The sequence below is a fragment of the Prunus mume genome, linkage group LG4, assembly GCF_029339155.1.
Source record: "Prunus mume cultivar Tortuosa linkage group LG4, ASM2933915v1, whole genome shotgun sequence".
NCBI lineage: Eukaryota > Viridiplantae > Streptophyta > Magnoliopsida > Rosales > Rosaceae > Prunus > Prunus mume.
The window spans coordinates 3962396-4034484 of record NC_142701.1 but is presented as its reverse complement, the minus strand read 5'-3'; the positions used below and the strand labels follow the sequence as shown (position 1 = coordinate 4034484).

General features: G+C 39.5%; 2 protein-coding genes across 4 annotated transcripts; both read left to right on the top strand.

Annotated features, from left to right (window-relative positions):
- Positions 1–5448: 5448 nt before the first annotated feature.
- On the top strand, positions 5449–6182 carry LOC103328446 (uncharacterized). Its single transcript, XM_089050378.1, has 2 exons — positions 5449–5883; positions 5970–6182. The coding sequence occupies exons 1-2, from the start codon at positions 5449–5451 to the stop codon at positions 6180–6182; spliced, it is 648 nt and encodes a 215-aa protein (XP_088906504.1).
- Positions 6183–41168: 34986 nt separating this feature from the next.
- Positions 41169–45458, top strand: LOC103328443 (transcription activator GLK1). 3 transcript variants are annotated; one of them, XM_016794085.2, is made up of 6 exons: positions 41169–42262; positions 42636–42776; positions 43233–43679; positions 43924–43983; positions 44186–44305; positions 45040–45458. In XM_016794085.2, the coding sequence occupies exons 1-6, from the start codon at positions 41567–41569 to the stop codon at positions 45187–45189; spliced, it is 1614 nt and encodes a 537-aa protein (XP_016649571.2). In that variant the 5' UTR covers positions 41169–41566; the 3' UTR covers positions 45190–45458. The 3 variants fall into 3 exon arrangements, with proteins under 3 accessions (XP_016649571.2, XP_088907321.1, XP_008229056.2); XM_008230834.2 differs by having other exon boundaries at positions 41174–42262; positions 44183–44305; XM_089051195.1 differs by lacking the exon at positions 42636–42776 and having other exon boundaries at positions 41170–42262; positions 44183–44305.
- Positions 45459–72089: the final 26631 nt, after the last annotated feature.

Sequence of the window (72089 nt, the reverse complement as noted above, 5' to 3'; positions counted from 1 at the left end):
CAGCCATGATGCAATGGCAAGTCAACAGAGCAATTCAGAATGACCTTGAGGCTGCTATTGCTAGAATTCCAAACCCATATGTTGTGGTCCCGCAGCTAGACCTCTTTTATGGACCTCCACCAGGGCTAGCATGGCCATAACAAGATAATCCTCTCATCACACAAGTAACTGGAATACCAAGACATGGAAATATCCAAGCTGGACAGGAGGGAGGAGCCCTAGTTAAATGCTGGAAGGCCTGCACTAGTTCAAGCCTCCCGAATCAGCAGAACCTCCACTTATTCCACAACGGTGGCCTCACGTGATCGACCTTGGCATACGCTGAGCAACCAGTTGTGTTGCCTATAGACCCGGAAGGATGGACCCCAATCCATTCCCCACTAGCAAGAGGCATGAGAGGTAGAGAGTGCTTAGCAACAATGGCGAGAGCAGGCGGGGCAAGCGGAGGAATCATCAGATTTCAAAGAAGAGGAAGAACACGAGGAGGAAGTTACGCGGGCCATCTGAGAATGGAGCACGAGTTGAGCACAACCAGCGAGCAGGGTTAAAATCCCCATCTGTCAATGCTCTAAAGACATGGGGCACTTGAGAAAATGCTAAGAAAGATGATGGAACCTGAGGGCAGAAGAGGAGAAAGGCCCACCTATAGAAAGCCATTTCCAGCTTATATTGATCAGATACCTCTATCATCGGGCTTTAAGGTACCAAACTTCACTTTGTTCAACGGAGAGGGCACGTATTACAAGACCCCGTCTTCTTCAGTATATCTGTTTGAGGTAGAATCAGAAGAAGGCACAAAAGGCTAGGAAGAAAGAGAAGTTTCCGTGGCAGAAATGGCAAAATTAAAACAATCCATCAGCTGCAAGGCTCTGACAAAGCCATCACCATTCACAGGAGGGTTTATTCCAAACAAACCAACACATAACAAGGTCTATTCCTCCGATCTAATCAAGGTTGATGCTTTGTTTGATGAGATGTTGCTACAAAATGCAATAGAGACACCCCACAGGTTGCCCAAGCTAGAGGAACTCAAGGGCAGACAATATTGCAGATGGCACACCTCTTGGAACCATTCCACCAACAGTTGTGTTGTCTTCAAGGATGTCATACAAGAAGGAATAGCAGCAGGAAGGCTAAAATTGGCTGAGAAACCTCCATCAGTAACAACAGATCTTTTTCCCCAACCTTAGGTCAACACGGTCAACTTCAATTGGCCAGAGCAGAAGAGTGGCAAGCTAACGTGACTAGCTAGCCCCAACAGAGGCGGGAGAGTCACAAGGGAGGCTAATCAGAGGTCAAAGGTAACCATCTCGGCTGAGGTAGTTTTATGCAGCAAGTGCAAGTGTGAAAGTGAGTTAAAAGTAACTCTGGATAGGTAAAATTAGCCTACACCTAGTGCTTTTGAGTGGATTGGAACATCATACCAACAGGGCCTAATTTTGGCTCCACCTAAAAGCAGTCAGACGGAAGGACTATCTAAGGCTGCAACACAACAGAAGAATGACAAAGCGAGCCAAAGAAGGAAACACCAACTAAGATGCTCGAAAATGACAAGCCCTTGGCAACTATCACAGAAGGCAGGTGGTATTTTGTTGGAAAGAGCGGTAGACCAACTCTGGAACTAACTAGAACACAGAAGAGGAGAGTTCATAGGCAATCTGCACCTTCCTCAAGAACAGGATGACACACAGGTACTTCCAGAGACCAGTTACGCCATGAGAGGAAAAAATCCGAAGTAGCTCCTCAAGCAGAACAAACATCATGTCAACCAGAAGAGCGACAAAGATAGAATCTCCAGGCAAACCTTCCATCCATCTTGCCTCATCCTCAGTCAATCAGCTTAATCCTTCACAGTCACAAGGTCAATCCAGACCTATTCCAATAGAAGGACAAGAAGATTGGACTGAATAAAATGAAAATGAGTAGTTAGACTATGAACCATCTATAGATGACCAGATTGGGCTCCTCAAAATATGAGAACAAGAAGACTGGACAGAAGAATATGGAGAAGAACAGATTGAGTGCGATGGAGAACTTGATGAAGAGACTGAGGCTTTCGGCACAGAGTTAGAAAGCCTATTACAAGGTGATCTAGGCATTAACATGATGTTTATCCTACCAGAAAAGCTCAGAGCAGCACAAGGACAAGAAAGCACTTTGGAAGGAGACGTGCTCTCCTAGGAAAGTTTTGAGTGCAAATTAGCGAAGTAGAGGCGCCAATACAACAAATACCTACTGCCAAAGCAGGCAGAATTGCCATGAAATTGGCTACAAAACAACTTTGCTTTTCCAAACCTACCATGGAAATGGCCAATCACCTTAGACCTTTGTTCATAACAACAAACTTTGGGGGTGTTCCTATTCCCACAGTGATGGTAGATGGAGGTGTAGCCATTAATCTTCTGCCTCACAGGTTGCTGATCAAGATGAGCAGAACAGAGAAGGATCTAATTCCAACATGCTTGACGGTCACCAACTTTGCTGGGGCCATCACTAAGACTCATGGAATACTAGATGTGGATGTCATAGTAGGAACTAAGGAGTTGATTGCATTTTCTGTGGTAGACACCACCTCTACCACTTACAATGCGCTACTTGGTAGAGATTGGATCTAATAGAGTCTATGTGTTCCTTCCACTCTATATCAGCAATTAGCCCTTTGGCATGAAGTAGGTTTCATGGAAATAATAGAGGACGATCCACGACCATTTCTACCTTCTGCCATGTGTTTTGAGGTTAGGTATTATCGTGATGATCTTGGTCCTTTCACATTCTTTGGAGTCAACTAGAACGGCCGCCCCCATGGTGTCACGGCCTAGAGACTCATTGAAAATGGTCTAGCCAGTTCTCTAGAGGATTGGAATAGACTTTTGTTCTGAACCTCCAAAACTCTGATGTTTAGTCCCAATCAACAAGAAAATGATCAAGCTGCAGCAATCCAATCTTTTACAAAATGATTATTGATATATTGGGAAGAAAGGAGGCTTTCTATGCAGAATCCAGCCATCAATATGGCAAAATTCACCCATGAGAGCATTGAAGAATAGGAAGAGAGTTTACAGGAGGAAGATCTATTACAATCAAACAGGAAGAGATTTTGCACCAACAACACTAGATGAATCTTTACCAAAAGTGGAAGATCCATTACAGGAGATAAACTTAGGAATAGAACAGGATCCAAGACCCACTTTCATTAGTGCATTGTTGAAAGAACCACTCAAGAGTGAAATCATTGCACTTTCGAATGACTTTAGAGACTGTTTTGCTTGGCATTATCATGAGATGCCTAGATTGGATAGAAAATTGGTAGAATACAAGTTGCCAATCAAAGAAGGCTACCTTCCAATTAAATAGACCAGAAGAAGAAGAATGTCTATGGAGACAGAATTAAAAGTCAAAGAAGAAATAGAAAGACTGGTCAAGGCAGGATTTATCAGACCAGCCATTTATGTTGATTGGCTAGCCAATATTGTACCAGTTCTGAAAAGAAAAACAAGGGCAGTTAGGATATGTGTGGATTATAGAAATCTAAATGAAGCATCTCCCAAAGATTAATATCCTATGCCAATGGCAGATATGCTAGTGGATGGAGCTGTTCATAACCAAATGCTATCTTTTATGGATGGCAATGCAGGATATAATCAAATTATAGTGGTAGAAGAAGACATCCATAAGATAGCATTCATGTGCCAGGGCATATATAGGTACTTTTGAATACACTGTAATGCCTTTTGGCTTGAGAAATACAGGAGCTACTTATCAAAGAGCAATGAATTCTGTTTTCCATGACATGATAGGTGATTCTCTAGAAGTGTATATAGATGATATGGTGATTAAGTCCCCAGAAAAGGGAGATCATGTATCAAATCTAAAAAGGGCATTCATGAGAAACAGACAACACAAGTTGAAAATGAATCCCAAGAAATGTGTTTTTGGAGTTCAAGCAGGAAATTTCTCAGTTTCTTGGTCCACCAAAGAGGCATAGAGATTGATAAAAACAAGGCAAAATCCATCATAGAAGCCCTACCACCTTGAAACAAGAAAGAATTGCAGAGTCTCCTAGGAAAGATCAACTTCCTAAGAAGATTCATATCCAATTCTGCAGGAAAAATCCAGCCTTTCTCCTCCTTGTTAAGGTCGAAGCAGGAACAAACATCTAAGTGGGAGAACAGCACTAGCAGGCTTTTGATGAAATCAAACACTACCTCTCAAATCCACTAGTTCTAAGTCCACCCAAGAGAGGCAGACCACTCAAATTGTATATTTTTGCATCATAAGTATCCATTGGGAGTCTGCTAGTTCAAGATAACAAGGAAGGGAAGGAATAGGTAGTCTATTATCTAAGCAGAACTCTGACAAAAATAGAAAGGAAATATTTAGCAATTGAAAGGCTTTATCTAGCCTTATACTTCACTGCTGTGAAACTCAGACACTACATACTGCCATTCACCATCTACATCATTGCCAAGACAGACCTAATCGAATATATGTTAACAAGGCCAATGTTGAGAGGCAGAATTGGCAAATGGACTCTGGCTTTGATAGAATTTGCTTTCAGATATGTTCCTCAGAAAGCTGTCAAAGGACAAGCTATAATAGACTTCCTAGCAGATTATCCAGGGGAAAAGATTGAAAATATGGATTCCTTGGATATAGCAAATGCAGATCTATTGACTAGAGCTCATACTTGCCTTAACAATCCCATCTATTTAGTTCACCTCACACCTTGGAAACTGTATTTTGATGGATCAAAGACTAATGTAGCCTCTGGGGCAGAGATTGTTTTGGAGGATCCACTGGGAATCAGACACTATTATTCTTTCCTGCTAGATTTCCAATGCACCAACAACTGGGCTGAATATGAAGCTTTAATCATTGGCCTTGAAATGTTGGTAGAATTAAAAATCCAGTCTCTGAAAATTTTGGGAGATTCTATGCTTGTGTTAAAACAGATCGCTGGAGAATACAAGTGGCAGCCGAAACCGACAAAATTCAAGGAAGCTACTTGGGAACATACCCCAGAGAAGAAAACTTTGCGACTAATGAAATGGCTCGAGATATGCAACAGGGGTACAAATGCCTGAAGACTGTGTGCAAAGGATCGTCAAGGTAGGAAGGAAAAGTCTACCATCTGTTCTAACAAGAGGAATGGAGATAGATGTCAATTCTGCCATAATAGTTGAAGATGACTGGAGAACTCCCATTATAAATTACTTGCAGTATCCAACCCTGCCTTCTGAAAAAAGAATCAGAATCATGGCTATAAACTACCTCATATGGGATGGAGATTTGGTCCGCAAAAGCAAGGATGAATTGCTCCTGAGATGCTTAGGGAGGAAAGAATACATGAAGGTCATGGGAGAAACCCATGAAGGAATCTGTGGAGCTCAACAATGTGAAAGGAAGATGTGCTGGTTAATTAGAAGGTATGGCTATTTCTGACCAACTATGATGAAAGACTGCATTGAATATTCTAAGGGATGTGAGGCTTGTCAGAGGCATGGTCCAATCCAGCACGCTCCTTCAGTTCCCATGAATCCAGTGGTTAAGCCATGGCCATTCAGAGGATGGGCAATGGACCTTATTGGCAAAATCTATCCATCTAGTAGCAAACAACACTGTTTCATCATTGTAGCTACAGACTATTTAACCATATTGGTGGAAGCCAAACCTGTTAAATCCACTACATCTCAATGGATCATCACCTTCATAAAAGAGCAGATTATACAAAGGTTTGGTATTCCAGAATCAATCACAACTAACAAGGGATCCTCTTTCATATATGGAGAAATGCTCGATATGGCAGAAGCATTCAAGTTCAAGTTACTTCAATCCACTCCTTATTATGCTCAAGCTAATGGACAAGCAGAATCAAGTAACAAGGTGATCATCAACATTATCAGGAAAATGCTTGAGAAAAATCCAAAGCAATGGCATGAGAAATTATTAGAAACTCTCTGGGCATATAGAACTTCAAAGAGAGAGGCAACTGGCATGACCCCATATGCTCTAACTATGGTCATGATGCAATTCTGCCTATGGAAATAGTAGTCCAATCTCTCATAATTGCTCAACAACACAACCTGGTTGGAGAAGACTACTCTCAAGTCATGCTACTAGAACTAGAAGGTTTGGATACCAGCAAAATTGACACCCTCAACAAACTCTTAGCAGGAAAATAGGTTGTATCAAGGCCCTACAACCAAAGAGTTAAAAATAAGAGTTTTGAAGAAGGAGAAATAGTCTGGAAAGCAGTTCTGCCCCTTGGAACACACATAGCTAGTTATGGAAAATGGTCACCTACTTGGGAAGGTCCTTTCATAATCAAGCAAGTCCTTGGATTGGAGGCATACAAATTACAGGATCGAGATGAAGGCATTCATGCAGCAGCAATCAATGGCAAATGGTTGAAAAACTTCTATCCAACTATGGGGGATTCACAGGCAGTGCGAACAAATCTTGGGATTGAAAAAGAAAAGGATAGAACTATTGTTTAAATTCTTGTTCAGATTTGTAGTTTAAATTTACTTTAGTGTATTTTTGCCTACTTTCGTTTTATTTAGGCAAAAGAAATCAAAAAATGCAACAGTTCCACAAAAATAAATAGCTTTTATTAAAGGTAGTCATTTTTTATGACTAAAGTTTTATTACATTTTTGCTTTAAATTTAAAGTCCTAGCTTTTTCTGAGTCTATTGTAATCCGGTCTTCTTGGTAGAAATCTCTTTCTGAAGGAGCATTCCTTGATGAACGGAGGCCTCTGCAATCTGGGCAGGCCTAAAAGCGACACCATATTCTGCACAAGAAAGGTGGCCTTGGTCTTGGTACCATCCAGCCCCAAGCTTGCTCTGCTTGTCCCTCAAGGCGCTTACAGAAGTTCTTCAATATGTTTTCGGCTTATCGTGAGTCTTGGTTTTCTTGTGTCTGAAACCATCAAGTCCATACATTTGGTAGTCAGCAAATTGGCTTCATGAGTAGCCTTGCTGAATTGAAGCCTAGAAAGAGGGCTTGAGATCTTCATAACGGTTGTGGAGATTGAGCACATCTCTTGCCAAACCAAGGCTAATCTCGAGGATGGGCCTAGGAGCCACATTCAGGTCCAAATCTTTCATTAGTTGATAAATGGCTTCTTTATTTTCATCCAAGTCTAGCTCAGTGTGTAACAACCCAAACCTAAAATTAATATTTAACTATTAATTTATTAGAGGAAAAGACTAAAATGCCCTTAGAATATTTTATTGAGGAAAAGATTGACTTTTTGACCGAGAAAGAATTTGACCGTTTCACTTACACCGTTGCGTAGAAGCGCGGCGAAAGCGAGTCCGTAGACACGTATTAAGCTCGAATCGAATTATAACGAAGAAATTACGGTCAAAATCGCTCAAGGGCAAAATGGTAATTTTGGGAAATCGGGATTTTCTTAAAACCCTCAATTTCTCTCTCTCGTCGCGATCTCCCCTGTTCTGTCCGATTGGTCTTCTCCTCCCGAGCCACCGCCACAGGCCACCGCCATCGGACGGACCGGGACCACCGGCATCACTCGCCGACCTAGCGGTCACCTTCCGCGCTTTGCCGCCTCGAACCGTCGGAAAAACCATGATTTCGGTTTTGCGAAACTTTGGCCAGCGATTTCTCCTCCTCCGGCCACCAATCCGGTCGTGTGAGGTATGAATTTCTAGCTATTTTCATGATCTAGCTGATGGTTGAGTAGGATTTGAGGAATTTCTAGCGTGAGAGGGTTAATTTCGAACCTAGGGTTTGGCCGGTTTTGAGATCGCGATTTCAACGCTTCCGGCCACTTTTTGGGGTAGGTCCCAGAACAAAAGTGGCTCCAAATAGGTGTTATACCTAGGATAGGAGTCTTGAGCCTAGTTGTTGAGTTTTTTTGGCGAGGCGTTATCGCTTAGGACACCCACGCGCTGTGGCGCGTGGGCAGATTGGTCGAGACCCATTCAGTTCCAGAATGATCCTTGGGTCGTCATGGCGCGTAGAAATTCGCGGATCTTAATTCGGATACCGTTTGAACCCCGAACGGATCTCGCCTAGTGTGTGATTTCCGGGTTCACTAGTTTTGCACCGTTGGATCGTAACAATTTTCAGGTATGTTGATCTAGGTATTTCGAGGATCGTATAGTATTTGTGGATCGTAAAGCGAGTCGGATACTCAGCGTCAACCCTAGAGTATGTTTCACGGATAATTGAACCAATTCAGTCGGCGGTGAAAGAACTTCGTGTAGCTTGATCCCTCGAGAAAGTGCGTGGCCCTCTGATTACGAGCGCAGCCACAGATAGGTCCCGAGTTTGTGTTATCGCTTCGGGCATTTTGGTCATTCGACCCACGGTACTAGGTGTCGGTTTTGCCGAGTTAACCGGATTCCAAAGTAGAATTTGGGTCAGTCGTTTCACAGTGGATTGCCAAATCTTCACTCATCCTTTGCTTCATCCACTACCTTAGACTTAACCTTTCCCGGGAGAGTGAGCTTCTTAAGCTTGTCATTTGGGCATCCAAATCCATAGCCTTAAACTCTACCAACTCCGGATCAGCAAAGGAAGCTGTGGCGGATGAACCTGGATAGATTGCATTGGCATCTACAAAGAAAACTCAAGTTAGTTTCAGGTAGAATCAGATAAAAGGAAAGGCTAAAGCATAAAAATACTCACGGCCACAATGGGAGGCTTGAGAGGATGGTCACCACAGCTAGGATCCTAGCAGTTTTGTTCTCTGCTACTTGGGAAGACAGGAATAACAAATTAGAGAATGTCAAGACAAACAGAACTAAGAAGACAAGACAGAATTAAAGCGAAGTTACCTCGGGACCGGGAGCAGCGTGACGTATTCTGCCTCTACTACAAGCTCAGGGCAGCGGTGGAATGTTCTGCCTCCACATCGTCAAATAGGGCCAATTCTAAGCTTGTGGGTTCTGCCCTCTGAGTTTCTTCTTGTTGTTTGGCCAAGGCAATGATTTTTGCTATTACCTCAGTAGGAATCTCCTCCTACAGATGGACAAAAGTCAGAAGTTAGAAGAAGAACATATGCAAAATAATCATACGGCCAGAATGGAGTCTCACCTCTTCTTAAAACTCTTTTTCTTTCTCTTTTGTGGGAACGTCTTCTTGTTTTTTTTTTCTTGTTCCTTCTCCTGCTCTACACTTCAAAGCTTCCTTAGGTCTTCATCAGTTCGAAGTTTGAGGAGCATTGCATGCTCTTCTGTCTCCTCAGATTCCACTGCAGTCCATTTCCTAAGTCTTTTTGACCTAGTAGAAGGAGGAGGAGGACTTTCAACTGCAAAAACAAGAAAGGGGTTAGGAAAATAGGCAGAACAGAACATAATAGAATCAAAAAGTTCAAGATATCAAAGTCTTACCAAAAACTTTAGGTTGGACAGCATTGTCCTGAGCAGGAGCAGCTTCTTTTCTTTTCCTTCTAGTGGCCTCAACAATTGGCTACTCTGCCAAGGACTCATGTTGATCTTCATCATCTCCAAAAGGAAGCTCTAGGTCCCCAGTAGCTATGACAGAATTAACTACACAGAAAAGAAGAAATTAGGAGGCAATCCAGGAAAATATAGAAGGCAGAATTAGGAAACTTACAATCACTTCTCCAGAGTGGACAGCCTGGCTTCCAATGCTTTGTGTCATAGAGGGATCTGGTACAGGTAGAACAGATTGTTAGACATCATAATATAGGCAAAATAGGACTAATAGGAACAGAACAGAGGAAAAAGAGGCTGAATGAAGAATATACCTTCAATGACTTGTGCAATAATGTCTTTTATCATCTGCACCATAAAATTCTTGGCCTCTGCCCCTGCATAGACGGTCCAAGAGTCCGAGCCATCAAAAAGCACTTTGAGGGCAGTACTTGAGGCAGAAAGACCTTGGAATCGGCTTTCCACCAAGCGTCAAAGTCTACTGAGCTGCAGGAATTAGGCTCCCATGATAGGTAGAGAGCATTCACACTGTTGTTAATTTTATTAACTGAGCATCTGCAATCCTTATGCACATTTAGGTCGTCTGAATCCCTCCAAGAGGTAGCCTGGTTACAACTTCTGTATGACTTGAGAGGAATTAGCGAGGACAACCAAGTTGCCTAAGCGCAGTGGGGTGATAAACCACGCCCCGGATGACAGTTGGGAGGTTTGCCTCCACCAAATGGCATGTCCTTAGGCAGACATTACACTCAGGAACTTCTTCCAAATTAATCCTAGCTTCTTCTTCTTCGGCTCTTTCTCAAATGCATGCCCAAGCTGAAACCAAGGGTAGGTCCTCCTGAGCACCACTTGCCACTATGCAGTAGATCTCTTGGTGAAGTGCCTAAAAAACACCATATATTCCTCAATAGAGCGCTTGGGCACTTCTACTGACATCAACAAATGAGCCATGACTTGTTCTTCAGAGCAGAACAATGTCAAGAAACCTCGATTCTGGGAAGTACACTTGTAGCCGGATCTGGATCATCCACAATGCGCTAGGAGCGAGCAGATTCAGAGGATTTTCCAAGGTGGCAGTATGAAAATTCTTGTATAGATGAGCTAGAACTATTGGCCCAAGCCCCACATCCGTGTGATTATGCAAAACTACTGAGGAGCAGTTGGGAAAGATAAACCTATTCAGCTAATACAGGAGGAACAACATGTGCTGCTGATCTCTATCTCTTTCTATGTTGAACTTCTTCAGATAATTCGAGCGGCGATTACGATTGATTGCGACATGAGAAATGGTGAATGGCAGCTAGTTTTTCTTGATTTTTCCCCCTGTGGTAATCACCAACTGCATCCACATGCCTTCCATGAGGTCTAAAACCAAAGATCTGAGCCATGTCCAGCAAGGTTGGAGTCATAGGACCAAGGCAGAAGTCAAAGGTGTTGCTAGCAGAATTCCAAAAACACAGAGCAGCAGCCAGAAGATTCTCATCTCTATTAATGGATTGCTAGGACAGAAGGATTGCATCGTAAATACCAGCCCTCTTTCGGTGAGCTCCATACGTTGGAAGAAGCCTATCAATCCAGTCTGACCATTTCATCACGTTATTCCTCACTTTGCTTAAAGGAAACGAACGACTCAGGTTCTTCCGGACCCAGGTGTGAGAGGCCAGAGAAGTAGAGCTTTAATAGCACAGAGGGGCCTCAACATCATCCCTGAACAAGATGGCCATCCTCTTTGGTACAAGACCAAACCAATGAGGGCCTAGAACAAGGGTTTTCTCGAAAAGATGGAGGATGTTTTCGTCCAGATTCTTTTGCGCAAATGGATGAAGCTTGTTTCGAACCTCTATTGCATGATTGTTGACGCCATCTCCAATAAGATAGGCAAGAGAGCGTGAAGAAGAAGAACCCTTGCACGAGTGTTTGGAGAAGACATTTTTTCCCAAAATTCAGACGAACAGAGGGGAATTGAAAGGAACATAACCAAAAAGAACAAAGGGTTTCAAAGGAAATGGAAGTTGAGACAGAGCTAGGTTTTGATGAACGGTAATGGAGTTCGGCAAATTTTATAAACTAAGCAAGAAAATCGTGGGAGAGTGGGAAGAAAGGAGTTTTGTTCAGATTTAATTAGCCGTTAGAACCCATTTCCCCAGGAAACCTAATTGAATAGGCAGACGTGTGCTAGTGCAACAGTAGGAAATGGCGTGCATCATTGATTGGCCAATCATTAAGTCTGAAACCATTTTAAAAACGATTCGGACTTAAGGGGGCATTGTTTGGGCCTAAAAGAATTCACGCGCCAGCCCACTTCTCACAGAGAAGCCGGGAATAGGAAAGCAGAAGAGGCTTTGACGAAATGGCAGATTTGTAAAAACATCAAAATTAGATGGCAATCGACCACTAAAGAATATTGAAAAATAACTACAAGAAGAATTCGATTGGGCCCAGCTTCTAAATGCTCACCATGGATCACAAAGCCCAGAGTACAAAGTCAGCAGACTTTTGAAAGTCTATTCTCAGAAAAAAAATCACGTGATTACCTGACTTGGAAAAGTCAACAATTTCAACTATCACAGAGGAACTAGCAGAGAGTTAATGAAGGCAGATATAAAAAGAAGACGTCTTTGAATCTCTGCAACCAAAAGATCAAAATCCCTTTCTATATAATTCTGCATCATGACGGGCATCATTTCCAAGGGATAAGCAGACTACATTTTCTAAAAAGATAAGTAGGGTGCAGGGAGTTGTTCATCTAGAAAATCAAACTAACCATCATGGCAGATTGAACTCTTACAAAGAGAAATTAGAGGGCAAAAGAGATTAGATTTTTCTTTCAAAAAGCAGAGAAGTGATCACCATAAAGAACTAACTATTGATGGTTCTTCTCTGCTAGAACAGATAGCTTCCTTTTTTCTTTGCATTTAAAATAAAAGATCTTACTTTTCGACAATCTGCCGCCCATTATTAAAATATTAGAAGCCCCACTCTAGTATTTTCTATAAAGATGAGAGGAGGTGAACAGATTGGAAGGCAGCCAAAAAAATCAATCAAAACAAAAACTCAAAATGATCATGATCCCAAAAAATCTTCAAAAACACTGAAGCAACCAATAGCTCATTGAGCCACAAGAAACAAGTCAGCTACAATCCAGAATCTCTAACTTCAGTTCAGTTTCAGAGAAATAGTCATTCAAAGTGAGGTTTCCCTCGTTACAAATTTGGTTCAACATAAGCCAAATCAAGCAAAGTTCAGGTTTTACAAATATGAAAACCTCAACAAATTTATGGAGAGTCCTGATCAAGCAGAACAGGTACTATAGTGCAATTCCAGCTCAGTAATCATCAAATCCAGCCACTTCTGCCCCTTCTAGATTGAAGAGGTCTCAATTATGCCCGTTTAAAAAGCCTTCCAGGGCCTGAAACAGATTAAAGCTCTGTCAAACTCAAATGTTGGTATCGATTTACAGCTGAAACTTGACGGTTGAAGGTGTTGATAGTCTAGTCTAGTGCAGGCATACCCAATCCAGCCTGGATCAGAAGCATTTATACAGGCAGAAATTGAACTCCATAAGCTCTTTTTGTCCTTTTAGAGTTGCACTTCCCTTTTGAGCTTTGTAAAAGGCAGTTCTGCCTAAAACAGTCCACTTTCTCATCATTTGTTATGGCGAACTACAGTTTTGTATCTGTGAAAGATTGTGAAGTCCTCACCAGTCTGAGGCAAGAAAAGAACTTACTTGGGAGACATTCCTTAACCAAATTCACAATCTCTTGTTTAGAAATTAGTAACTTGGGGCGCAAGTTATCTATTTTTAAGAAGTCGACTAGGATTTTCATTGCTAGCAGTGACACGCTCGCACACCAAAGAAAGTTGACTTGTTGACCAGTCAATGGTTTTCAAAACAATGGGGAACTTTACCCTACCATCATAGAAACAACGGTCTTTTCTTGAAAGTTGTTGAGCCAATTCTTAACAACTAAAATGAGTTATTAAAAACAGCAACTTTAATTCTCGCAAGTGCACGAACCGTTTATAGTATAGCTTATGTAAATACGAGGTCAATCCCACGGAGAATGGTAACTTGATTCCAAGTTAAATTACTTAGAATGCTAGAAAAACATAGAACAAATAAACTGACTGACTAACTAAAGGCAAGGTCGAATTCAACAATGCCTCTTGCTAATTACTCAAGGTCTAGGACAGAATCCTAGCACCACACACGCACTCGAAATGGGGGGTTTTGTTGTTGAAATGAAAAGAAGCAAGTGAAATGAAAGTGCTCGAAAGTAAACACTAGACAGATTGTGAAACAATAATTGAGAGGTGTTAGAGCCTTGGATGATTCTTAGGCCATTCATATGTTGCTTGTGAAAGAAGAGTAGAATTGGTGAATCTAAACCCCTTCCCAATCTGTGCTAGATGCATAAAATCCTAGTTAGCTACTCCAAGAAAATATACATCAAGCACATAATAAACTGGAGATTAACAACTCGATAATGAAAGCAAGAAAATCAATTAACTATAAAATCATCCATAACATTGAATATTTATGACTTGGGCTTCATCCTAAGCCCTAACTAAGTGGATTAGTTAAACATAACTATGAATACAGAAAATAAGAAATACATAGATAGGATAAAGAGAAGAGAAGAACTAGCTAGTAGCAATGTAGTTCCCAGGACAGCTCCAAGCTCTCTTCTCTCTTTGTGGTGAATCTGAATGTGTGTGTCTGCCTCCCTCTTGAATGAGTGTGCAGCTCTCTATTTATAGAGTGCAATTTCGTCCTCCCCTTTGGCTGGTGAAGCATACCTCTCTTAGCTGCTCCCAACTGCTCCAGCTGCCCATACTTGCTAACTGCTCCAGCTGACATACTTGCCCACTGCTCCAGCTGCCAAATACATGCTTCAGTACGGTTTCTTTTTGGAAAGCTTGAATTTTGTTCATCTTTCTGAGTTCCTGAGCTGATTTGACTCCCATGTGTGGCTGTCCATGTGTACCACATGGCTCTATGGATGTAGCCACATTAAATGTGATGGCAGCCAGCATGACATTTCTGTGAACTTGGTTCAGTCTTTGATGTGCTAAGGGCTCCAGATTTATCTAATTGGGCTGAAATTTGGATATGTTATAATAGACACCTATTGGAACAACTTCTATCAAGGATGTCTCCTCATCCAATCTGTGTAAGTTGCTGAAATGAGGCTTGCAAGATGACCTACGAAACTGAACTGACAAGGAGTGTGGCCCAAATTGGGTTTGTCTTTAAGCTCATATTCCTCTTATCCCAATCAGCCCTTAACAAGCATGGATTGCATCAAATGTGATCTCTTGCTGTCTTAACATACAAAACAAACAAAAAGATGTAAGTTACTCAAAATAAAGAGAAACTAAGCAAAGTCATTAAGTAAAGAAGGCATGTGAATGTATGAAATTATGAACTTATCAAAAGTCGTCAGATGAAATGGGCTAAAATGACTTTGGGTCATAATTCCAGGTATTTAATTTTGTTAATTTGAACAGCCCAATGCCCAATTGGGCCAAAGAACCCCTTAATTTTTATTTTGGGCTCAAGCAATTGACTAAAAATCTACCCATTATTTTGGGCCAAGGAACCCCTTAATTTTTATTTCTTGGTTTTAAGTAGTGGGATATGAAGAAGAGTCAAGGGAGAGAAACAGAGGTATTGAATTTTTCTTAGTTTTGATATTGTTTCTTTTCTTTTTTTTCTTCTGCATTTTTCTTAGTTGTATTGATTTGCTTTTGGTATTTTGTTTCCTATTGTTTTCTAACTGTCCCTGCTTAAGAAAATGGTATGGTTTGGTAGATTATGGACACAGGAGAAAATTGGGATGCAAAATTTGTGCATAAGCAACTGTGTTTATTGTTGAAGAATACACGAGTCCTAATCGGAAACTTAACAAATAGAAAGTCCCATATAATGAATGGCTCTACTCTTAATAAAATTGAGGCATTTTGTATAAAACCTCACACCTGGTGGTTAAGTTGGGGACAATATAAATGTTGCTAGTAGTGGATCATGAGTCCGTCCCTCTAAAATCTTTACTTGGTATTAGAGCGGGTCTGTTCACTAGGCCCAATTAAACCCAAATCAAACAAACTCAAACCAAACAAAAACCCCAAAATTGAACCAAAATTAAACAAACCCCAAATGAAAAAAAAATGAAAAAAAAAAAGGTGGCCGATGTGGAATTGGTTGCATATGTGGTCCAATAAAAAAGTGGTCCCACATGAGGAGGATTGTTGAATAATACACGAGTCCCACATCAAAAACTTAACAAAATAGAAAGTCTCATATGATAAATGGTTCCGCTACTAATAATATCGAGGCCTTTTGTATAGAACCCCACACCTGCTAAACAGGTGGTTAAGTTGGGGAATATCGATGTTGTTAGTTGTGAGTCAAGAATCCGTCCCTCTGAAATCTTAACATTTATATCTGCGTATTTCAATCAGCTGTTCTAAGGACAATATTTGTATGTTGTATGCCCTGTTGTCACGCTTGGAAACCAAATCTATCAACTGGCTAGATGGAAGATAATGTGGTCAATGGGTTAACGCATTTGTTTATTTTAGCTGCTACTTAGATTATAAGGCCAACTATATATCTTATATTTCTCTATTCTCTTGATATAATTTTTTCCGTAGTTGTGCTTTCTGAAATGTATAATTGGGGTAATGTTGCTGCTATATTTAGGTTCTCTCAGGGAATTTCGTAGACTCTTTTCATTAATAGATTTAGAGACTGCCTTTTTATTATATGTAGGTGTCTAGTTGCTAAAAACTATAACGTTGATGCATGCGGCATGCCATATTCTTGTTGGGGTTTTGAATAATTTTCATTTTTATTATTGGTTAGCTTTCATGGATATTAATGTATAACATCAACACATTTGTGTTGAAAATCTTAGTTCTCGTTCAACAATATGCATTTTAATTTCATGATACTAATCTCAGTTCTTCATCATATCGATTTATAAGACTTATCAGATGCAATTTTTAAGATTTGTGCCACCCAATTGACATGAAAATCCTTTTTGTCAAGGTACACAACTGGAGGCCTACTACTAACTAGTGTTTTTTTGTTTTTATATCAGGAGCTTCATATCTTTGCATAGCCTAAATGAAAGAAATCATATTCCTTATAGACATGTTTCAGGAAGCTAAGGCCATCTCCAGTCATGGATCATAGGCCAAATATAGCCCTAAAATAATCAAAATCCATCTTCAGTTATGGGCTAAAAATAATTTTGGCCAAATTTGGAGTGCCACATTTGGCTCTTTAGCCCTCCAACCAGGCCAATTGTAACCCAACTTTGGCCTAGGCCAAATTTTTTGTGAGCCCCATGCATATGCTTTTCAAGAAGAGAAAATATTAAGTGTGGGCAAGAGCACGAAACATCTCATGTAAATACATACCCAGCAGCCAATATTAAAGGCACACTAACGTCATTGGTGACTTCAGCTAATCGTTAGGATTTTTTTTTTTTTTTTTTTAAATGTTATCAACGTGTACATGTCATATATGGAATATTGTCTCTAAATAGTAGTTGAATTAAATTAAACAATACATAGTTGTGGAATGTATAAGTATTGTACCATAATTTTTGTCAAAATAATAAAATATGAAGGACCCTAAAATATAGTCATGCATGGCTGGAGATGGAAAAATTTAGCCCTACACTATTCTTTAAAAAATTAATATTTTAGAAGGCTAAATTTATAGCCTTGAACTACATTTAGCCCTATAACTGGAGATGGCCTAAGTGTATCAATCTGCGAGGTTCTCATTCTTTGGATTACCTTATTGACAACATTTTCCCACTGTTGAGGATTCCTCAATAAGGAAGCACATTGAACCAGACTTTCATCGTGCACAGGTATTTGACTGCTCTTACCCTTCAGTGAGTTTTCATTATGATACAGCATATCAAATCATTTAACTCAACTAACGTACTTTTAAGTTGATTTGTCAATTGCAATGTTGTTTTTCCTTTGTAGCTCATGGCTTTTACTGCTGCTTGTAACAAAACTTTGAAATTGGTTGGAGATTCTATAATCCATCTATTGGTTATTTCTTTTGATAATATAGAATTAAAGAAAGTAAATTATTTTCCTTCATACAATTGTTGAGTAAAAGTTGTACATAATTTATTTTCTTTCAGTTTCATTGAGATGTATCTTTGGACTCTCCTTCAGCAAAGTGAAGAGGCAATCGGGTATGGAACAGTAGTCAGGACAAAATGGTTGCTGCACCAAGACCAATTATCGTTCCTCCAAACCTTGTTACTCAGCTCAAGATCTCCAACAAAATATAAGACAATGATTCATCTCATCAGATCTCCAAGAAGAGTAGTAGAGATGATGATTCATACTGATTCAACAATTAAATAGAAGATTTTTCTTTTTCGGTAGATAATTATGTTGAATATATTTAGCATTAATCCAAGAATTGCTTAATTTTACTATTTCAGTTATGCTTATATCATACCAATTGAATGAATAGGATTTACAGATTTTAATATTTTTTGTATAACAAAATTAGGATTTGACAAAGCTTATATTTCCGTTGTGGATAACAAACATGACAAAGTTAAAAGCATGTTGTTAAAACCTAATCTACAATGCTCATGAGAGGTTGTTAAAGAATAAGAGGGTGGTAGTTTCTACCACATCCTTGGAGCGTTGTCAAATAAGTTTTCAAAGGTTGTGAAATAAGTTTAAACAATGGTCACTCAAATGTACGACAACGTCAAAGACGTCATTAAATGTATAAAACTTTTAACAATATCAAGGTACGCGACATTCGTATGTGCATTTTCAAAAGACATTCACAGTGCTCATCGACCGTTGATGAATACATGTTGTGTTGTATTGATGTACCCATTGGTATTATCTGTGACAACTAGCAAGCATGCACACTCGTCTGCATGTCTAGACCTTTATCACTAGATTAAACCACATTGACACATCAGAGAAGATATTAGTTGGTACAATTTTTGCCTTTTTTCCTAACGGCTTAAGCTTAAAATCCATTAATTAATGCCTATTACCTAAAAGACATAATTATGTATTTCTGAAGGAAAAAGAAATATAGAGCATGAATAGAGCTAGCGTCCTAATTTCTCAAAATAAACCAAAGTTGAGAGAAGATATATATCCAATTTGGGTGGAATTATTGAAGGATGGGTCAAGGTCATGGCTAGGTTTGGATTGTTTTAGGGTGTGACAATTGGGGACCTCTTTGAAAACGACCAATTGAAAGAGAAGGCCAGAATCGTATTTCCAACATATATTATCACCAGCAATTATTGCTATTTTTAGGACCCACTGGAACATGTATGTCCATGTCTACTAGGACCATCAATCAACACGTCTATGTCCTTTTTAGTACTACTAACAAGCTTGTCAATTTTCAAAGAAAAACCAACCCTAGTTATTGGTTATAATGAATCTTGAACTACATGGGCCTGAACTGAAAGACTAGTAGCCGTTTAATTTACCAATTGCTATTAGATTTTTTATTTTTTATTTGTGATAAAAATTGCTATTAGATTTTAGCTTATACATGTATGTCACATACTGGCTTTTAAGCCCTTTTGTGGTTGAAAAAATCTCAGCGTTCTCTTCTTGCATTGCATGTGACATTGTCATTGAAAATGAGTGTACGTACTTATCGACACAGACATACCATCTTGAAGAATATCTTACATGTCTAGCCAACAATTTCCCCAAATTATAGCCGTCGATGGGCCATAGGGTTCATCAATAAAACTCTGACAGTCCAACATAAGTACCAACAATACCTATGTATCCATGCATAAGAGTCATCTTCTCTGGAATCCCCTCATGTAGCTAGTTTCTGCATTTTCCAAAATTGTCAGTGAGAAGGAGGTAGGCAGCTGTTTTTTCACATCCATTCCGCCTAAGAGAAAAATGGGCTCTCAAGAGGAAAGATGGAGGGAGGCTGAGGCCCACGCACTAAACTGTTCACCGATTGGAAAAGCGACCGAAGGAAGATCATCTCACCGAACAATGGAGTGGCGTTCTTTGGTCATGGCCGAGGTTTATCTTTTCATCCGTCCATTTTGGCCAATCACGGACAATAACGTGCAGAGAAAGTCACAACATTTATTGGACGTTTGTCAGAGTCACGATCGAAAATCTAGTTTGGCCAGATTAGAACTTAGCCTATAAATAGAGGACTCCCAGCAAGTTTCAAGGGTCTAGTCCCAAATCAAAAATCTTCATCGAGCAAACCCTTTATCTTTTATCATGTATCTTTAAATTCTTTCTTAGGAGTAGGAGTAACTATCAATAACCATTGCAAAAAATCCCAGAAACCATTTTGGGATTTCTGGGTAGTTCCCACTTCATTCCATCCATTTTTATGTCAACAAGAAAGTTCTTTTAATACCCGCATTTCTTAAGTGTGTTGTTAAGCACCATCCAATCCACCCAGATACCTTAGGATACCCACATTTCCCAAGCTATCTGAACCCACTAAGCTACCAAGTTCAATGCTGTCATCACTGAGCTATTGACTTTGGCACCCGTCCATACCAATTGTCGTCACCACTCCAACAACATTGTAGTTCAGGCCGTGAACCGGAAGGGCCGAGAATAAGGCCGGCCCTGACTTTTGAGTGGCCCTAGGCAATAAACTAAATGAGGCCCTTTCCCTTAGTATACAATTGCAGAAAAAAAAAATGATGCGCGTAAAGTGCGTGAATAATGATTTTATGATAAACAATTATAGAGCATAATCCTACCTGAACTAATCTCTTAACAGCAAAGTCATTGTCTGTGTATAATCTGGAAATTGAAAAATAGTTTGATGGATAAGAACAAATATATAAAATAAAAATAAAAATTATAAATCTGATCACCTTTTTAATTTCTCATGTTCCTCCTTCTTGGTCACCATCAATCTCAAAGACAATTTGTGAGCTTTTTAGTGTGAGATCGATTCTTAGGGTCACAATATGATATGAGAAAAAAATTATGAGAGAAACTAAAAATAATGGATGGATAGAAGAGAGATGGGGAAAACCGAGAAAAATATGATGGTGGATTATTAAGAGATGAGTGGATTAAATAGAGTTCTTCCATGGAGAAACTAACTAGGAGAGGAATCGCCTTCCTCAAGCACGTGTTATTTCTATTTCTGTGTCGGAAACGAAAAAACCTTATGGGAAGAGGAAACGAAGAAACCTAATTTAGGCCCAGTTTGGGATTGCTGTCACTTTTAAAAAAGTTGATTCTGCTGTGCTTTGAAAATAATTAGTGTAAAGTAAAGCACTCCATATTTGGTAAACAATATTTTCAAAGTGCTGTTAAGACAAAAAGCAGTATCAAAACCATTTGGTAAGTATTAATATAAAATTGTTGTAACTATGAATAATGACTAAAATAGACATGATGTTGAAAGTGTTATGTACTAACCATGTGGTGGTAGTAGTGGTGATGGAGTGGAGGTGGTGGTGGTGATGAAGGTGGAGTTGGTGGTGGTGATAGTGGTGGTGGTGGGGATGGCAGCTATGGAGGAGGTGGTGGTGGTGGTGGTAGAGGAGGTGGTGGTTGTGGTGGTGGTGGCGGAAGATGAGGAGGAGGAGGATGTCGTGGTGGTGATGGTGGCAATGGTGGTGACAGCGGTTGTGGAGGTAGTGAATGTGGTGGTGCAAGTGATGGAGTTAGCTGTGAAATTGGAGGTGGTGTCATTTTTTAAAATGAATTATGGTATTTTGGGAATTAAAAAATTCATTAAAGGTTCATCTCTGCTTATTTTGAAAACAGCTTTGAAAAGCAACCCAGAGCCTGCTTTTAAATAAATCTCTTGTCAAAAGGCCACTGCTTTTAAAATAATCGAGGTATTTTATTTTTACCAAACACCTTAAACTGCTTAACTTTAAAGTGAAACAGGTTTTTAGCCAAAAAAAGCAATCCCAAATAGGGCCTTAATAGCGTATTGTTTTTGATAAATTGGACAATAGTATATATACAATATATAACAAATTTGGGCAACTTAATTGGAGGCCCATGGCCAAGGCCCCTCTTGCCGACACCCAAGGTCGGCTCTGGCCGAGAATTGTTCCCCTCTTGGCCACAATCGTTTGCAAAAAATTTAGACAACACACAACACCCACCCATCCATCTATTCATTCACAAACCATTCGAATGGTCATCCGTGCTGGCACTGTTAGAAATATGCCCTAAAGGCAAACATGTGATGTTGCTTTCTCGATATTTCACCATCACTAATAGACAAGATCGTTGTTTTCAACCATGATATTTGGTCTATTATCATAACAGTAAAACAAGTACTTGGAATATGAAATAGTATGAGAGCTATGCAATGAGATTGGATCTAAGGAGACCTCTCACACTTGCACACCATTTCCTAAACATTCCCAGTCATAAGTTATCAATTAGGCATTGATCATCCGCAAAGACTGGTACACATGACAAGTCTCAAGTTATTGCGTGTAGAGACACTAAGATAAGTATGTAAGTTCTTATATGGACAAGTACACTGAACGTGATCAAACCAGAGTTCTAGCGTAAAAGTCTTAATCACATATCAAACTAGAACTCATAAGTTGCAACAGTGCAAACTAGTCCTTAGACTTGAGACATGATAGTTGTCTTGTGAACTAGTCGTTTGTCTTTGATATCACTATACAACCATTGAAAGAAAAATTACTCAAAGGTGATTTTCAGAATTCTCAACAAGCTCACGGAGGTAAGTGAATGTACTGATAAGCTCATAATTATATATCATTTGAATACTCTTTTTCTTAGTTTTTATGCTTAGTTTCTCTTATTTATTAGTTATTTATCTTGTTTTCTTATTTTGTCGATAAATTTAAACCAAGGAATTAATTTGAAGATTTTTAAGGCAATCATTTTTGCATTATGCACGTTTTCTCAAAAACTACCTGTGCAGATCAGCAAACTTTAAGGAATAGTCCGTACGAGCCTTATATGATTGCGAAGCCTTGGATGTCTAGTTTCTACAGAATTTTATGATTGATGGTTCTAAAGTCTAAAGAGGAAGATATCGTGTTTTGAGTGACTGCTGTTCAGAGATAGAATTTCTGCGCGGAAATTGGATTAATTGCTTGGGTTATCTATTTTTATCTAAGTAGTCTTAATTTGTATTCCAAGATGAAGAATAGGCCTATTAGAAGATTCTAGAAGAGCCCAATGGGATGGGTGTGTCTTGATCTAAATTAGAAAGTTGAATAAGTCAATCTCCTTCTCAAATAAGGATTACTTAGTTGTCAAGAAAAAAGGAAAAGGAAACAAATCACATTTGAAGAAGGATTTATACTTGCAAACCTTGGAGTTTTTTAGAGCCTATAAATTCTTCTCTTTTATGTGCTATAAGACACATTGATAAGCCTACACAATATTCACCAATATTAAACGACTTATTAGGAGATTAATAGATCACTTCGGAATGGCATATACATCACACATCCTGGATCAAGTAAAGACTCTGGGGTTCCTTGGAGCGAAATTGCGGAGGAATGGCCGGTCTCTTTTCCGTCTTTAGTCAAAGGGTGTAATCTTATTTTTCTATGCTTATTTGTTGTAATCCGATGATTATGTCTAGCTAGGCCTCTTGACCAAGGCTATGAGGATGCCTTATTTAATTAATTGTGTTATTGAATGTTGAGTTTTTGATCTAATGAGTTGTGTTGATAAATTTATAATCCTTACTTAAGTTTATTCTAAGTGTTGAACTCCTTTGACTGGCCATCTTTAGGGGTTTGCATCTAGGTGATAAGATGGATACTTGTAGACCTAATAAGTTGCATGTTTCAAAGTTTCTTGGCATTATAAATTGTGAAGAACTTGATGCTCTAATAAAGATTAAGACTTCTGTTTGAGCAAAATTCCGCACGGGGAATATTCGCGAGTTGATTCCTCGACCTTTGATCTTCCTTCTCTTCCTTCCCTGCAAAATAAATAGGAGTAAATAGACCACACCCAAGGTGTGTTGGCCAAAAGCCCTTTGATGCCTAAGTTAGTTCAATTGGATCTTGACAAAGATAGGACAATAGATAAAATGGATGGAGGGGAGAGCCAGGTGGCCTTAGCCGTGAGAGAGAGAGATAGTGAAAAGGGGGAGGGGGGACGACAAGAGAGAGAGATAGGGTATTTTTTTTGGGTTTGAAAGCATTACCTCAAAATGTCTTGTATATATTTATAGTCTCCTTGTGTGCTAGAGTTATGGAAGAATAATCCTTATTTGGTTAGGATTATTCTTCCCAAAAAAATGATAGGAATTACTTCAAGAGATTTGGTGGAGACTGGTTCCTTGATTTAAGGAGATATTTATAGCTTAAATCAAAGATAATTTCCCTAGTTCAAGTAAGCTTTTGACTTCTTCTTGGAGTTGGGCTCCTAATTAAAGTAGGCTTTTAACTTCTTCTTGGAGTTCGACTCTTAATGGGAATAGGCTTGTGATTCCTCCTTGACCTAAGATGTCCAACCTTTATAAATACAAAGCTTCTCTTCACTCCTCTTCAAAATGCAAACTTTTCATCCTCTACTTTCTAACTGATGAGAGAGATCTTGAAGGAGTGTACTACTTGTCCAGGAGATGAGTCGCCGTGCACACCAAGGTGGTTTGAATTTTTTTTTCACGGCGAGGACCAGTTGGGTGCGCCCAATGGGTTGTCGTCGTCACCGATCTGCTGTCGGCGATGATGGCGTCATGGTGGCTATCGAGGCAATTGCTACCGGAATTGCATTTTTTTTTCTTTCTTCACTCGAAGCAAGGACCAGCTGGGTGGGCTCGAATGGTTGTTGTCGTGATACGATGGCGGAGAGACATTATCAATCGGCGATGCTCGCTATTGTCATCGCTAGTGGTGGCAGCTGCTTCTTTGTGGCGGACACGGTTCTTTGGATAGCGGCAGCGGCTAGGCGGCTAAGCGGCGGCTTGGTGGTAGTCGCTATCACGGTAGCAACCGACCGCGGCAGCAGCTTTTTGTTTTTCTATTGAAGTTACGCCATGACCTGCTAGGTAAGTTGCGGATCGGCTAGGGCCGAGTCTTGCATCGGCTCGGGCCTCGTAACCTTCTCGTTGTCTTTTTTTTTTTTGGTGCCGCAACTTAAGGTTTTACATGCTATCTGACTTGCAATTTTCATCCCTTTTTGTAGCTATTCACTGATCATATCTTTTGATGATGGTAGCTGATCACCAAGTTTACGAGTATCTTTGTACCTGTGGAGTGGTTCCAAGGTGCACAAGAATATATTCTTGGCTAATCTACATTGCGTTACATCTAAAGCTCACTTCCATAAGTGGCGTGCCACCTATCCTTGTGCCATATTTGATGACGTGCATATCAAGCTTGCGGTGTCTTCGACTGTTAATGAGCCATGTGTGGATCCGAACGATTCGAATGCCAGAATTATCACATTTCATCCCTTCTACTTCTCCTTGCTTCACGTTTTCATTATCAAAGTTCTTTAGGAAGTTGTTCTGACCCCTGGAGTGTGCCCCAAGCCAATGTACTCCGAATGTCTACCAGCGATCATGTGTTTTAGGAATCGGCGGTTTCTTCAATTTGGATCAGCGGTCCGGAGTTCTTTTATTTCAATGAAGTGGAGTGCTACGAGAAGTATGCGTAGGTCCGTGTATGCAATGCCAAACTGTTTGACAGTCTCAACCAAAGAGATCTCGTATGGCACGCCGATATGTTGAAGGTCAGCAGACGGCGGGAAGGCGAGGTTGGCAATGGTCCACTTGTTCCTCTCACTTTTTGCCATGGTACGTCATACTTCTATTGACCTGCTTCAATTTTTTTATGAATTCTTTGATGTGTGACTAACTGACTTATGTCTTCTACTTGCAGAGAATGATATCAATAAGAAACTGGATCTCGAGCCAAACATGGCTAAGGTCCGTTAGGCCCTGAACATCCCTACAAGGTTTTGCGAATAGTACTGGCTGTTAAGTGATTATCGGAAGAAAGCTGGTGCTCTGCCCCTTCCAAGGATGTTAAGTGATGGAAGTAATATGGCCTAGACTCTAATGATCTACCTATTGAATAGAGAAGTCCTCGACCAAACCCCAATTAAAGACGACGACCGATGCCAAGTCCTCCAAGGATGAAGCTGCAACTTCACGGGCAAGGGATGTGTCTCCACCGAGGAAGAAGCGAAACTTCCTTCTCTGCGAGTAGCATTACTCTTTCATCGCTTGCCAAGGTCAAGCATCTTGTCGGCTAGGATAACAAGAAGATTCGCAGCATGCGGAATGTTCGGGACATTCAGTCTACCACTCACCAACTCAAAGACTGCAATCTACCCTACAAGAAGTCTATCCTTGAATCTGTTCACTTCTGAGAACCAAAAAGCTATTGATTCCTACTCGAAGTTTGAGTCTTACACTGTCAAAGGATGAGGATCGCTGGGAGGACTGCTCCTTCACCTAACCATCACGATTCATCTGTCAAGCCACGAGCAGTTAAACATGGACCTGATTTGGCGTTGTTGACTCCTTTGAAGGTAAGGACGGGGTGAGCTAAGAAGGTCGAGTCGTCTACTCAGTGAAGGTTCTTGAAATGCCAACAGCTAGTCCCAAGGTTGACAAGTTCAACTGTATCAGAGGATATGATCTGCTCAAGAGGAAATGTACCATCCTGTCCCGAAATTTAATTGAACTTTCAAAATTCTAAATTGAAAGAACGACTCTAACCTTAGGGTTCCTTATTGGTTTAGAGTTGACTTTATGCTAGGGCTAGTTTTAGAAATGTTTTTGGTTCCTTTGCGTAGTGCTCGAGCTCACGAGTTCGTAGACACGTGATGGGCTCAAATCGGAGTTGAAACGAAGACGTATTGGACAACAGAAGTGCAGTGGCACAACCATAAATATTTGAAAATTGGATTTCTTTTTAAAGTATGACATGTTGGCTCACGCGCGCATCACTTTTTCCTCTCTCTCTCTCTCTCTCTCCCCCCCTCTACCTCTACCTCTTCCTCCTCTCTCTTGGCGCGCGGTGGGTAGCGTTGGCGCCGTGCGGTGATGGCTAAGGGCGACACCGGTTGGAAAATGATCGCCACAACTAGCGATCACATCTGGGCCAAGACCCAACCACCCAAGTTCGAGATGACACCGTTTCAAGCCCCAAAAGGCCAATGGTCTTCCAAGCATTTCGATGTTGATTCTGGTGCCTTCGGTGACCGTTATCATCAATCTAGTCTAGTTGTTCATCCTTTTTCCACGCTCTAGCTATTTATGTGAGTGGTTTAGATCAATTATGGAGTGTTAGATATCAATTGGATGTAGGTTGAGTATATCTCCCTGAGTTCTGCTAGGATTGTGTTATCAGGTTGACCATTTTGTCCCTGAGTTCTACTAGGATGTACCACATAGGTGGAATGGACCGTTCCACATGTGTAGTACTTGGAATTAATAGATTATGATTTGGGGTACACCGTTGTGGAGAATAATGCAGATCTGATATTTTTTGTACAGTTAACAAGATATTCTTCGCCAACTGCTCAAGTTATCTGCGAGGATGGCAGGATCCTAGCCACCTCCCGACTTATGCACAGGTGGTTGGCTAGTTTTCTTCTTCCCCTGTTGCCTTCAGATTTAATGATATTTCCCATATACCCCTTGGTGGCTGATAGCCGGATATATGCACTATGTGGACGGTTGCAAGTATGGCTTTTAGGTAAAAAGTTTGGTTACACATGTGTTTGGACGTACAATGATAAACTGATTGAATAGTTAGGTACATAATTTCAAGATATGACATTCAGTTTATACCTTGTTGAAGTTAAGTAAAGAATGATTCTAGAATTTTATTGTTGGTTTCACCTGGAACATTTTTGTATTTTCTTAATTGTGATTTGTGGTAGAAAGAATTACATGTGGCTTGATCCCTCAGTAAGGGTACGTAGGCAACCTAGGCCAACTTAGGTGCGGTCGCAAGTTTAGACTTTGTTTTTTTATGTTCAGCTTTGTCAAGAAGGTTTTGCTGACCTTTTATGTTGGTAAAGAAGGGCCTAAAGCCCATTGAAACTTTTGCCAATTGGCGTGTGGTTTATACCTTGTGCTTGCTGAATGCTTACGAAATAAGTTGTTTATGTTGTATAGGTAGATTTTTAGGTTTAGAGCCTTCTTTAAAGGAGGCTCTATAGATTTTCCAATAGTAGTCAAACCCTAAAATTGTTCTGGAATTAAGGCAAGAAGGGTATTTTTGAAATTTGGGTCGACACATCCCTAAGTGTCGAATAGGGATAAGGTTCTTCAAGGATTTCAAGGGGGAATTCGAGGCAAGTCCTTTCAGGAACTTTCTATCAAGCACGTTTGCTTGCGTCAAGCTGGTTGATCATATACATCAAGTTATGATTTTGGCAGTTCTCAAGTCTTTCCTTGGAGAAGCAAAAGGAAGCGGCTATCACTTTGCTCCAAAAGGACTAATTTTTGTTGTTGAGGCCATTCGGAACTCATCGATTGTTGCCCTCTCTTCTACTCAACTTAATGAGTTGGAGACGAAGAATGTTGATCTGACTGGCAAGCTCTCGGCCTAGCAGATCTGCCATGAAACGATGATGTCTAAAATAAAGGAGAGCATGTCTATGTTGAAGAGTTCCCTTGCTAAAAAATATAGTGAACTCAACTCTTCTACTGATGCCCTGCATGGTCACAAAAAGGCCTACTTCCATCTTGAGCTCAAGAATACTGACATATTCCAAAGTTATGACAAACTTCTAGCTAAGTTTGATGCCTACCAGAAGAATGTTGAACAATCTAAGTTTGAGGATGCCATTGACGGGTACAAGTTGGGCTATTTGGACTGCAAGAGTGGGGCTACTCCTTATCATTCCATTGAAGATGAAGATGTTGAGATGTTCTGTCTTGGCATGCCCCCTACCCAAGATGTGCAGATCAATGTTGTGCATATTAAGGCAGCCGAAGAGCATGTGGTTGACGAGACTACAGTTAAGGAGCATAATGCTAAGGCGGGCGCAACTGACAATTTTAGTATATTGTCTTCTTTTATGTTTTCTATAATTTGTCTTACTTTACCATCTTTGTTTTGTTGAACTCTAGCTAGTTGGTCACTTTGCTATGGAAATTTTAGTCATTTACACCAAAATGTTTGTTGAACTTTGTGAACTGCTTGACTGACCAGTTGATGCCACAATTGTGCATTTCCTTAGGATACTAGAATGTTTACCCACCGCTTACTTAAAGGGTGCTCTTCTGCTTCTCCCTTAGGATGCTTCAGACGTGGCATGTGTCTCCCCTAGGACGCTATGGCAATTTCCTATGTCTCCATTAGGACGTTTTGGTAGGTGGCCTACGTCTCCCTTAGGACATTTTGGCACATGGCTTACGTGTCACTAAGGACGTTTTGGCAGTTGTCTACCTTAGGACGTTTTGGCAGATGGCCTACGTCTCAACGTTTTGGTGATTACCTACATCTCATTTAGAATGTTTTGGCAGTTGCCTACATCTCCCTTAGGACCTTTTGGCAGGTGGCCTACGTCTCCCCTAGGAAGTTTTGGCGGTTGCCTACATCTCATTTTGGATGTTTTGGCAGTTGTCATGCGTCTCCCTTAGGACGCTTTTGGACAGTGGCCTGTTAAACTCTGCGTCTCCCTTAGGGTTGAATTTGAGGTCGGAGGCCTATCTTGTAAATTGTGTGCTTTAGCATTGTGTATACTGCCAATTGGAATTTAATTTGTGTTGTGTTACAGGTGAAATGTTTTGGGAAACATCCATTTTTCAAGGGAGACTGCCGAAATTTCAATAGAAGTCTCGGCCCATTTTCTTTTATTGTCCGGGGAAGAGGGTTATTTTAGTGAATGGGCCCAGCATCTATTAGATGCTAGATGGAAAAAGGGTCCGTCGCGGATTGCAAGGGGGAATCCGAGGTAGGTCCTGTCATAGCACTATCTTCTCTCCTAAGTTCTTGTTCTCTCATCTCAACCATCCTTAGTGAAGAGCTTTAGGGAGGTGCACATCTTTGTACCTATTTGAATAGCCATAGTGGATAATCAACAAGAAAGAAATCAAACACACTACTTGAATACCTTATTAGGGTTCAAGATTCGCTCTAAGGGTAACTATCATTTTATCACTCTCTTTAAAAGTAGATTAAAGAGTCAAAGGCGCAATTTTTTATAAACCTAAAAAGATTTAGGACTAATAGGATTTTATGTGTCTCCCTTAGAGTTTCTAGTTTTTTATTTTGCTTCTGCTAATTTAATATGAGATATGTTAACACTAGATAATTCATTATCCTATCTGAGGGGTTTTGAGAAATATCCAACACAAAGTTTTCCCTTCACAGCTATGGTCCTCTCCAACTTAGGAATCCGCAGGTTGTGTACTTCAAACGATGTCACTAATCACTTGGCAACCAGCCCTAGTTTGGTCCAGAACAGTCTTCAGACTCTCATTCTCCTTGGTTAGCTCATCCACCTAAACACAAGAAGGGGCTGAGGAAGATAAAGAGGGTACCAATTTTTTCAACTTTTCAACCTCAAGCTTAAAATCACTTACCCTATGCGTAGACAAGTACGCCTCGTTAAACATGGAATCTCTGGAATCCTTGGTAGCAGCAAGCTCAACGAGCCTCATCCTTATGGTCTCCGCAACAAGAATCACACCCCTCTGTTGAGTGGAAAGCGTTTCCTCACTCTAATCCTCATGTGAGTAGACCTAAACTCACTCAAATCAGAAGACCGATGAAGGTGCTCTACCAAGCCCAAAATGATGTAACTGTTCAACATCACACTGTTGTTCAACAGTCCACTAGCATTGGGCAAAAAAGTGGCAAAGCTAGATCCCTCATCATGCTTATCAAGTCCAATCATTCATGCATGAGCATTAGCCTTTAGATGGGATCGCTCACCACAACAATAACATAAACAAGCTTCTTCTTGAGCTTCTCAGCCTCAATCCCTTAACCAACAGCTGACTCATTCCTAGCTGAAGTCTCGGCATAAGCGTTAAGAGGTAGAGGTAGCACACACCAGCATATCCATTTTCAGCACCTCTATCCTTATTCTTTTTCAAGCAGACATCCTTCCTAGAAATGGAGGCAAATCAGGTTTCCAGGGGGGAAAGCTTCCTTGAACCCTTATTATCTCTAAGGCCCTTGAAAATCTACTAACATGACGTGGAAGAAAGACATCCCTATGACGCAGCACACACTTCTCAATAGGTGATCTCTCCAACTGAACACCTGTCCTAGGTCTAGGTAAAGGTTTAGAACTCGATTTTTCAACAAATGAATTCTCCTTGGCCCTAACCCTATAGAAAGATGTTGGTTCCACCGCTGATGAGCCACTTTTTAGCCCGTAGCCAATAAAGAGCTAGGTTGGAATTGCCTTCTTCTTCCTTTAAAGGGAGGGATGAGCAATCCCTTCAGCTTCATCTACCTCATGACAGGATCCACCCCAGCACATGCCTAATCCAAGGGAGCATAAGACTCTCTTACCATAACAAACATCAAAATGGGCTTCCTGGAGAAAGGAGAGAGCTAATCAGGGTGAGAAGACACCTCAGTCTCATTCCTCTTCCCAAAGTCCTCAATAGATGTCATCATCTTGTAAAGCATGAGCATTCCTCTTCCACCACATTATGTTATCAACAAAAGGAAGACCTCCTTCTTCGAGCCTAAGTGGATTGAACAACTACCTTCATTCCCTATACTCAGTCAAGATGCCTAGCACCTGATGAACCGTCTAACATATCTTGAGTGGTGGAAATCCTCTTGACAATCTAGTCATCTAGCAACATACAACCAAGCCATGGTTAACCATTCAACATTTCAGCACAAAGGAATCATCCTCAATCAAGTCAAAACCAGTCAAAGCATGAAGACTTACCAAGGCATAAGGCAATCAGAATCTTAGGGTTGTCATCGCTTTCCCAGTAACCGTTGACCACTAGCGTGTCTCTATTACAATCATGGTCTCTGGTGCTGAGATCGTCTAGTAGCTTGTGGTTCGCGGACCTCAAATAGGCATAATTTCTGAAGCACCTCATCTTGAAAAAGTAGAGGAACTCTTGTAAACCGCAATCGAGCTCAACGAACAGACCCAAATTCTCAAAGCACATAATTTCCTTTAAGACGTTCAGCGTGCATTGCGTCGGCGCAACCCTCATTACCGTGAACACCTCCTCAAAGAATCTTTGCATGGGGAACTTAAACCCTAGTGAGATGTAGAAGTGGTGGAACTTGATTGCATGCCAAACACGAGCCGGACCCGTGCAAGGATTCGACCCACTCTTTGTTGCAACAAGCCTCACCACTACTTCATTTGATTGCCACTTTCGGAAAATCTCCTAACTTAGACATGGCAATTTTGGCATGAATCGCTCAATCCGGGTTAATGACCCACCTGTCGATATGGGAGAACTTCCGACAAAGACTGACAACTCTTTCTTCGAAGAAGATGACAGACATGTTTGATTTGGGAAGGAAACGAAGAGAAGTAGAAGAAAAATAGGGGAAAATGGAAGGGTTTCGATTCTCTCTCAATAAAGAAAGCGAAATAAGTGGTGTTGAAAAGCGCACCGTATCTCTGTGGAAAGCAAATGATTAATAACGGAGTGGCACGAATTTTAATAACAACCTATCCTCATAATTCAAAGAGTCTAGAACCTACGATTCACTAAATCGAGAGGAAATGCACAAGCAAAGTATGTGAACCAAAAAAATTCATCTTTTCCGCATCCTACGTGAAGCACAGAAGCTGGGAGCATATGTGGTGACAAAAAATATCACCTCAACCGAGGGAACACCACGTGGACTCTCAACATCAAATATGACCAGAATACCCTTACAAAAGGAGGGGGAAATTCAAAAGTCACATCTGCCCTAACAAAGCACTACGCCCCATGCCAACCAGCAAAGCCCAAGCCTAAGCCTGGCACTTGATGACATAGCCCACAACGACACTATCTTTGATTGTAGGATGGTGGTTAGGATCCATTTCGAACTGGTACAGTCAGCGTAGACTTGATAGTTTCCCTCTCATTTCATTAAGTGCATTTATGTCCACTTTGGCAAGGAGAGTTTGCATGGCACGTCCTGTTCTGAGGTGCGAATTTTTGATTCCACAACCGGTGTAGACCCAAATAGTTTAAAAGATTTATTATTTTTTCATCCACATGAGCGAAAGATAATGTTGGGGTCCATGTTTGCCACATCATTGTTTAACAGACATACTAATTTTTTGGGAACAGTGGGTCTTGGGTAAAGGTTCTTCTTGACTTTTGACAATTCTACTTTTTATACAATCGATATTGGAGGAGGGGGAAATCGAAAGTAGGACTTAAAGTGCAGAGTTAAATGTTGTTAACCACTTCAACTACAAGCTCCTTGTTGTGTTTATAGAATCTTTAAAATTTTGGTACTAATTTAAAATGAAACCCAAGTCTGAGTGCATCTTATGTACGTAGTACTTCTTTATCAAAGAATAACTTCATTACATTAGATAACCTTCAAACACAGAACTAAGATATTTATCCTAATATATTGATATGTTCATGATTAACTTAATATTAGTTAGGGTAAAGTGTCATTTTCCCCATCAATTATCTCGCTAACCTCAAACTAAAATATCAGCCAATTTAGCACTCAAACTCATTAAAATAGTCAATTTAGCCATTGTGATTAAGTTTTTTGAATTTCATCCAATTTTTTGTTAATAATAAGGGTAAATTTGTAATTTCAAATAATAAAAAATCAAATACAGTAAACCAAAAGATAAAATAATAATAATAACAATTAACATTATTATAATAAATAAAAATTAACAAATTAAAGCACCCCTTCTCCCTCTCTTCCTAATTAGACACGTGTCAATCTTGTGATATTGTGACAGAAAAATGGATGGAATTCAAAAAAAATTAATGACAATGATGGAAATGGATATTTATAATGTGTTTAGGGACTAAACTGGCGGTCAAAATAATTCATGGGATTAAATTTGATTACCCTCATAATTCAGGGGTAAAACGGCTAAAAATGCTATTAGTTATCACTGTTAACGCAATCAAACATTTATGAAATGGCGACTAGCCAAGAATTCAACAATGAGTATATGACAAAAGGTTTGACAAGCCTTTCTCTCAAAAGATAAAAGAAATAGATTTCGCAAGCCCTTTTGAATATGGCTAAAGTTTCCTTCTTTTTATGGTTATATCTGTATTCAAAATGCTCTTTTTAATTTTGGTTGCGATGTTTTTGGGGTCCACCTTGTCATACAATCTGGTTTGATATATTTTTTTCAAAATACATATATACACGTACATAATATATGTATTTATACATAGATACATATATATATATATATTTTTTTTGGAAAAAAAAAAAATCTAGTCCTAGTCCAAGGATACATTGAAAACAGGATAAGTGTTATCCAACTTATACCAAGCCAACATATAGCCCCTAAGCATAGTCCATACCAAGACAATCCTGTATAACAAATGAGCCCATACATTATTGGGAGGGGTCTTTGCTGTCACTCAAACCTAGCAGACATTGTTGGCTTCGACCAAAAAACAAAAGGTATAGTGGCTTGCCCATTAAGACAAAAGAAGTTTTCTCTAACTCTGATGCAATGAATTCATGCTCTTAACTACTTCAACTGCTAGTTCATTATATTTTTTTGTATCAAAGAGAAACTTCATTGGATAAACTTCAATGGTACAATTAAAGACATCAACAAGACATTTAAAATATCAATTTCAATAGGGCAACAAACTAACATACTAAAAGCAAAACTCATGAGAACAAAAGTAGTACTAAAACTACTAACTCACAGCACCACAATTAACCATAACCTCAAACAAAGCCAACAAACCCAACATAACTGAAACCCTAAAACAACTCATTAGCCTAAACACCCTACCACCATCACCTAAAGAAGATTCATCGCGGCCACACCTACCACTACATCCGTAATAGATCTATACGAGTTCATTACTTATTAGTATTATAACCTATTTAAGTCAAAATAAGAGAATCAAGTCTCACACGTTGCAATAATGGATAGTAACTCTAAGTTCTAACAATAACTTCTCAAAAAAAAAAAAATTGAGTTGCAAACCCCTTAGTTAATGATTTTAACAAAATCACTGTATTTGTGCCGCTATATGCGTTTTTGGTTTTATGAATGAAATTATCTTTTAAAAAAACCTCAAGTTCTAACAGTAATAATAATAATAATAATAATAATAAAATGAAAAACAACATAATAATATTATAAAATTATCCATTTCAAATTTGATGATCCTTGTGCGAAGAGTTAAATGACAAGGAGACATATGGTGAAAGGGACGGCACCAGCAGCACTTAGAAAAGACAAGAATAACACGAGCCAGTAGATGGCGATGGATGTAATAGTCCTTACCAAGAAGAATGATGTTATATTTTAATAAATTGTTGTGCACCATTCATTCAGTATTTCAGTTAAGTCAAGCTGACCAGGGACCATCTTCATCTTTCTTGGGAGCCTCTACATTTAAGGCATCTTAATTAATAATGAAGAAAAAAAAAAAAAGCATATGTGTCCTCTTCCTAAGTAAAATTTCAAATTACATGATGTGTCGTGCTAATATGTTTTTTTATTTATTTAGAAATTCTAAGATTGTATTAATAATTCAACCAAAAAAGTTAATAGCTGCAAAAGGCCATTACAATAACGAAGAGGTATAACATCAAAATTAAAACAATCAGTACGTCTCTACTAACGATCATATAGGATCGAAGAAACTCTAGCACATTCATCCTATCTAAGATTGCAAACTCAGAATAATCAAAAAGAAATAAAACTTGAAAAAATCAAGCCATAACAACACAAATAAAACTCTCACACAAAAGAGATTAAAAGCTCTCACAAAGGAGATGTAAAGTTCTCACAAAAGGAGAGGTGAAACTACACAGAAAACCCAAAGAGTCTTTATGACTTATTCCAAACATAAAGAAACCGAAAAAAGTTGCACTCATATGTTCAAATATAACACTTTTTTTTTCCTCTTTTCCTTCTAAAATTGTAGGAATTTGAAGAGGATTTCTAGATGTATGTTATAAAAGGTCCTTAACATATTTGTTTATAATATTATAAATTGAGGAATAAATCTAATAAAAGAATTTGAATACAAAAATAAATAGAGTTTTTCTATTTAAACCCCATATTTCTCTTTGTTCATCCCACGTACTAAGTTTACCCTAACTTCTAATTCAAATTTTCAAAATTTTCTAAGAAAACCCCACTATCTTCTCAAACTACTTCTAAATACACACCCAACAAAAAAAATAAAATAAAAAACTCATCAACCTCACACTCCACACCCCGCTATCTTGGCCATCACCACTCTAAGTTCACCTCAACGTCACATTACTTAAAGAGACAAAAACATTATTGTCAAATGTGTAGTAGCATTGAGAATGAAGTTGGATGACCTTTTTTTTCTTTTTACACAATAATAAAACTTAAGAGCTTGATGATTTAAGTATTGGGGTGAACAAATAAAAGAGTGGGGTTTAAATAGAAAAACTCAATAAATATTGTTAACAATTTTAACTGAACCCCATAGTTTTTTCATTAACAATACTGCAAACCCTTTAGGTTTAATGATGAAACTAGAAGAAGCAAATTTCCCAGCAAACCCCATGACCAATGAACTCCTTGGGGCTTCAATATACGTGAGAATGATGCCCTTACCACCCTAACAAAAGTTTTGCGTAGTGGCTGATATGTGTCTTCCAGTGCATTGGCCCCCATCATTCATGTATATGGATATTTGCAACAAAATTCCAGGCATCTTATAGGATGGATAATGAAAATCATTACTGTTCTTTTTTGTTTTTCAGAAATCATTAATATTTTAAGACATTCCACGTTTATATATATATATATATATATATGACTGAGCTTCTATTGAGGGATTCTTCAAATAAGTTTAGAGACATCCTTGTAGGGCCCACTATACATTATGTTTTAATGATTCGAATCGTCTAAATTTTAGATATTCACTCAAGGATCATATCTGCAAAAACATCCTTCAATCCAAAATCATTTGACCACTCAATTAGATTATGAGCGGTGATTTTCCCACTCCTTTTTCTCCTATTTTATCCACTTACACTCCTTTTTAATAACTAAAAAAGGAGTGTAAGTGGATAAAATAGAAAAATCATTGCCCTTAGATTATTGTTATTTTAGTATTTTCTTGAAGCATCGTATTCATCTATTTTGTTGCTAACAATTAGATGCCTTAATGATTTTCAATTTTTCTGCTTTTTTTTGCAAGGATGATCTATGAATAAACACTTGAAAAATAGATAGTTAAGATCGTTGAAAAACAATTCATAGGGTACCTTAAATAAAGAAATAAAGAAATATATATATAGTCCCCTTCTATTGAGGGATCCCTCAAATAATTTTTTGAGAGACAACTTTTAGGGTACTCTACGAAATTTTTTTCAGCGATCCAAACCTTCTAGTTTTCACATCTTCATTCATAGATCATCCTTGCAAAAAATCATGCAAATTGAAAATCATTAAGGTATCTAATTGAGACCGATAAAACCAATAAACACGATACTTTAAGAAAGTACTTAAATTTCAATAATGTAATTGAGTGGTCAAATGATAATGGATTTAAGTGATTTTTTGTATGGATGATTTTTGAATGAATATCTACCAAATGAACATTTAGATTAGTGAAATAACATGCAGAGTGGGCCCTATAAGGGTGTCACTCAAATAAGCTTATTTAAGGGATCCATCAATTGAAACTCTATATATATATATATATATATATATGCAAACATCTTTGTAGGAACATGGAATTTTGGCAACCAATCTGAAGGTGACACGTGGAAGAATGAATATTCCTTAGGTCAAATAATTGTGCTAATTAAATCTCATTTAATTAGCCAATTATCCTTATTTAAGATAGGAATATCTCCATAAATCAAGGATTCGATGCCTACCAAATCTCCTTGATTTTATCATGTCATCTCATTTATGGAAAAGAATAACTCCCATTAATAGGGAATTATTCTCTACAAACCCTACCAAAGATGGAGATTGTATATAAAGATGGCATCACACCACACATGAGATAATTATGAAACCCTAGCAAAATACCCCAAAAGCTCACGCCTCTCACTTCTCTCTCTCTCTCTCTCTCTCTCTCCACCACACCGTCTCCCCAGCGTCCGCACCTCCTCCTCTCCCCGGAGAGGAAAACTCCATCCTTTCAGTTAAATCTACATCTCCTTGAGATCATTTTACTTACTTAGGCATCGGAGGGCCCTTGGCCAACACTACACTGGTATTCTCCAATTGAACACCATTATTTTGGACGGATTGAGAAAGAAGACGATCAAGAGAAAAGAAGATCATTCGAGAATATTCTCCATAGAGGAAATTTACACAAACAATCTTTGCATAAAAACCTTTTTTCAATCTTTTAGAATAAACTTTTTTTCATTCTAAATATATATATATATATATATATTCAAAGTAGTTAATCAAAAAAATATGGTAAATAAATTTTGTAACATATTGGGCATGTTTACGTATCAGTAATGGGTATGGGAGGAAAGGGAATGATTTCCATTCCTGACTTTCCCAGCATTTACTTGCAATCAGGAATGAAAAAATAAGTGGACACAACCTGTTTGCAAGTAAATGCGTAATCACATTCCTGCAATTAGGAATGAAAAAATACGTAATCACATTCCCTCAAAATTAGGTATCAGATCAACTAGGGGGAGTAGTCAATATGATTCTCATTCTTGTTTTCTCTTATTAACATCCAAAAATACCCTTACCACTTTACTACAATTCCAAAACAACTCAAACCCTAAAAAAAAAAAAAAAAAAAATACACGCCAGAAGGAGTTCAAACAACTCAAACCCTTAACGTTGCAGACACAGCCTCCCTGAAGCAGCAGGAACTATGTAAGTCATTCCATCTATCTATCTATCTACCTTTTTCTTCTTCTTCTATCTTCTGTCTTCACAACTCAACCCATAGTGATTGCTGCCGTTTGGAGTTCCAATCAATGGATATGTGATAATTACTACATACGTGATAATTACTACAGTCTCCCTTCCATTCTATAATTCTATTGTTGTCATATAAAATGCATCAAAATATCCCTCATCTTGCATTTTTCAATGCCAGAGTATCAATTAACTTTGCATAATCAAGTTTTTCTACCATGTGGGTTTTTACCTTCTTGTTCTTCCTCGAAGATCGCTTCCTCTTGCAGTAGATGATCAATAATAAACTGCTTGTTTTTTTTTTCCTTGGTTGAGTATAGCATATTTTCTTATATGCCGTTTAACTTTAAAAAATATATATAAATAATTGATCCCTTATTAAGTTTCCATTTTTTTTAGTTTTAGAGTAAATAATTGGGCTTTTTGTAAAATAGTACTTGGGATTAATATAATAATAATATAGTACAATTTTTAAAGTAACACTACCAAAAAAGAAAATAGTGGAAATAGTCACGTCACCCCAGCATTAGTCACCAAATATCACTAAATAATGGTGACTGATGCCACTTTTAATCAGGCTGGCTTAATGAATTTTCGAGAATGAAATTCATATATTTAATTTAACGACATGTGAATGAAACTCTTCATGCTTAATTCTAGGAGGGAAAATAGAACGTTTTCATTCACATATTATAGGGAATTTTGGGAATAAGTACAAGCAAATGCCAATATTAAGAAGGAAAAAGCTCGGCTCCTAAAACTGAGGAGGAGCTACTCTTTACAACTAATGTGGTTTTGACACGTGTTAAATTTTTTTAATATTCTTTTTTTTTTTTGAAACTTTGTCAATGTTGCAAGAATTTGAAAAGTATCAAAACCCCATTGATTTTAAGGAGGATCTTCTCCTTAATTTTAAGCAGAAAAGCCTAGCTCTATTAAAAATTGAGATGCGTTCAACTTTTCTATAACGTTGTTGCATTGTTGTTAAAAAAATTATTAATACTTTCAATGGTCAAAAGTGGTGTTTGAAATTTTAGGTAAGTTGGTCCAAAAATATTTCATTAAATACTTTCTCAAGGGGAGTCAAGGGTAAGAACTTCCCCCAATATGGGAAGTGTGAGAATGTGAAGGTAAAAAGTCTCACATTAGAAAGTTAGAAAATCTTGCAATGGCTTATAAGGATTTGACTTACTTCCTCCATTGTCAGTTGGTTTTAGGGTGGACCCTCAACTTCCTTCATAGTATCAGAGTGGTTGCCCACTTGTGAAAGCTCAATAGCCTCACGTGCTCCACATCACCCAATATGTGTTGTCCACACGTTACAAATTCCACACGTGCATAAGTGTGTGAGAATATAAAGGTAAAAAGTCCACACTGGAAAGTTAGAAAACATAATGGCTTATAAGGAGAGTTAACCTACTCCACCCCATTACCAATTAGTTTTGGGGTGGAAACTCAACTTTCTTGAGGAAGTTCATGCCCATATGTCAAAGCATTAAATTCACAAATATGTTCCCTATACTATCCAAATATGTTCCCTAAACCCTCTTACCAATTTCCCTGGCTTTTAAATCCTAAACCAAATTAGCTATCAGTGGCAAGGCTTTTTATAGTAAGGATGTCCATGTTTTCCTTTTTAGACTATAAACAATGATCATAATTGCACAATTTTTAGTTTCTCTTTACTTATTATCCATGTAAAAAAATAAGCTAAATGATAATTGTATATCTATTTTCATTTCAATTTTATCAGTTGGAAAATTTTCAAATTTTTTATTATTATTATTGAAAATTCAAATTGAAAAGATTTGATTATTACAACAATTTTTAATAATAAGTGAATTTTTCATAGTAAGTGAATTTTTCATAGTTTATCAAACGGTTGGGCTTCTCAAAGTTTTAAAAAAATCACTTATCATCCCAAATAAGCAATGTCAAACGAGCACCTAGAGTGCTACAATTGTTAGAACATGGTCATTATATTCTAGGACACAAGTGCCGATCAATCAACCATGAGCAGTGTAATGGGCCTTAAACGGTCTTAAGAACAAAATGTCAAGCTTTTGCCTCTACCATTTTTCAGGTTTTTCTAACTCATATTAGATTAATTTAACATATATATACTTGTGAGTGGTAGATTTGAGCATGAAATTGCATGATTATTTCTAAATTTTCTATGTGATCACATAGCTAAAAGACCATACTTTGTCCAAAAACAATAGATTGCAGTCACATTTGTGTAGAGGAAGTCCAAAGAAAATTAAAACTAGCATACCTCAATTGACTTCCGCATGATCTTTATTACACGGTTGGAGAAAAAGAAGAAAAAAGAAAGCATGATAGATAATTATCTGCCATAAAAGTACAAAGGTGAATCGGGTTTGTGTCATCCACATGGCTACTACCAAATCGATCATTTTCTTTTTCACTGTACAAACGGATGTACATGAGCTGACACTATATCAATCCAATTCCAATTCCAGCCCAACGGTCCTACCCAGCTGACACCAATTTGGAGTTTCTCTCTCACCTCCTTTTTAGCTTCAAAAAAAGGCTTTTAATTTTGCAAAAAAGAAATAAAATAAAGCTCACGAGAGCCAGCTTGACAGATTTTCAAAAAAAACTTCAAAAAAAGGGCATCCACAAACCAAGTATAAACAGGAGAAAGAAAAAATTATACGTAGCAATCTCACATAAAACAAAAACTTAAAAACAAATCTGAGAGAGAGAGATCTCAACCGAAGTTGTGGTTGAGATCCATCTGACCTCTATTCACTTTCTCCACTACGCTGCAAAAAAGAAAACAAAACCATCATCTCCAGCCCCATTATACAACTTTCTTTGTCTCCTCTCTTCTCTCTTCACTTCATCTCTCCTAATTAGTTTCCAGAAAAAAAAGAGGAAAAAAGCAGAGAGTTTAGTTTCTGCTCGAGCAGTACTAATTATTACCAGTCTACTTGAAACTAATTTTCATGGAATAAACTTATATCTTTTGTGCAGATTACTAGCTTGTAAGCTAGGAGTCGTTTAGTTTTCAATATCAGATTATACATATTGTGTGTATATATATATATATATAATATATAACTGGAGATTTTGAAAGGGTTGCTTGATGCTTATTTTATCACCTTTGAGGGATGGCCATCATCAGCTCAAGGAGGAGAAGCAGTTAGGTGGCGGCGGTAGAGATGAGGGTGAGGTGGAGGATTTTGATTTCAATGGAGGGAATAGCGTGGGGTCGGCGGGGCTGGACTTCCCGGAGTTTTCAGGGGGAATGGGGAACCTGCTTGACAGCATCGACTTCGATGACCTCTTCATCGGCATCCATGACGGCGACGTGCTCCCCGATTTGGAGATGGACTCCGAAATTCTTGACTTTTCGGCTCACCGAGACCATGGTGACGAATATTATCATAATAACGCAAAGACGACTTCGTCCAAAGTGGAAGACCAGGAGGAGGAGGAGGAGGAGGGCAAGGACCGTGCCAGAGCGGCAGCGGATAGTTTAACAAGTGCTACTACTACGAGAACTAATCAGAACTACCCGAGCTCCAGTAATACTAGTACTACTACTACTTCTGCCACTCAAGATCAGGATCGAGATGGAGGACATGAAGAAATTGGGAGCAAAGGAGACTCTAATAGTAATATTAATAATAATATTAGTCAAATTAGGGCATCTCAGCGTGAACAAAATCAGCTGCTCAATCAATCGTCGAGCCCCAAAGAATCGGCTGATCAGAAATTGGCTCGGAAGTCATCATCCACAGCGCAATCCAAGAATTCTCATGGGAAAAGAAAAGTAAAGGTAATCTTAATTACTACCAAATACATTTATTTATTATTATGAAGCTGGCTCGTGCTATGGATAGAAAGTAGTCTCTCTCTCTCTCTCTCTCTCTCTCTCATGGGTCTTCACAAACTTGATGAACTGCAAAGGATTCACGGGAATCATGCAGGAGAGGCGCAGAGAGTGACTGGAATTCATTTGTTAATAATATTAATTATCAAGTTTATGAAGGGCAATAATTGAGAGAGAGAGAGATTATGATGAGTGTACTTTCCCTTTTCTTTTGAATTATTTGGTAACTTTTACTATTATTATTATTTGTGGTTATGTGGGATTATTTTAAAGGGGAGTAAGAGAACGTTGGGTTTTGGTGTTGTTGAATTGTGTGTAGGTGGATTGGACACCAGAACTGCACAGGAGGTTCGTGCAAGCAGTAGAGCAGCTAGGGGTGGATAAAGCAGTGCCTTCTAGGATTTTAGAGCTTATGGGAATAGATTGTCTCACTCGCCACAATATTGCTAGCCACCTTCAAGTACAATTTTTATCCCCGCCTCTTACTCTAGCTAGTTTTCATCTATATATATATATATATATGCAGCTAGGTTGTTTAATTTAATTATTTTCATTAATTAATTCATTAATAATTATGGACGACCCTTTTAACACACATCATCGATGCAGCTAGCTTGTTTGCGGGCTTGTTAATATGTCAGTAGATCTGCAACTTTTTGTTCTTCTTGGTTTTTGGGTGTTTCATTCAGTTTAGAGAAAAGGGTTTAATTTTTCTCCCCAAGATTGGTCCAAAAACAAGTATGGAAAAAGGGTTTTCTTCAAAGAGAGAAAAAAAAATCTATTTAGGACTAATATACAAGTTTGTTTCTTTCACAATTTTGGAATTTGCCTTATATTTATTTTCCAATTAATTAAACTAGAATATTAAGATGGATGAAGAAGAATTAATAATTTAATTTTAAATATTAATGTGCAGAAATATCGATCCCATAGGAAACATTTGCTAGCCCGTGAAGCAGAGGCAGCAAGCTGGACCCAGAGACGACAAATGTATGGGGCAGCAGCTGTCAGCGGAGGAGGAGGAGGAGGAGGAGGAGGAGGAGGCAAGAGTAGCAGAAGTGACGTCATGATGATGAACAGCCCTAATTGGCTCAATGCACCCACCATGGGTTTCCCTCCCATACCTAGCCCTACACCACCACCCATGCACCACCACCATCACCACCAGATGATCAGACCCTTACATGTGTGGGGCCACCCCTCCATGGACCAATCTATGATGCACATGTGGCCAAAGCATCTTCCCCATAATTTCCCATCTCCAATACCACCTCCTCCTCCACCTGCACATGCATGGCCTCCTCCTCCTCCTCCACCTTCGGATGCTTCGTATTGGCACCACCCTCCCCCTCACCACCAGCGTGTAACTCTCTCTCTCTCTCTCTCTCTCTCTCTCTCAATTGAAATTCCATTGTCCTCTTCAGATGATATTGTTTTTTAAATAAATTATGGTGTTAGATTAAATTCTGATTTTGGTATATATATATTTTGTGTTAGCCAACATAAAATACCAAAATAATAATAATAATCTAATTATCAAGTTGAACGAAAAAACCATCTATGAAAATCAAAATGATTAATTAAATATATTGTTGATTTTGGTGTAGGTTCCAAATGCACTAACCCCAGGAACACCATGCTTTCCAAGGCACCTAGCTACTGCGACGGTAACAAATCATTCCTTACTGTTTTGGAGGTTCTAGTTAGCCTGAGTGTTTTTTGTTGGTACAATTAATGCACTTTTGGAGCAGCATGTATATGACTTATTGGCATCTTTTATATATGCATGTGATTATATTTTATTTGTAAATGGAATATTATTTTGGCTTATATAAAATACTTTTGGTTGAATTTTATTTCATGCAGCAGCAGAGATTTCCCGCTCCACCTGTCCCAGGCATTCCACCGCATGCCATGTACAAAGTAGACACAGGTATCGCTGTCCCCTCTCCGCAATCTGGGCCCCACCCTCTTGTCGACTTTCATCCGGTCAGTATCTCTATGGCTTTTTGTCCTTTTCGACTTAGTGATTTTTATTCTCAAATATATGAATATGATTCACAAAAATATGTAGGGAGGGGGATTTCATAATGAATAATGTTACTCTTATTACATTTGTATACTATATTCTCATACCATCTTATATGGCAGATGAGGTGTACAACCACATCAATTAAATTAATTTAACATTTTCTTTTCTTTTATAATTTATTGATACTTTTTAATTGATGTGCTGTTCACTTCATCTGCCACATAATCTTTATGAAAATATGATATACAAATGTGATAAGAGTAGCATTACTCTTTCATGATTAAATCGGAAAAAAAAAAACAACAAAAAAAATAAATAAATATTGTCAGAGGTAATAGCCTGAGCCTTATGAGCGATAACTTTTGTTGTTCGTTTTTTTTCCAAAGAGCAATTGTGATTGCATGCCTTGCTTTATTTCTGGGCTTTAGGATTCAAGTACGAAAGTCCAAACCCCAAACTCTTGATTACCGAAAACAAAAACAAAAAACCTAAACTCTTATAAATTTCAATGCCACGGGCCACTTGCTTCGTATCTGAACTTCAAAAGAAAAAAAGAAATCCGATCTAGTATACATAAGGAGCGTAATACTTTTTTGTTTCATCAAGGAGGAGGGATAGATTCAAACTCAGGACGTAGAGTCATATGAACAACTTATGACAGTACTGATTTGGCTATATATTCATGTAACAGTCAAACGAGAGCATAGATGCAGCTATTGGAGATGTTTTATCGAAGCCATGGCTGCCTCTTCCTCTTGGCCTAAGGCCTCCGGCCACTGACAGCGTCATGGTGGAGCTACAACGGCAGGGAATTCCAAAGATACCGCCCTCCTGTGCTTGAACCAGATCTTCTACATTTCTCGAACATGTATGTTGTTTGATGATGTGTTCAAGACAGAAGAGAACCCCAAAATTAATCTGACGACATGTCCTTCCGCGTAGATGTGCACATTGACCTGAACATCTGCGAGTTTTTCTTTTTCCTTTTTTGCCCATCATTTTTCTAGGCCTTGCATAAATTAATTGAGTACGTACTTCTACTTTATCTATGTACAACACCTTCTTATATTAATTAGCATATGTGTAATAATAAAGCCAATAATTTTTGTAGTGCGGTTGTTCTAGATTGTAGAGTAAATAAATTACGGCCCATAACAATTTTATTTTTATTTTTGAATTTTTGTTTTCACTTTTAGAAAACAAAAATAAAAACTAAAAACATGTTTGGTAATAAATTTCTTTTGTTTTCAGAAAAATGTTTTCAAAATCATCCTTGTTTTTTAAAACAAATTAAAAATATTTTCAGTTTTCAAATTTCATTGCACTCCAGTTTATCAAATGAGCCCTACAGTTTTCAGGATTGATTAATGAGGGTCTTTCACTTTATAGTGGCAACTATGTATAGGTTGAACAATTTGTATGTATGTACATGCGAGTCCTTATTTAGTTAGGATGTTGGTTACTTACGCTTTTATAGTCTTATTGTGATTGAGATTTATTTTCTTTTTTTGTTATTATCTCTTTTAGAATTAATACATCTTTGTACTTATTTATAAATACCACCATATTGGAGAAGAATAAATATGTAAAAAAATTCTCATATACTTTGTTGGCATGGTATCAAAGCCAAATGATGTGGTGCCTAGCAATTACCCTGCTTACATTGACATATTCCCATGAAGATAATATTGCATATTTATTGGCTTCGACAACCCCTTCTCTTCAGGAAAGAGAAAGGGGGATGAAAAGTTGTGTCTGCTTGTTTTATATAAAATTGATTGAAGAATTCTCCTTTACTTTGCATTTGCCTTGCCTTGCCTTGCCTTGCCTTGCATTTGCCTTTGTTTTTTTTAGGGCGTGAATGGTACTTTAAAAAATGTATATGCAAACATTAAAGTAACAAGTCCATGGATAATGATATAAATGGAAAGAAATGTAAGGATGTTAGATTCACGAGATATTTCCATCATAATATATCATATCTTAAAATGTTCATAGTCATAGGATCACCAATTGGACAATGGTGACCAGCAAATACTGATACACATAATGTCTACTCAATTGGGAGGATGACTAGTCTCAAGTCGTTCGTGTAAAGACACTAAGACAAGTATGTAAGTACTCGATAGAGATAGAGTTCACTGAACGGGATCAAACTAAGAATTCTTATATGGTTGTTTTACTCACAAGTGTCAAACAAGTAATTCTAAGTTGCGATAATGCAAATTAGTCCTTAGGCTTGAGACATCAATTGTCTTGTGGATTAGTTGTTTGTTTTTTAGAACACTATAAAGTCACATCAAAAGATATGACTTAAAGGTGCTCATCGAGATATCCGACAAGTTCAGAGAGGCATGTGAATGTACAAAAAGGAATCTTTACTCTTAGTAAGAAGAGAAAATACTCTAAAGAATGGGATGATAATTGAAACAATAATGTTTGCAATCACATCCAAGTGAATCATATAACCTAGAAATGTCACATTAGGAATTTGACACGAGTTAACCGTATCCCAACAATGTGACATAGAGTATTGTATTAGAGAATGATCGAATTGCATTGCAATCATAAACTGACTAGCTTCTCCAATGAATTTTAGGTAACTTGGATAGCCATGACATACTGCTAGATGTCAACTATGATTTGTGGAAGTCCTGTAAGGCCTAACTATAATTAGCTTTCACCAATAGGGAGAATTTTATGGAGGGATACAATTCATACTCGATTTAGAAGAAGTTGGACTTACCCATGGCCTCACTAATTAGAACCTATAAGATCACACACCGAAAATGGGTGGACTGAGAACTAGAAAAGATAAAGAGATTTTTTGTCTTGGTCAAAGTCAATGAAAAGTCAAAGGTCAATTGTTGACCGGACACTTGACACGGTCAATTAAAGTTAACTAGGACCAATACTTGTTAGACAAGTTAGAGACTTAATTTGTAAATTCATTAAACAAATTAAACAAATTAGAATAGTTTTAATTTATTGAATTAAAGTTATAGAACATTAATTGAGTCTCACATGACGTAAGTAATAAAGAATTGGACCATAGGACTTTAGACACATGTGACACATTAAGGAATAAATGTAAAGGACCAAGATAGCCTAAAATTAGGCCACCAAGAGGGAGATGGGGCACATGTGGAAATAAGTCCACATGTGTCACATATGTGGGTCTATAAGATAGAAGTCATGGCACCATTTTCTTTTAGGGTTTTCAAGTTGGAATTTTGGAAAAGAGGAAGTATCACACCTCTCTCTCAATACCCTTTTTGCCGGCCACTTTGGAGAGCAAGGGCTAGCCCTTTTGTCTCCCAAGTTATCAATCTCTCATCTCAACCATCCTCGATGAAGAGTTTTGGGGATCTTGCACACCTTTGTATCTATTTGAAGAGACATAGTGGAGAATCCAACAAGATTCGCTCCAAGGGTAACTATATCTTTATCCCTTTCTTTAAAAGTAGTTTAAAGAGTCAAAGTTGCAATTTATGATAAACCTAAAAAATATTTGGGAATAATAGGACGTGTATGAGTTTCTAGATTTTATTTTTGCTTTCCCTACTTTTGAATATGAGATATGTATATGCTAGATAATTCATTATCATATTTAAATGTAGGGTTAATTACAGTTTAGTACCATGTGGTTATACCCTTAAGACATGTTAGTTCATACCTTTTCGACTTTTACAATTAGCTACCTCAGTCTTTTAAATTTGTTACTGTTGAGGCCCAAAAAATCCACGATTCTGCCCAAATGAATTTCCTGCCCAGTGCAATGTCTTATTAAGAAAAGACCCAATTTAGAGCATACGAGAGTCTACTATGCCAAATAAATAATCCATCATGCCAAGGATTGAGATAAAGATCATAAAATACACTAGCTCTACGACCACGTCAAGCATCATGATAAAAAGCATGCCACGCCAAGCGGGAAATCATTATTTCCCACCCCAACCATGCTACAAGCCAAAGTGGTCCCAAGCCACTCAAATGCTCGGGGCTTGCTTAAGTGGGTTGTGGTATGGATGGTAATAAGTTGTCATGAGGCCCATTGATGGGCCGAGAAATATAGGTTCCGAGTTGCTTGGGAGCCTCGAAACTCAAGCCTATTTCTTAGGCCCAAACATGTGGGTTAGCACAAAGGAGAAAATATTCCATTACCTTAGCCAAAATAGTCCATTAACTTAACCAAATTAGCCCAACACCTCAACAAAATAGGCCAACACTTGGTGAGGTTAGCCTATTTATTTGATAAACCAACCCATTGTCCTAGAAGGCCCATGTAACTAAAATAAAGACCTACAAAAGCCTCAGCACTTGGCTGAAAAACAAAAGCCACAAATGGAGCTTGGAGGATCCACGTGCACAGAGCTGCTGGGAGGCTCCAGCACATGGGAAAGAACAAGTTTCAAGCAAAAAACATCCTGAATGACCAAAGGAATTTAGCGCGCAGGCTGCCAGGAGGGAGGCACCCTTTGAACCAGCATGTATACCCATTTTCTTTCTTTCATCAGATCTAGCCATGGAAGGAGGAAGGAAAGAAAAGGGAAATAGCTGAGAATGGGAGTCTCCCACTGAGACAGCTGTGGGAAAGGGCCTTGAGCACCCAAAGATCCCTATTTTTGTGCAAATGGGTAGAGAGAATTTCACCAAGATGGGGAAAGTCAAGGGAGGAGAGAAGAATGAAAGGGAAAACCTTGGCCAAATTGGATAGAAACCATTAGGGTTTCTTGGAAAAGAGTAGCTTCCAGCGGCTATAAATAAGGCCTCTTCTACCAAACAAAAAAAATCCAGAGAGCAAGCTTCCTCTCCTACCTGCAAAAACCCAGTAAAATTTGTGCCCTATTCTGCCTTCTCCCCATTTTCCCTCTTCTGGCAAACTACTCTAACATTTGTGAGCCTCTTTTTCCCTCATTCTCACCAAACCTCCCTGCAAAACCTTTCCTCTCCTACCTTAACACCCCTTTTGCCCCAGGAACACTTAAGATTCTCTTCAGTGCTAAACTCATGACAATTTTGCTTCCATGCCACAAGCCTCTCATGCAAAGCCAAGATTCTACCTATAAGCACTCAGAATTCATTTGTAAGTTGTTGTTATTTTTGTTGGTGAAGGTAACCAAGGTGTTTCCTAAGGCCCTACTCTCCTTTCGAAGCATTCTTGGGGCTTGATTTCTGAACTCAGGCACAAGGGATCATTACATTAGTTCCCTCTTTATGGCAGCCTAGCCCATTTGTAGTTGCCAGAAGAAAAAGGCCTATACAGTTACAATGTGATTCCGCCATTAGGGTTTCTGTTAGATCTCACCGATAATTGCCTACATGGCACCTGTGGGGTAGGGGTGGGCACGGTCTGGTTCGGTTTGCAGCTCACATTGAAATCGAAATCGTATCGTTCATCCATCCGTCCGGTCAGCTTTTAAGAAAAGAAGAGAAACCGGATCAAGCCGAATCGCCTATTTCGATCCGGTTTTCAAGATATCTGGTTTGAGCCAGTTCTCGCAAGTCACATACACAGTAATAAAAGAATGAGGGAGATCAGTGGAGAATAAGGGAAAAATAAAAAATAAAAACTTAAATCTAGTTAAGCAATTTTTACTTCTCTGAAACCCAAAAAAAATTGATCCAAAATATTTGATATTTGATTTCATTCTCAGATCGCTCGGCAGCAAAATAACCCTACACAGTCCAGTGCTAGGTAAACCAGAAATCATAAACAAAATCCAAAAAAAATAAAATTACAACACACCAGATCTAAGGAAATCGACCAAAAATAAAAAATTTGAATACAACACCAGATTTCTCCTTGCATGAGACTCTGATGCTTGAATCTAGTCTTAGGATCTTTGTTACTATCAAATGAAGAAGGCTCCATAGCAAGAACCCCTTTCATCCTCTTCAAAGTGAAGTTGCAGAGAAGAAAAAGAAAGAAAAAAAAGGCATAGAGAAAGAGAGAGTGAAGTCGCAGAGAAGAAGGAAAAAAAAAAAGGAACGGGGGGACAGAGAGAAGTCGCAAAGAAGAAGAAAAAAGAAGAAAAGAAAAGGGAAAAGGAAAAGAGGAGAGAGAAAGAAGTATCAGAGAAGAAGAAAAAAGAAGAAAAGAAAAGGCAAAGGAAAGGAAAGGGAAAGGAGTGAAGAGAAAGAGAGAAGTCGTAGAGAGAAGAATGAAGAAAAGAAAAGAAAAGAAAAGGGGAAGGTGGGGATAGAGAGAGAGGGATAAAAAGAAAAAAAGAAAGACTGAAAAGAGTGAAAAGAGTGACTGAAAAGACACTGGCTTCGGGAAAAGGGAAAAATAGAAGAGAGAGGTGAAGTAGGGTTATGGAATGGGCTTTGAAAATAAAAGGTATATGGGCTTCAAGTTTGGCTTTTTATTTGGGTTAGGAGAATTGGGCTTAAGTATAGAATATTTTAAAATAAATAAATAAAAAATTAATACAGCCGGTCCGGTTCGGTCTGGTCTGGTGCTATCATGTGTAAAATCGGAACCATAACTAGTTTGAACCGGTCCAGTTTTGTTGACTTTTTAGTCAACTCAGTTTTTTCCGGTTTTTTTGTCCGGTTCGGTTCGATTTTTTAGTTTTCCGGTTTATATGCCCACCCCTACTGTGGGGTCCCAAATTTGTCACATTTTTTAATTTTAAGTTGATTAAAATATGAACAAAATATTAAAAACCAACTAAAAATAAGAAAAAAATTAAAAAATAAAACCCCATCATCATCATCTCTCTCTCTCTCTCTCTCTCTCTCTCTCTCTCTCTCTCTCTCTCTCTCTCTGTATTTTCTTCTGTCCAACAACCTAGACTACTCCCAGCCTCAGTGAAACCCAGACCACCCCATCCTCGTCGCAACCCAAGCCCCACTCCCACCCCACCTCGTAGCTCCCAACCCACAACCCTAATCCCATAAGTTGCCAACTGCCCCCCACCCCCCGTGCGATCCTTCTGTAGCATGTTTTCAGGCTAACCATAGTGAATCCGGCCACTATGGTTGCTGCCAAATCTCATCTCGAGCCACCCCACCCTCATCCCAACCTCTATCATCCGTCTCTCTTTGTCTCCAATAGCCACTTTGGATGTGATGGGCCTGTGGGTGACAAACAAAATGGGGGAGGAGGGGGAGAAGTCTGTGGAGTGAGGGTTCTATTGCGGTGGATGCTAGAAGTCTTGAGAAATTTTTTGTGGTGGCTAGGTAGTGGTTGATGGATAGGGAGGGTGGTGGGCGGAGGGTGGAGGGTGACGGTTGGTGGGTGGTGGGTGGGTGGTAGTTGCTGGGAGAGAGACCATATAAGATAGAGATATGATGGAGTTTTGTTTTTAATTTTTTTTTTATTATTTTTAGTTGGTTTTCTAATATTTTAATCAATTTAAAATTAAAAAAAGTGAAGATGTGGGCCCCATAATGCCATGTAGGCAACTAACAATGAGATCTTACTGAAACCCCAATGGCAGAACCACATTGTAACAAATTTAAAAGACCGGGGAATTTAATTGTAAAAATAAAAAGATAGGGACTAACATGTCTTAAAGGTGTAACCACAAAATAGTAAATTGTAATTAACCCTTAAATGTATTTGAGAAATACCCAACACGAAGTTTTCCTTCCAGCCTTTACTTTGCCTTGCCTTTGCCTTTGCCTTAACTTTATTTTTTAGGGTTTGCTCATGTGTTTCCATTGCAATCTTTGCTTTGGTTAGTCTTTTTTTTAACTTGTGATTGACGAAAGGACCTTATTTGTTATTGGCTCAAATTTTGTCTGGTCATCCCTACATCACTAGTGTTAATGGTGTCCCTTCTCCCGTTACCAATGAAAGCTCTAACGACACTTCGATAAAGAAAATTTGGAAAGTGAGATTATTGGTTTTTCGTTTGTTAATTCAAAACACGAGCTTGCAGATATCCTGACCAAGGCAAGTATAGTGTTCTATATCTCGTTTGACAAGTTGGGCATGCGAAACATCTTCAAGCCAACCTGAGGGGGAGTGTGGTGAGTCATTATTTAGTTAGGATTTTTGTTATTTACATGTTTATTCCTATTGTAATTGAGATTTATTTCTTCTTCTTTTTTAATCTCTTTTAGGGGTTAACATATATTTGTACTTCTTTATCAATACCTCCATATAGGAGAAGAATGCATATATGAAAATTCTCAAATAACTTTGTTTGGTGTTAAGGCTCAAAAAATCCAAGGCTGGGCCCAAACATATTTCTAGCTCAAACCAAGGAAGAAGCCGAACCAGGATATGCAAGAATTTTTCGGATGTGCTTGGACAGGTTGTGAGCCACATGCCACGCCAAGCAAACATGCAACATGCCATGCAGAAAGATCAAAACAAGCCTGTAAAAAGTACTGGCTCTGTGAACCCCATGCTTATTGACCTGTTAAGCGTCATCTGGCCCAACCTAAGCCTATTACAACACCGTAGAACTCATATGTGAGCGTGCCAAATAAACACGCAACACCAAGCGAAAGACCATTAGTTTGGCACCAAACCGTGCTACAAGCTTAGGTGGACTCAAGCCAGGCGAACGCCTGGGGCTTGCTGAGAAGGTTGTGGTATGGATGGTTATGAATATTCACGATGCCCATTAAGAGTTCAGGGGATGGAAGTTTTGGGCTACTTGGAAGCACCAAAACTCATGCCCATTTCTTGGGCCCAAACACGTGGGAAAGCAATAGAGAGAGAGAGAGAGAGAGAGAGAGAGAGAGAGAGAGAGAGAGAGAGAGAGAGAGAGAGAGAGAGAGAGAGAGAGAGAGAGAAGATGGCCCAATGCCTTAGGAGAATATTTAATGGTTTGCAACACTTAGGAAACCCTACATCAGCTAAGGCATCCAACACCACGTCAAAAAGTAGAGCGAATCAGCTACTTCCAGTAGCTTGATGAAACCATAAAGACTTAGTTGACTGTTGGAAATAAGATGTCAATGACCCAACGCCTTAGAAAAGGCCCAGCCCAGGACCTTATAAAAAATCTAGCATCGTATATAGCCATTCAAACCAAGTCAAATAGAAGACATTGCAAAGACTAAAGGAAATTCAAAAGGCATGAGGAATACCCACTGGACTAATGTCCCTACCCTTGTTTCTTTCTTCTCCAAGCTCGAATAGGAAAACTGGAGGAAAAAGTGTGTGCACCTCACCCATTTGAAGAGGTCCAGCTGCATGAGGATCTTGGAACCCCAAAAGCTTCGGGCCTATGGGTTCAGGTTGGGGAAGTTTAACAATATATGATCAAATGGAAGAAAGTGAAGAAAAAGGGGAAGGGAGGCTTGATAAAATTGAGGGTTCTAGCGTCTATAAAAGGAGGCTTCTTCTACCCAGCAAAGACACTACCATCCAGAGCACGACCAAGCTTTTGTCGATCAACTGGAAATTTACTCAAGGCACCCCATTCTCTCCTTCCATCTCTCCCTCTCTTCCTTAGTCAAAATCCTCCCAAATCTCTCTCTCCCCTGCTTTAAGCCTTCGTTTCCATTAGAAATTCATGCTCTTTCTCTCTACTGCTAAACTCATGAAGGCTTAGCTCCCATGCCATAAGCTTCTCAAGAAAAGCCATATTATTAATCTGTCACCTTCATTTGGTTATTGGTGAAAGGAATCCAAGGTATTTTCTAAGGTTTCACAACCTTGTCAAAACTAATTTGGAGCCCGGTTTTCGAACTTAAGCACAAGGGCGACTTTATCTGTCTCTCCTTGCAACAGCCCAAGCCCATTCATCAGGCTGCTGGAATAAAAAGACCTCTACATAAATTGGTGGCTCTGCTGGGGAACAGGCTGTTATCTTCACCAATGCCTCCAAGAAAGAAGACCAAAAGCAATAACATGGCCTCCCAAGACAGGCCGGACCATGGTGACTCAGAATCATGGCAAAATACCTCCCCAAGATAGGAATGACATGCAAGTGAGGGAACTTTCACTCTCACGGACCTTGTTGCGGCCATTCATGCTATAGGGGAAACCAAGAGGGAGATCGTGGAAACAATCAAGGAACTGAAAAGTTCAATTTCCAAGCCAAGCAGAGAACACGAGAACCCCCCCTTAAGAAGAGTTGGATGCTACTGGAAAGGGTTCTGAACAAAATGGGTCATCTTTTGTTACTCAGGAAAATGTCATTGCCATGCTAATAAAGGAGTTGAGCCGAAGCCAAGAAGATTGAAAGTATATCCCTCAACCACCATATCCATCGAGCCTACTCCAGCAGCCATATCCCAAAGGCTACGAAGCTCCAAGCTTTGTTCTTTTCGACAGAAGGAAATGAAGCCCAAAGAAGCATGTCAACCGCTTTATTGATGATTTAGGACCACATGCCGGTGATCATGACCTCCGACTCCGGAAATTTTCAAAAGGTCTCATTGACCGTGCTTATACATGGTACACAACACTGGCACCAGGCTCTATTTGCTTGGGAAGATTTGGCAGGCAAATTCGGTAAGAAGTACTTCCAACACGAGGAAAGAGTCACTACAAATTAGCTCAACAACACCCGCCAAAAGCATGGAGAGGACCTGTAGACTTCATGGGTTGATTTCAAGACTTGGCTCTAGACTGTTACAAAGAGAAAGATGAGGAATAGCTTGTCGAAATCTGTATAAGCAATATTGTGGTAGACTGCCGAGTCTATTTGGAAAATATTGGTATCAGCCAATTTTCTCGGCTGCTGGAAGCTATGAGGAAGACAAGCATGTTAGTCAAACCAACCAGACATAGAATGTGGAAGAGTGAGAAGAAGGAGGCACACCAAACATTAGTTGTGGATGACAAGTTATCCGGTGACTATAATTCACGAAAACGAAAAGATAGGGAGACATATCCGCCACTACTGTGCAAAGACAAAGAATTCCATGCTATTCTCGACACAATGTTTGTTGATGGTGCAATCAAACCCTCATGCCCTACAAAGTCCCTACCAAAGAGGAAAATGGTGATCCTAGGTACTGCAGTTGTCATCAGTTTGTGGGGCATCCAAACACTACTTGTTAAACTTTAAGAAGGATCCTACATGCTAAGATACATGAGGGAGTGCTTGAGGTCCCCTCTAGGAAGTAGGCCATTGATGAAGACCCTTTGCCAAAACAAAGGGGAAATAAGATAGTCAATGTCTTCACATGCTCCGATGACTTGATTGACGATGATGAATCGTGCCACCCATGGAAGAACAACCCAAAGCCGCTGGAGGCTATTTGGGAACCTTGTGGAAACATGAAGAAGGCCAACTTGTGTAAATATTCAAAACTTTCAAGTTACAACATGCCATGGCCACTTGCTGATGGATGGGATGATGGTGCAAACTATGAAGTGTTCACATTAGAGATGCCTGAAGAACACTACTTGGGGGCTTCGTCTGGACAACAAGAAACAACTGTTGTAACATTCCATAATCTCACATAGGCTAAAGCGAGTGTGATGAAGCGTTACCTAGGTTTGAAGCAAGGGCCTACCATCTCACAAGCCCTCTAGAAGAATCCAAAGTTCAAGTCACTCTTTGACCAACTTGGCTTTGGACCACAAGCAGGGGAAGCAGCTGCTATGGCCCTCATGAACATCTCTGCAGAGCCTAATCCTCATTACTTCACTACCCAACCGCAAAGGTCGTTCTTGGAAAACGATAATGCTATTGTCTTCACTTATGAAGATATGGAAGTCCCGCATTCGGATCATAAGAGGCCACTTTACTTAAAGGGTCAGATCAATGACGTGTTTATAAGGAGAGCTTTGGTAGACACGGTCTCTTCTGTCAACATATTACCTCTCTCTGTGCCCATGGCAGTTGGCATGCCACTCTCTAAAGTAGTATAGTCTCAAACAGGCATCCATGGTTTCGGGAATAAGAGCGAGGTCACAATTGGCTACATACAGATAAACTTAAAAGTGGGGCCAATCCGGTCACTTACTAAGTTTTATGTGGTGAATGTGGATGTGGCTTACCATGCTTTACTCGGGAGGCCATGGCTTAACAAGCACAAGCTTGTGGTCCCCACCTACCACCAATGCGTGAAGGAAAGGATCGGGCTGAGACCACTTCGCATACTAGGAAACCAAGCGTCGTTCAATCGAAATGAAGCCCATTATTTGGAGGTGAAATTTTACACCGAATGCACAGGTGCTAGAAGCAACCCATCCAAGGGTATTGGAACCTATCTACCTTCCTGGACCGAAGTTTGTGATCTTAGCAATGAGGAACTCATAACAATCATTGATCAAGAAAGAAAGAGATACTTAGAAGTCAGCAATCATGCTTACAGTCAACCTCAATGCTCGAAGGCTACGCTACGACTGACGACGCCGCGGTGTCGCTTATGACGGGTTTAGGGGCTCAACCGTATTCTACGGGAAAGCCCCGAGTATGGAGAAGAAGTAATGCAAGCAGACAGCCATAAAGGTCCAGAAGACGAAACACCCATGCCTTGTGCTTTCCAAGAGCCTATGACGGTACCAAGGCACATGCAAGATGATTCAACGACAATAACTGAGCAGCTGGAAACAATTGATTTAAGTGATGACCTCTCTGCCCAAAGGCCTATCTCTATCAGCGTTGACTTGACAATTAAAGAGAAGGAAGCTTTGAGGAAATGCCTGGTTTGGACCCAAACTTGGTAAGTCACACTTTGAATATCGAGCTTGGTACAAAACCTAATGTGCAGCCAAGAAGGAACTTCCATCTTGAAGTTGAAATGCAAATCAAAATGGAAATTGAAAAACTTTTAGCTACTGGATTCATCAAATAGATCAAGCATCCAACCTGGCTGGCAAATATAGTCCCAGTAAAAAAGAAGACCGGTGTGATTAGGATATGCATGGATTATCGAGACCTCAACAGAGCTTGCCCAAAGGATGAATTCCATCGGCTAAACATAGATATTTTGATCGACTCGACCTAGGGGCAAGGCTTGCTGCCATTCATGGATGGATTTAGTGGCCACAATCAAACAATTATGTCCCCCAAGGATGCTGAGAAGACAGCCTTTTGAATGTCATATGGGAATTTCTACTATATAGTCATGCCATTCGGTCTTAAAAATGCTAGAGTGGGCTATGACAGTTGTGTTCCATGAAGTCAAAAACCAGAGAAGGCCATCGAGATGTTCCGAGTAAGGTGCTGGAAAGGTGTCGGTTGTACGGGTTGAAGATGAACCCAAAAAAGTGCTCATTCAGAGTTTCATCCAGCAATTTCTTAGGGTTCTAAGTGCATCAACGTGGCATAGACGTAGATCCTGAGAAAGCCAGGGCCATAAATTCTCTTGCACCACCTAGGAGTCCAAAGAAATTGAAAAGCTTCATGGGAAGATTATCGTATATCCAGTGCTTTATCCCAAGCTTTATCCCAGGGTTACTCCTTGCTGCCACAATGAGCGCTTTTACTCCTTTGCTCAAGAAGGGCAAGCCGTATGTATGGAGCAAGGACTACCATGAGGCCTATCAGCAAGTTCAACAATTGATCATCAAGCTGCCCACCATGAGGGCACCCATCCCAGGACTTCCACTCAATCTGTATTTGGTTGCAACAAATGCCGCGATTGGGGCTTTTCTTGCCCAAGATAGTCATGATGGGGAGGAAAGCCCTATTTATTATGTGAGTAGATAGTTAAGGGGAGCTGAAACAAGATACCCGAAGACTGAGCTCTTATGCCTTGCCTTTGTTTATGCTACATAGCGATTGTAACACTACTTCCTTGCTTACAAGCTACTGCTCATAGTGAAGTTTGATCTCGTGAAGTGTTTGCTCACAAGACTGATGTTGTCAGGACGCCTCGCATGCTGGTTGCTATAACTATCAGAGTTCGATATCACGTGTATAACTTCAAGAGCTATCAAGGGACAAGCTGTGATTGACATGCTAAGCCTATTTCTTGAAGCAAAGAGTCCACCCTCTCTAAAGAAGTTTTGGGAGAGCTGCAGAAAATGGTTGTCATTGCTACAAAGGAGGAACCATGGACCCTCTACTTTGATGGTTCTTCTACATCCAATGTCGGGGGAGCAGGTGTGGCACTCATTAACCCTGAGGGGCAAGCCATGACCCACTTGTTCAAGATAAATTTCCCATGTACAAATAATGTGGTAGAATATGAAGCTTTTGTTATGGGATTGTCTACGGCAAGGGAGATGGGCATATAAAAGATGAAGATCATTGGTGATTCGAACCTGGTGCTAAGCCAATTACAAGGGAGCTTTACTGTAAAAGAGGCAACCTTGGCCCCATATCGTACAACTGTCGAAAGGCTTATTAGTTCTTTTAAGCAAATTGTGCTAGAGCACATTCCAGGGATCACTAACAGGTATGCTGATGCTTTGGCTACATTGATCAAAGCTCTCATATGTCGAATAACTGCCCAATATTACTGTAATAAAGAAAGACAAGCCAGTAGTCGAAGCAATGACTCTAGAAGAAAGCGATTGGAGAAATCCAGTGAAGGAAAAGTTAGGCGAAGGAAGCAACATTAAAGACTTGAAAGACTATGCAATCATCTTTGGGGAACTTTACAGACGTCTCCCAGGAAGTATTTTGACTTGTTGCATAGGGATGATAGAAGCGCAAAGGAGGTTGCAAGAGGTACATGATGCCACTTGTAGTGACAGAACCTGACCCAAATTCCACTTTGGAATCTGAGCCGAACCCTATGCGTGTTTGACACCTAGCGGGTGCCCGCACTTTGACCAAAATGCCGTTTTAACTAGAAAGCAAATTTTCTACCAGTTTGACTTACGAAAATTCGACAGAGCCTCCTTTGTAAATTGCTCCTTTTCCCAAAAATTTACCTATATAAAACATAATTTTTATAATCCCAACATTCAACATGCACAACAATACCATTCAAGCAATCAACATCCATTTATTATGGCCTCAGGCCTCTCTGACCCAAATAAACATTCTGTTATCTAAAATTCATCTCAACTTTTAGATCATTAATAATGCATTATTAATTTCAAACACTCTAACTCGTGGCTGCAATTTGTAACATTAGGTTGCCTAATTCATAAATCAATTACGTTTTACTGGCTTAGATTATATATATATATATATATAGTATATAAAAAAATGAAATTAAAAATAAAAATAAAAGAATAAAAGTGAAACAATCAACTGCCGAAGACACTTTTAACCTTTCCTTCGAAACTCACATAAAACCCAATTATAAATACATATATATAAAGATTTATAATTTACTTATTATAGATAAGTAGGAAAACGAGAAAGTTTATTAAAATAACATTGACCATGTGAAATCTTAATGAAAATAACAACTTAATTGAAACAGATATTTTCCTCTTTTACTTATAAAATAACTCATCGCTTAAGAAATTAATTCTGAACTGTATAGAATCCTTAAAACTTAGAAAACTCTCCACCTGGATGTACCCCCATCCATATTCCATCAATTCCTTTAATATTCCATCAATTCTGATAACAATCCGTCAATTTCCAACATTATTCCGTCAATTCCAAAAATATTCTGTCAATTCCATCATCGCAGGCCTCAAAACACAAAGTTAACCGAGATGCATTCCTCACAGGCCTTGGAAACACAAAGTTAACTCTGCATTCCTCACACCCTCAGCGGACCATTAGTCGGCTGAGCCGTAACCCTCGCAGGCCTCGGAGATACCAAGATAACTTAGCCACAATCCTCACACCATATAGTTCAGGCATCTCCGAAACTCGTAGGGCATTATCATAAATGACAAATTGTTTCAAGGCAACTGAGGGGTACTCCTGAGTTGGGTTTAAAAATCATATTATGAAACTCATCATCTTCAATCCACTGAATATATATATATATGTTAAATTTAAACATATAACAAACATTTAATTAATTCCTCGTCCACACCAACATCCTTAGAAAATAAAAGCGGTTACCTAATAACCCACAAACGTTTCAATAATCCAATATCACCCAATCATTCACTTTATTAATATTGATAATAATAATAATAATAAACAGTTAACATACTAAATTTCGAGTATCAGAAGAACACCCAAAATATCATTAAACACTATAACATAAACACATAATCCAAACATAATCAGAGCAGTTCACAAACAGTTAAACCTTGTTTACACAATCATTCTAGCACCACTCGAAGGACGATACTATCTCAAAAGACTCGCGGTCAACTGTGGGTCAAACTTCCTACACTAGGTAAACATGGCTAGCAGGGTCCACGACTCCATTTTTCCGATCTGAAAGTTCCTACATGTTCAACCAAATTTACTAAACATACCCTACAAGTTTAGTCTCGATCGAGCGGTCGGATCACCCGCGATCACACGATTGAACCGTTATTGTTTAACGCAAACTTTACATTATTGAATCAGAACATCCGGGGCTCCGATTCACGATCCGTGAAATCCTACACAATCCTAAGAATGCCTTGATCAACATATATTAAATTGATTATGATCCAACGGTTTAAATGTATTGAACCCGGAAATAGCACAATAGGCAAGATCCGTTCGGGTTCAAACGTTAACCAAATTGGAATCCGAAAGTACCTACGTGCTCGTGAAGACCAGGAGATCATTTTAAAATGCAATGCTAGTCCATTACCTGGCCCACGCACCACCGTACGCCCCGACAGCGCGTGGGTGCCTTTTGTAAATTCCGACGGCAGGAAAACTCCAAACCACCGGCCAAGCTTCCTACCCTAGGTGTAAACCCTCATTTGGAATCACTTTTGTTTTGGGACATACCCCGAAAAATGGGCTAAAGTGGCCGAAATCCTAACTTGAAATCCAGCCGAGTTTTGGGTTCTAAATTGGATTACTTACACTACAAATTGATGAAAACCTACCCAACCATCAGCTAGAGCACGAAAAATAGTTGAGAATCCATACCTCACTCGTCAAGATTGGTGGTTGGAGGAGGGAGAATGAAAGCTTGGAATTTCTGTCAAAAATCGGCGCCATCTCTGACGCTCGTGAAAACAGGCGGTTCTAAGGCCGAGGACCGGTCGGGAAAGGAAGGGGAAGAGGCAGCGGTTCAATCCGGGGTGGAGGGTGGTGGTGGTTATGGAGGAGAAAAGGTGAGGCTGTGCAAACCCAGGGGTTGGTGTCACGACTCTGAGGGAGAGAGAAGAAAGTCATTTTTTAAAAATCTAATTTTCAAGAATTGCAATTTTGCCCTCATCATAATTGGATCGTATTTTCCTCGTTATAACCTCTGATTCGAGCCCACTATGTGCCTATGGACTTGTTTCATCGTGCCCTACACAACCGCACAATCGAAATTTCCAAATTCCTTCCTGGTCAAAAAGTCAACTTTAAACCTAATAAATTATTCTAGGGGTATTTTATTCTTTTCCTCCAATAAATTAATAATTAAAACTCAAATTAGTTTTGGGTTATTACATGTAGCTTGGAGCCAATAATCAGCCTACAACGCAAAGGTTATTATTGGCTAGAAATGAAGAAACAAGCAATTGAGATTCAATCCAATTGCCTTATGTGTTCTACGATAACCTCTATCGAAGAATCTTTCACCATCTCATTCACAAAAGATTGGAGGGCTCCATACTTAGCATTCTTCATCAAAGGGACTCTACCAACCAACTCTAAACATGCTCACAAGCTTAAGAAGACAGTAAAAAGGTACTTCATAGACGAGTTGACTCCCTACCATAAAGGGTTCAATGGAGAGCCTGTTAAAATGCTTAGGAGAATCAGAGGCACATCAAGTCATGCAAGAAATACATGCTGGAGAATGTGGTGAGCACCTAGGAATGAAAAGGCTCCACCGACAATTGCTGAGTTTTGTGTACTACTGGCCTACCATAAAGAATGACGCACACAACTTTGTGCAGAAGTGCCACACATGCCAAATCCATGCCAATCTAAGCCACAAGCCTCCCACACTGTTGCAGGACATGCGCAGTTCATGGCTTTTTCATACTTGGGGGCTTGACTTAGTTGGGACTATCCATCCACCTGCCCACAGTTACATATGGATCCTCACCGCCACTGAGTATTTCACAAAATGTTGAGGCAATTCCTCTTCGAAAGGCCACGGGGGCTGCTATCTCAAATTTTATTCAGGAATACATCTGTGCAGTTTTGGAATACCATACAAAATTGTTACCGGCAATGGTAGGCCTTTTGTTAACAAGCAAGTGAGCTCGACACTTAGTGGCTACGGTATCAAGCATCGTCGCTCCACGCCTTACCCCAAAACAGTTGCCCAAGCTTATAACAGGACAGTCAAGCCTCAAGCCTTCAAGCAAGGAGAACTTGTGCTAAAAGTTGTTAAGCACGTAAGTAGGCAAGTATCGGGACCTTCCAAGTTCGCCCCGCAATGGGAAGTCTGGCTCGCAATCAAAGCAGTTTACAATAGTGGCTATTATTGCTTGGTCTCTATCAAGGAAGGCATGCTAACGGATCCCATCAACGGAAGTGGCTCAAGCCTTACTATTGCTAAGTTAAATTTATGCCCCACCCTTTTGTTAAATATGAGCTCCTTCTATATTCCTACGTTATGTTTTAGAAAACTTTTATAAAATGCACCATCATGGTAGCATGGGCTTTGAAATGAAAATGAAGGAGTATTTTGAAAAAAAATGTCCCTGGAATCTTTGTCTTTCTATATTTCAAACTTCCATTGCGCTAAAATAAAAATATAATGATAAATAAATAAATAAATAACGCTACTTAGCAGTAAGCATGACAAGCAAAGTCACTTGGATGGGATCCCAAATTATTAACAAGCACCATGCCTACGCAAAATTGTGTGGGGTGTGAAGCCAAGCTATTACGAATGAAAGTGCAAAAAAAAAAAAATGTGTATATCATGAAGCGCTGGAACAATGGGACCATTGGTTCCCATTAATATCTAAGGTGGCTAGGATGCCCGAGAGTTGCACATACTTGTGGGTTTCACAGAACCTTTGCAAAAACTCATGCACATATTTGCCTAAACCCTCTAACGTATGATAAGAGGGTGCGCTTTGTGCCAAGTGACTAGATAAGCCTTGCAAAAAAAAATATATAAGCAATATATCGAGGATTTTTCATATGGATCTTACCAAAATTTCGGCAACATGTACCTTGTTTTAGGGCTACCCAAAAGTCCTTCAACCAAGCAACATATATATATATATATATAAGGCAAGCATGATTACATGTCTCAAGTATTCCAGAAATTAATACAAGTTCCAGCAGTACAAACAAACATAATAGCATTACATTACAAAGGGAGGCAAACAGTGGATACCTCTCATGCATCCTACATAGAATCAATAATGGCAACAGTAAGGTCTGAACTCTCGAAAGTATTGGCAATCTGTAAAATAAAGGTCTCTTCGAAGAAGGCATTGAACGATAGGCAAGAGGGGAGACATTCCTTGAGATGTAGATGTCTCACCCTAAGGGTTTGCTTGCATTATGTTTTGAGGTGACACATCAAGCGCCATCTCAACCAGTGTAGTAGGCATATAAGAAAAGGAAGGCACTGCGGGCATGATTTCCACCTTGAATGACATGCCCAATCTAAATATATATATATATATATATATACGTACATATGAGATAATAAACAAGCTGTAATACGTGTGTCCAGGGACAAGAAAAGAAAAGAAAAAATTTCTAACTAGGCAAGTGCAAGTAAAACAAGGGAGGCAAACAGTGGATACCTCTCGGGCATCCTACATAGAATCAATAATGGCAACAGTAAGGTCTGAGCTCTCGAAAGTATTAGAAACCTGTAAAATAAAGGCGGAATGTGAGTTATGAGCTAAAACAAGTAGCCCGCAATACAGAGAATAGAAAGGGAATAAGCATAGGATATGCTGAGTACCGGTTCGGTGCTAACATGGCGTGCACACCATCAGACTCAATAGGGGTATCCAAGTCATCCGGCTCCTCTGAATAGGCACCAGAGGATACGTATGCATCTTCGTTATCAAGGTCCTCATCTGCGTCATCAACACCACGGACGCACTCTCGTTCCGAAACACCAGTCTTGGGCTCAATGGTATCATCACCATCACTACCATCATTAACAGTTACACCACAACTCCAGTTCTAGAAGCTCCATTATTATTCACGTGGATGCTAGTGAACCTTGCCTACAGGATACGTATGCTCTGGCGTTTTAGAATCACTAGAGCTGCATCACTTCTCTTCCTCTTTGGGGTAGTACTTATTTTCCCTTAAGAAGGAGAAGGAGCAGAGGGGAAAATATATATATATAATTATAATAAAGGAACATCAGGCATTTGACAACTAACAACACTTACAAGAGAATGAGAGATATTCGGCGCTTTGCCAACACCCTTGCCGCTCCCAGAAGTAGTAAATGTTTGAGGCCATGGTTGTTCAGGAGAAGCTGTTCCCTTGGCTTTGGAAGGGCCACTTGCCACCACTTTGGGAATGAACCTTTTGGGTTTATTGGCAGCTTGCTTTCTCTCTACACCATGCTCTTCCTCCTGCTTCCATTTTTCCAGCACATGCACCATGCTCCTTTCAGAATCTGTAAGGACTCGCCTTTCCAGCTTCTTTTTCAACTTGGAAAATTCCCCAACAATCTCCCCACCATTGGAGGTAAAAGGCAAGTTGTGTTTCTCACTTAACGGAATAGCCTTCTCTTCCGACACTAGACTAGCATGACGAGCTATCGAAGGAAGTAACATATCGCAATGGGAAGCATGGAAGTTAAGGAATGAAGCAAGGTAGTAGTTCCAATAAACTAGATAACCCTTGAGAAACCACCAACTCTTTCCTTGCCGGCTAAAACAAAGGGCCTGCCACCATCCGGCACATTGCCCCTACTCCAAAAATCCCTATGTAATGCGAAGGGGTCACTATGGTTGAGGCTAATTGGCACGCCCTGATCAAGTCCAAATTGTCACCTAACCCGATGTGCTGAGTAAACCACAGAAATTTCTAAACAACTATCACCTAAGGTGGGCAAGGGAGGCAGGCAACGTTGAATAGAGCATATTTTCTGAAATGGTGACATTGTGCCATTACCGCATGGACCTCGACTGTATCACCAGTATCCGCATAAAAGGGCACATATGCAAATGCCTCTGCCAAAGTGTCGTAAGGACAGAGGATGAAGCCCTCAATATTGTCAAGCAACTTGCAAATCAACGGGAGCCTGTCTAGTATGTAAGAGCCTTTGCCAAAGTCAGCAAGTAGCCTAGCACGCGAATAGGGGAGTGGGTACACATCTAACCTTTTGAGCCCCTCCCACAAAAACACTTACAGAAAACCAGAGTTCAAGAGAGTCTCCACACCCATGGTTCCTGCTGCACTTTTTTCAAGAAGCTAAACTTGGTCAAGTAGCCTGTATAAGTGCCCTAGGTACATAGGGGCTAAGGGGATTGTGTCACCTCGGGCTATAGCCAAAGCCAAGGGGAACACTCTTTCATGCAAGCAGTCTTGAGAAAAGTCACAAAGGATAAACCTCCCAAGCCATAGCGATATAAATGTGGCAAGTCCGTAAGGCTCCCGTCTGTTTGCATCACTAAAATATTGTACTCAGTTACTGAATCGGAGCGAGGTGTTGGGAAAGGTCATAGCACCCTTCCATAGAACTGCGAGCTTATCTATGTCCTCCGAGGTTAGAGCCATGACGAAGGGGTTTTGATTCTCGCAAACAAGGCGGCTAGAAATGTTCGCCACGTCCTCAAGAGTAGGGCTGAATTCCCACCATGAACATACAAAGGTGTGTGTCTTGGTACTCCACATTCTAACCACATGACAGAGCATCTTCGCTTCAATATGAATATCGCACAGCTTGGAGAGAAAAATGGCATCAAATATCTTTGCCCTGTGCAAAATGTCGCAAGTAGACGGGTCCAGAAGTTTGCGCTAGCCCATCCCGACTAACCTGTCTGATTCTGCAAGGGTACTGAAAGAATAAAGGGACAGCTAGGAATAAGCCTTTCTCGATGCAACACCTAGATATGGATGCAGGGTCAATTACAGTGGTAGTCTTTAGTGTCGGCTCATCACCCACGACAAGGTTTTCACATGCATCTTCAAGCAACAAAATGAGCCCTCCCCTTTTTAGTTTGTCATCCAGAGAATAAAGATGATCTAGCATGGTTGGCAGGAGATCGATGGATGCCATAATGAATCTCACTAACTCACAAGTACCTGCAGGAAAGAGGAAAAAAAAAATTCAGTAAGTTCTGACACCTCCACGCCCTCCCTTGAAAACTCAGAATCTCACAGTTGCAAAAGAAAAAAAAAAACACACACACACACACGCAATGGTACTGAGATCATACCTACAATAGGATCGAGCCCATGCTCTTATATTGTTTTTCTCAAAGGCCAGCAAAAAATAAAAAAGAGTATGTATTTTGTAGGGGTACACCAACAATCCTGTACGAAATCAAGCAAAAGTTTTATGAATTTTGATAAAATTCTACCAGTGAGCAACGGCCTTAAGGATATCAAGAGTTCACCTTGGTGAATTCAAGTCATCGGCAAAATTGTTGAACTTCTAGGCTAGACTGGAAGCCAAGGCAAGTCACAAGATAATCCACCCAATAAGAAATAATAGACTTGCGAAATAATATCTCTACTGCAAAGTCAATTACTTTGAAGGACCACAAATTAACTATTCTTCGATAAAAGCAAAGACGCTCGATACGTGACAGAAATAGTGCTACATGCTTATTCTCTTCTGACCTTGCCCCAGCATTATCTAAAGCCTTACGCTCAATCAAGTCAAGCCATCGCACGGCGGGTGCCTAAAAGTTCCTAAGTGGTAAACAATATCTAGCTCTAAGAAAACATGGGTACACAACATCAAGCCAACACACAGCACAAAACAAGAAGAAGAAAAAAACAGAGAAGAAGAATCGTGGGAAAATCGTGATTTTCTTCTTCGTAGAAGGTGTTCTCAAGAATATATATATATATATATATAACAATAAAATAAAGAAATAAAAGTGGGAAGAAGAAACAATGGTTACCACAACTATCGCTCACGTCTTTCCCAGCAGTTCGCCAAATCAAGAGAAAGGAGATGGAAATTGAGAACTACCCTACAATTTTCTCTCCAAGCAACACAGCTCCTTGCGAAGGGATCCCCTCAAGCCTAGCTTTGGTCGAATAGAAGGGAAATGCGAGATTTGGGTTTTGAGGCAAACAGCATTCCTCCCAGTGGCTGCGAACGGTTTCTTCACACGAGGAATGGCGGGCGAGAGCCACCGTAATCAACCAACAGCTTGAACGGTGCCCCTGCTGATTTCTTGTCTTCGAGGTTATCTCAATTTGGGTATAATGAAGAGTTAGCACAAAACTGAGAGTGGGAGGAAGTGAAAGCATGAGTTTCTCAAGCACAAGAGAAAGAAAGAAAAAGAAAAGGAGAGGAAAATAAAATAATTTATGAGTACCTAAAAGCTATTGGAAGGTAATCATGGGCGTTGTCACACACACGGGAAGTGAGAAGGTCATGTCACCATCGTGGATTTGATTTTTGGGATGGTTTTGATATCCGGCTCATATCAGTACCTATTCATGGCCCCAATAATCAAGGGGGCTAATGTTGAGGCCCATAAAATCCAAGGCTGGGTTCAAACATATTTCTAGCCCAAATCAGGGAAGAAGCCTTACTGGGATACGCAAGAATTTTTCTGATGAGCTTAGACAAGTTGTGGGCCACATGCCAAGCCAAGCAAACACGCTACATGCCATGTAGAAAGGTTAAAACAAGCCTGTAAAATGTACCGCTCACACGCTTATTGACTGTTATGCCACTGCCCGGCCGCCTTAGCCTATTACAACACAATAGAACTCAGACATAAGCGCGCCAAATAAACACGCAACGCCAATCGAAAGAACGTTAGTTTGGCACCGAGCCGCACTACAAGCTTAAGTGGACCCAAGCCACCCGAATGACTGGGCCTTGCTAAGAAGCTTGTGGTATGGATGGTTACGAGTATTCACGAGGCCCATTGAGGGTTCAAGGGATGGAAGTTTTGGGCTACTTGGGAGCACTAAAACTCATGCTCAATTCTTGGGCCCAAACACATAGGTAAGCAATAGAGAGAGAGAAAAAAAGAGAGAGAGAGAGAGAGAGAGAGAGAGAGAGAGAGAGAGAGAGAGAAAGTGGCCCAATGCCTTAGGAGAATATTTAATGGTCTTCAACACTTAGGAAAGCCCCACATCAGCTAAGGCATCTAGCACCACGTCAAAAAGTAGAGCAAATAAGCTACTTCCAGCAGCTTTACGAAACCATAAAGACTTAGCTGACTGCTGGAAATAAGAAGCCAATGACCCAATGCCTTAGAAAAGGCCCAACCCAATGCCTTATAAAAAATCTAGCATCGTATCTAGCCATTAGAACCAAGTCAAACAGAAGACATTGCAAAGACCAAAGGAAATTCATAAGGCAGGAGAAATACCCACTGGACTAATGTCCCTACCCTTGTTTCTTTCTTCTCTAAGCTCTAATAGGAAAACCAGAGGGAAAGGTGGTGCCTCACCTACATGAAAAGGTCCAGCTGCGTGAGGACCTTGGAACCCCAAAAGCTTCGGGCCTATGGGTTTAGGCTCGGGAAGTTTCACAAAATAAGATCAAATGGAAGAAAGTGAAGAAAAATGAGGAGGGAGGCTTGATAAAATTGAGGGTTCTAGCATCTATAACCCAGCAAAGACAACACCAACCAGAGCACGACCAAGCTTTTGTCGATCAACTGGAAATTTACTCAAGACACCCCATTCTCTGCTTCCATCTCTCCCTCTCTTCCTTAGTTAAAATCCTCCCAACTCTCTCTCCCCTTGCTTTAAGCCTTCGTTTCCATTAGAAATTCATGCTCTTTTTCTCTACTGCTAAACTCGTGAAGGCTTAGCTCCCATGCCACAAGCTTCTCAAGACAAGCCATATTATTATTTTGTCACCTTCATCTGGTTATTGGTGAAAGGAATCCAAGGTGTTTTCTAAGGTTTCACAAACTTTTCAAAACTATTTTGGAGCCTGGTTCTCGAACTCAGGCACATGGGCAATTTTATCTGCCTCTCCTTACAACACCCTAAGTTCATTCGTCAGTCTGAAATAAAAACCCTTACATTTGGCAAGGTTAATACTATAGCTACCAACATGAGTTGGCTCAGTAAGGTCCTCAGATGTGACAACCCACCAGTGTTCGAGTCCCGCTACCATCACCCTGTGTTTGGTGGGAAATTTATAAAAGGGTTAATTATTTAGTACTCTGTGGTTATACCCTTAAGACATGTTAGTCCTATCTTCTCAATTTTAACAATCACATATCTTTTAAATTTGTTCTGATGTGGTTCTGCAGTAGGGTTTCCATTAGATATCTCCCTATTAGTTGCCCACGTGATACTATGGGTCCCACATTTTCTCTTTTTTTAATTTTAAATTGATTAAAATATAAATAAAATATTAAAAACAAATAAATAAATAAATAAATCGCTCTCTCTTCTCTGCGCTCTCCGTCTCCCCTATCGATATATTATCCCCCATTATCCCATGACCACCACACAAGCTCCAACCCTCAAACCCATACCACAACCACCCTCCACCCCAGCTCGCAACCACAACCCCACGAACCCAGAACCTGAACAAACTTCAACATGGTCCATTAGACCATTAACTCCAGCGGATGCAATGGCATCCAAATTGGGTACTTTGGCCACCTGAAGAGGAGTCTTAAATACAAACTTTGGTATTGACACATCACCCACACCATCAATCGACAACAATGCCACTCTCTTTTTTTGGCTGCTGAGGAATACCCATGCATGCTAATAATATTAGCTCACCAACACCACCCCAAAAAAAAAAATTGGATGCTGAGGATTACCCATGGTACTTTGATCGAATTCATAGTTGCCTAATTCGCTCACCCCCTACGAATTTTGATATGGATCGAGCGTACCCAAAGGGAAATCGAGGGGTTTAGGGTTGAGGGTTTGTGGGTGAAAAACAAAATGGGAGAGGATGGAGGGAGGGATCTGTACGGTGGAGGCTTTCGTGGGGGTTGTGGTTGCGGGCTAAGGCGGAGGGTGGTTGTGGGTTTGAGGGTTGGAGCTTGCATGGTGGTCATGGGGGAATTGGGGGAGAATATATCAGTGGGGGAGAGGGAGAGCACGGAGGGGAAAGAGAGAGCAATTTATTTTTTAAAATTTTTATCTTTTTTTTATTCATATTTTAATCAATTTAAAATAAAGAAAAGAGAAAATGTGGGACCCATAGTGCCACCTAGGCAACTAATGAAGAGATCTAACGAAAACCTAATGGCGAAACCACGTTGTAACAAATTTAAAAGACTGTGTGATCATAAAATCGAGAAGATAGTGACTAACATGTTTAAAGGTGTAACCACAGGGTACTAAACTGTAATTAAAATTCCTTTATAAATCCATACAAGTGGTTGCAGGGCATAGGGGCCTTTGCCTAAGTCCCTCCTGGTAAAGGTCTGGGGTTTGCTTTGGCCCTGAGTATGAAGGTAGCATCTCCCTCCCCTAAATTTTTGTTCATAAAAAAAAAAAAAAAAAAAAAAAAAAAAGGTTAATACTATAGCTGAACTCACAACATAACAAAATTTGGGGGTCCTTGTAGTCATTTGTCCTTGTAGACAAATCACAATTTGACATGTGCAAATTACTTTTTTCTTTTGACAATGTTAAGGAGTTACTTTTACATATATGTAAAAGTATGATTTGTGTAGAAGAAAAAATGGCTCCTAAGAGCATCTTCTGCAAACTCTCTATCCTCTCATCCCTAGTTACTTTGGCTAAAAAGAAGGAAAATCCTCCTTTCAGCAGACTCCCTAATTGGCTCTCTATTTTGGAGAGCCAACTTTTGGCTCTCTACATCTAACAAGGAGGAGAGAGAATTTGGCTAGGAGAAGAGAGAGAAAGGGGGAGAGAGATAGAGACATTTGGGAAGTTGGTGGGGTTGGGTTTCTACTTTTCTTTTTAATATATTTGATTTGCAAGAGAAAGAGGGAGAAAAAGAAAGAGAAAATAATAATAAAATATTTCAGATTACCCAAAATAGAGAACATTGCGGAGGAAACACTTTTAAGTTGTTTGCTATAATAGCTTTCTAGCTATTTTAGCTAGAATTTTGATAAAATTTTGGTGTCTCCTAGAGATGCTCTAAGAAGCCAAGCAGTATCTGTATTTTTTTTATTTTTTTTTGGGTGAAATGATTTTTTTTTTTTATATATTACTTCCATGGCCCTAAGAAAGATAAAAAGAGAGAGAGAGAGAGAGTACAAAATCACTATTAGTTGCAACCCAGCTCCCAATTATTACTTTTATAGTTACTAGCTGTCATTATACGTACATTTCGATCATAATTGCAATCATGCAATGTTGCTTCAATGGGTTGAGGGCCAGAACTGCTTGCTGGCTGCCTTGGCTATATAGCCTAGTGTACAAACAACTTGGGCAGAAATGCGTTTTTTTCACAGCGCATAAGTTAGGCTTTTGACAATAGCCCACCTCAACCAACTCCCACATGTGTAGTTTCTTCACTTTTTTATTTTTCCTTCTATTAATAATGAGCTAGTACGTAATAGCCAATTTTTTTCTAAATCCAATCATGATAGTTGTATCTTGCAAGTACAGAAAATTCCAATTTAGTTATTCTTGACTTGTCCTATTTGTATTTCTTGGATTAACAGACGATTAGCCCAGTTCTTTTAAATTTATGGTTTACCCTTGAATTGATAAATATGGGGTGAACTTGTTTGGCTAAAACTTTTATCACTCAAATCCAAATGAATTGAGTCATTTGGAACATTGTCTAAACAAAATATCATTT

Coding starts and splice junctions, on each gene's coding strand:
- LOC103328446 (XM_089050378.1), top strand. CDS start 5,449: ATGATGAAAGACTGCATTGAATATTCTAAGGGATGTGAGGCTTGTCAG. Junction 5,884..5,969: donor AAGCAGAATCAAGTAACAAG/GTGATCATCAAC, acceptor CTGGGCATATAG/AACTTCAAAGAGAGAGGCAA.
- LOC103328443 (XM_008230834.2), top strand. CDS start 41,567: ATGCTTATTTTATCACCTTTGAGGGATGGCCATCATCAGCTCAAGGAG. Junction 42,263..42,635: donor ATGGGAAAAGAAAAGTAAAG/GTAATCTTAATT, acceptor AATTGTGTGTAG/GTGGATTGGACACCAGAACT. Junction 44,306..45,039: donor CTCTTGTCGACTTTCATCCG/GTCAGTATCTCT, acceptor TTCATGTAACAG/TCAAACGAGAGCATAGATGC.